Source organism: Mya arenaria, chromosome 1, assembly GCF_026914265.1.
Source record: "Mya arenaria isolate MELC-2E11 chromosome 1, ASM2691426v1".
NCBI lineage: Eukaryota > Metazoa > Mollusca > Bivalvia > Myida > Myidae > Mya > Mya arenaria.
Window position 1 is genome coordinate 43066403 of NC_069122.1, and position 64044 is coordinate 43130446.

General features: G+C 34.7%; 1 protein-coding gene across 4 annotated transcripts; it reads left to right on the forward strand.

Moving 5' to 3' along the window:
- Positions 1–5252: 5252 nt before the first annotated feature.
- On the forward strand, positions 5253–56204 carry LOC128228853 (uncharacterized). Of its 4 annotated transcripts, XM_052940390.1 has the most exons (8): positions 5265–5338; positions 16938–16994; positions 21969–22471; positions 23693–23857; positions 24550–25210; positions 31646–33894; positions 49345–51908; positions 53400–56204. In XM_052940390.1, exons 3-7 carry the CDS (start codon positions 22001–22003, stop codon positions 51904–51906), a joined length of 6108 nt encoding a protein of 2035 aa, XP_052796350.1. In that variant the 5' UTR covers positions 5265–5338; positions 16938–16994; positions 21969–22000; the 3' UTR covers positions 51907–51908; positions 53400–56204. The 4 variants fall into 4 exon arrangements, with proteins under 4 accessions (XP_052796343.1, XP_052796350.1, XP_052796358.1 ...); XM_052940383.1 differs by lacking the exon at positions 16938–16994 and having other exon boundaries at positions 5253–5338; XM_052940398.1 differs by lacking the exon at positions 5265–5338 and having other exon boundaries at positions 16941–17032.
- Positions 56205–64044: the final 7840 nt, after the last annotated feature.

Below are 64044 nucleotides of genomic sequence, written 5' to 3' on the forward strand. Positions count from 1 at the left end.
ATGCACACTAATTAATTATTATAGTCGATCATTATGGACACCATACGTACATGCATTATATTCCAAGCAGGAAAAGGGTTAGTGTAAACGAAATGTTCAACCTGGGAGCCATGAGACAACAACACAAGCATATTCTATAAACCAACACACTTAAAGAAATCACTTATAACACCAGTTCTTTTTATCTGTGTATCTCCCTTTTCATACATATTACAAAATATTTCTTTATTGGTTATAGTTTTGCTGAACCTGGTAAGTCATTTCTGTACAAATTTAGTCTGCCTTAGAGGTCAATTCTACAAAACCATTTTAGGAGCACAGACCATATTTTAAAAGGCATCATGTAACGAATTTAAGACCACGTGGCTGTGATAAAGATATAACAAAGACGTACTATTCAAGAAGGCAAAATCGGCAATACTGCAATAATTGTTAGACCATCAAAGACATTTTATTTACTAGCAGGAAAATTGGTTTTGCACATATAGCACTCATTTTTACTGATAGTTTGACGGATGTAACAACTCTATTTATTGATAAGAGAATGTAATGGTTATGCAATGGTGTTGGTTAGGGTCTTGTTGGTTGTTTGTCTCCCGTTGTGTTTCTGTTTAGTTTATGTGTAAGGTCAACGTTATAATTTTGGTCGCTGTAGTTTGCATTTTAACTGTTTATACCTAATTTACTATATTGCATGGTGAGCACGAACATACATGGCAATTACTCAATGCTATTATAATGCAACGTGTATCAGATTTATTCTTCACGACTAAAGGTAAAGAAGACTTACATTCAAACATTATTCATAGTAATGAACAAAAGCCGTATATACAAATGTAACTAACGTAATGACTTTATTAATGACTGAAATACTAAATGCATTGCAAATAATCATATCATTTACTCAAGAACAAATAAGCAATGACCAACACCTTGATATATAGAGGTTATTCAATATGCAAAATTAAAATTGCCAATATGTGTACACATTCGATTGAAAACATTAAACAATGGTGAATACAAATGATCAGGAAATTCGTGAAATAGTGTCATCAATTAAAAAATAAAACAATAAAGTAGATCTGTACACAAGTTTCAAATTTATATGCATTAGGCTTTGATTTTAAAATCAATCAAAGTGGTATTCAAGATACTTCATGTTGCTATGTCTCTGAGCACCAAATGTCTCAAAGAAATAAATTAACATGTTTTTTTTTATTATTATGTACTAACGCAGATTCACGTTTCTATGGCTCTATGGCACAATGAAAAAAATACGGTGCCACTCAACAAAACTCTACCTTTATATCAATCGAATGTTATAATGTTTCTTATAAATAAAACCCATTTCTTTTTTAGCTCTGATTACATAAGCAATAGCTAGATATAACCAAGCTTTATCGTGTACTTTGATAAAGAGTTAATTACATGCCAAACAACCACCTAAACGGTAACGTTTGTGGATAATGACAAGGTATTCAAACATTGAACTTTATTATAATACCCTCAAATTAAGTAAACCTGCTGAATATAATAAACCTGGCATAGAATTGGTTATAACGTATTGAAATTTAATGAGCTTTTTATCAGCTCATGTCATCTAGGAGAAACCCCCATAACATTCCTACAAGCCATTGAATTTCAACAGTACTAAATAAATGTAGTTATCTACGATCTCGTTAACATATTGAATGCAATAATCAGGGCAGATAAACCACCTATACAATGTCTCAAGACAGGTTAGAAGACATCACTACAGTAATAATACACTTACAACTTTTCTCTATATTCCAATGCATACTGTGCATTTATCATAAACAAACAAATTGACATTTTCTTTTAATCCATGCATTCAAGTATGAATGTATGTTGTTAACTATCAAACGTGCATGTTATACCGCAGATGACTTATAAGATTGGGCACTATGATTATGTTAGGTACCTTACAAGATGCTAAATTGCATACTGCTTATCAATGAGTTATACACTTGAATTGTGACTAAATACTGGTTTGAATTTTCCTAATCATATGATCATTAATTACAAAACAGCATTTAAAATGTTTAAAAATCAATAGCATCAATGTTTATAACAACTCAATCGGTTTCATTTGTTATGTAAAATAAATATCATCCCTTCAAGGACGTTGTTAAAATATAATTATGTTCTATTCAAATGGGTAGAAGTTGTTTTCCATATTGCCCAGACACTGGATAAATATGTATGGCTCTTAGATACCACAGGTTGGGACAAGCCGACACTTTTTCAATTGTCTTTCATTTCCAGGGGGGTTGCTAGCCCCTCCTGGTGCAATGTGGTGCATTCGGGGAGTTCTGAGGTGCTTTATTTAGTCTATTATTATAATTCATCAAATAAGCCATTTACTTGGCTCGATTGCCGATGATTGTTAATGCAAAGGCGTTCATCAATTGCTTTTTAGTACAGAAACGGCAAGGAACGTTTATTTTGGGAATGTAGTCAAGAACGCGTTCTGCAACATTGGCTGATTATATTTGGTCAGAATGATGTCGATTCGGCCCATGTACTCACGAATAGGCAGCTACGCGCCTGATTGCAGTTCAATAACTCACATAAAAACTGTTCATTTGCGTATCATTTTGTATTTCGTAAAGGTTACCTATGTTTTCTTCCTAATTGACACAGAAGCAACACATTATCAATACCTTTCAATTGCATAATCACAAATTAAGAAGAAATTGTTAAATGACAAACACATATTAAGGAAGCACTATTCATGTTGTACTTGTTTTCATAGGGAGTACAATATTTAAAAAGAAAACGTAGTGCTTTCCTGAAGAATACTCTCAATATCTTACCACATATCAATGGTTAATGACCAACATATTACCGATGTGTTGGTTTCCCTCTAAATAACAATAACAAATGTTAGGCATCAGAACATTTAAAACTGTCATCATCTGTCAAAGTCAAACTAATAAGTATTATTTGTCTTTTATCGAAAAAAAAAATTCGTAAAGGAAATTTTCTGTCACTCTTTATCATATAATATATAATTTTACTTAAATCGTCCAGGAAGTATGCTTGAATGCTCGGCAGGTCTCGCTTATTACATTTTGTTCGGAACTTGTTGACATAAATTCAATTGTGTATTAACTTGGTAGTAGTTATTTGTACTTGTAGTGACTGAGACAGCCATGTTATTGAACAGTGACCTTTCGTTACGCAAAAGTATATTCATGATATTTTCGGAATGGCACCATCAATACATGACGTCAACGTGAAGATGGAATAAGAGAGCGACGATATATATAGTCACCAGACAATACAAAGCTGCTGAATATTTGATGCGGCGTAAGACAAATAACTCCTCTTTGATAAGCCTACACTCTGAAATAAAACAACAGTATGTGGCTCTTACGGTGAAATATGAAAGCCTTATCAGCCCATTGAAAGGTGTGGACAGTTATTTAACTTGTTTAATTACTAGGAAAACAAAGGGTTGACATATGATAACGAGAAATAAATATAAAAATAGAAAAGCGAGAACTGAAAAACGAGGATAGAAAGATCACGACTGGAAAAAACGTTTGGTAGATAACTATGATGTGCATTATGTGGCAGACTAAATACAAGATATTTAAATACCCATGATTTAACCACAAGCTTCGGATCGCACTGGACAGAAATAAAAAGACGCAATATCGACATAAAGGATTTAATATCGAGTTACAAACGCCATTGATTAAAAACAATTGTTTTACCAAAGTTCTCATGAAGACAAAACAATTAAAACATAGCCAATAGTGATAGTAGTCAGACGCGAAGAGGACTATCGTTAAATTGTTATAAAAATGTTATGTTCACGCCAAATAAAATGGGATAGTAGAAAATCATTTAAATGTAAGTGTTAACACATTATTTATTCTCCGCATAAATATTTTAGCAATAATGCGACATTGGTTTTTTAACGTAAAAATAGAAAACAAATATCGATTGCGAACTTTGAAGATAATAAATGAATTATTCAAACGCTGGAAAAGGACGGGTAGGATTGCACTTCTTATTCATGTTAATCACAAAACCACCCAGACAAAACTTATACAGTTACGGGGATCTCAACTTTCTAAAGGTAGAAATATTTGAAATGTGCAATATTCATTGAGATTAAGCTTACATTCAAGTTAAATCAAACAGGGAGCACCCGTTGTCCGTCGTCTGTTTTGATCATTTTTTTATCTGCCAAACACTGGTCGACTGTATCAAAGTACCAAGGGTAACATTTTACAAACCATGGTGTACACTGAAATATGTAATTCTGTGTGTGCTGGTAGAATGTGATATATAAAATATGACGGTTTTCTTTGAACTGTTTCAATGTACATAATATACTGATTTCCAGTATCAGCTACTTACCCCAAAGTGTGTACACTTTTATGGAGTAAACATTAGATTTACAATTTCCTCCATTACTTTAGAGCCACGATTTTTATAACATGCAGGTGATATGATATTGTGTTTATATGTGCACTGATCTTATCAAATCACACCTGGTTTTGTTTGTATCCGAAACTTGCGTATCCAAACACCCCGCCCCTAATATTGTTCAAACTAAATTGTCACTATTTGGGAAGGGGGTACAATGTAAAATTTGGAATCACAATAATATATAACAACATAATAGATAATCACATTACTTTATTTCTTTAATTATTTTCTTCAGAGCAATAGTCTCTGTTACCAAAGATTAATTATTAAATATTACGGCATGCATGCCCACTTATTGTCTACATTGAAAAAGTATTTGCACATACTATTACCTGTTGTAATTTGGGTGTGTATCAGACATTTTTCCTAGTTTGTGCCTCGCTGTTCTTTTGGCGTGTAGTAATTCTCCTTGTCCTAAGTGCGTGAAACAAGTATTTTTTGTCTAAAGTGCGTGTAGCAAGTCTCGTTGTCATAACTGTGTGAGCAGGTCTCGTTGTCCTAAGTGCGTATAGCAAGTCTCATTGTCCTAAGTGCGTATAGCAAGTCTCGTTGTCCGAAGTGCGTATAGAAAGTTTCGTTGTCATAAGTGCATATAGTAAGTCTCGTTGTCCGAAGTGCGTATAGAAAGTTTCGTTGTCCTAAGTGCGTATATCGCAAAATAAAGACGCAATATCGACATAAAGGATTTAATATCGAGTTACAAACGCCATTGATTAAAAACAATTGTTTTACCAAAGTTCTCATGAAGACAAAACAATTAAAACATAGCCAATAGTGATAGTAGTCAGACGCGAAGAGGACTATCGTTAAATTGTTATAAAAATGTTATGTTCACGCCAAATAAAATGGGATAGTAGAAAATCATTTAAATGTAAGTGTTAACACATTATTTATTCTCCGCATAAATATTTTAGCAATAATGCGACATTGGTTTTTTAACGTAAAAATAGAAAACAAATATCGATTGCGAACTTTGAAGATAATAAATGAATTATTCAAACGCTGGAAAAGGACGGGTAGGATTGCACTTCTTATTCATGTTAATCACAAAACCACCCAGACAAAACTTATACAGTTACGGGGATCTCAACTTTCTAAAGGTAGAAATATTTGAAATGTGCAATATTCATTGAGATTAAGCTTACATTCAAGTTAAATCAAACAGGGAGCACCCGTTGTCCGTCGTCTGTTTTGATCATTTTTTTATCTGCCAAACACTGGTCGACTGTATCAAAGTACCAAGGGTAACATTTTACAAACCATGGTGTACACTGAAATATGTAATTCTGTGTGTGCTGGTAGAATGTGATATATAAAATATGACGGTTTTCTTTGAACTGTTTCAATGTACATAATATACTGATTTCCAGTATCAGCTACTTACCCCAAAGTGTGTACACTTTTATGGAGTAAACATTAGATTTACAATTTCCTCCATTACTTTAGAGCCACGATTTTTATAACATGCAGGTGATATGATATTGTGTTTATATGTGCACTGATCTTATCAAATCACACCTGGTTTTGTTTGTATCCGAAACTTGCGTATCCAAACACCCCGCCCCTAATATTGTTCAAACTAAATTGTCACTATTTGGGAAGGGGGTACAATGTAAAATTTGGAATCACAATAATATATAACAACATAATAGATAATCACATTACTTTATTTCTTTAATTATTTTCTTCAGAGCAATAGTCTCTGTTACCAAAGATTAATTATTAAATATTACGGCATGCATGCCCACTTATTGTCTACATTGAAAAAGTATTTGCACATACTATTACCTGTTGTAATTTGGGTGTGTATCAGACATTTTTCCTAGTTTGTGCCTCGCTGTTCTTTTGGCGTGTAGTAATTCTCCTTGTCCTAAGTGCGTGAAACAAGTATTTTTTGTCTAAAGTGCGTGTAGCAAGTCTCGTTGTCATAACTGTGTGAGCAGGTCTCGTTGTCCTAAGTGCGTATAGCAAGTCTCATTGTCCTAAGTGCGTATAGCAAGTCTCGTTGTCCGAAGTGCGTATAGAAAGTTTCGTTGTCATAAGTGCATATAGTAAGTCTCGTTGTCCGAAGTGCGTATAGAAAGTTTCGTTGTCCTAAGTGCGTATAGCAAGTCTCGTTGTCCTAAGTGTGTAAAACAAGTCTCGTTGTCCTAAGTGCGTATAGCAAGTCTCGTTGTTCTTAGTGCGTATAACAAGTCTCGTTGTCATTAGTGCGTATAGAAAGTCTCGTTGTCCTAACTGCATCTAGAAAGTCTCGTTGTCCTAAGTGCGTATAGCAAGTCTCGTTGTCTTAAGTGCGTATAGCAAGTCTCGCTGTCCTAAATGCGTATAGCAAGTCTGGTTGTCGTAAGTGCGTATAGCAACTTTCATTGTCCTATGTGCGTATACCAAGTATCTTCGTCCTTAGTGCGTATAGCGAGCCTCGTTGTATCAATTGCGTTTAGCGAGTCTCGTTATCCTAAATGTATAGCAAATCTCGTTGTCTTAAGTGGGTATAGCAAGTCTTGTTGTCAAAAGTGCGTATAGCATGTCTCGTTGTCCTAAGTGCGTGTAACAAGTATTATTGTCCGAAGTGCGTGTCACAAGTTTTTTTGTCCGAAGTGCGTATAGAAAGTTTCGTTGTCCTAAGTGCATATAGTAAGTCTCGTTGTCCGAAGTGCGTATAGACAGTCTCGTTGTCCTAAGTGCGTATAGAAAGTCTCGTTATCCTAAGTGCGTAAAACAAGTCTCGTTGTCATTAGTGCGTATAGCAAGTCTCGTTGTCCTAACTGCATGTAGAAAGTCTCAATGTCCTAAGTGCGTATAGCAAGTCTCGTTGTCCTAAGTGCGTATAGCATGTCTCGTTGTTCTAAGTGTGTATTGAAAGTCGCGTTGTCCTAAGTGTGTATAGCAAGTCCCGTTGTCTTAAGTGCATACAGTAAGTCTCGTTGTCCTAAGTGCGTATAGCAAGTCTCGTTGTCCTAAGTGCGTATAGCAAGTCTCGTTGTCCTAAGTGCGTATAGCAAGTCTCGTTGTCCTAAGTGCGTATAGCAAGTCTCGTTGTTCTAAGTGTGTATTGAAAGTCGCGTTGTCCTAAGTGCGTATAGCAAGTCTCGTTGTCTTAAGTGCATATAGTAAGTCTCGTTGTCCTAAGTGCGTATAGCAAGTCTCGTTGTCCTAAGTGCGTATAGCAAGTCTCGTTGTCCTAAGTGCGTATAGCAAGTCCCCAAACTTTCAATACATATAAGGTGTCTGCTATTGGGTGATTGTTCTCAGGTTCATGAAGATCAGAACTTTTCTATGATTGCTCAAATTCTTCATTTATACCGTTTTTTGCCGTGATCCAGGAGAACATTATTTTACAAAGACCTTTATGTTTAAAATACTTCAGACTTACAAGGCCCTAATGATTTATAAGAGTGTGTGTACACCATAATACCATCGTTTTTTTATGATAAGTAGAGGTTAAATGAATTAATGTCATCAGAAACCGAAATGTTTTTAATAAACGATTTAGCAATGCAGTTTTGAACTCTTAACATTGTAAAGTAGTAGGACGAATGTTTTTGTTACCCAAGTGTTTGTTGAACAAAAGGTTACTTAAACAAACCACGACTAAAGAACTTTAAGGTTATTGTTTAAATCTTACTTCGCCTTTACAAGAAATGAATCAGTGTTTTGTAGACGAGACAAAACAATGACAGCTGCTTACAATTACTATGAACGATTACATTAAGATTATTGACAGGCAAATATTTATGAAACATGTCATTTACAATTCATGATATTTCAAAATTGTTCTTAACACCTGTAGTTAGATGTAGGACCAAGTCAAAGTCAAATGTTCAATAACTTATATTGAACATAAAATATATGATGATTTGATATCAAAATACAACGGAATTCTATATGCATTGCCTACCAAGTTGATATTAGACATTGAATGCAAGGATTTAGTTTGCACAAAATAACAATAATAAAATAATAATAATAATCTTACATGTGAGCGTTTTAATCTTGACAGTGGTAAAATGGATAAACTGTTTTGCAAACATGGTTTATAGCTTTAAGATAAGAGTAATAAATAATATTTTTTTAACATTTTTGGTTGTCAGAATCATGCGCAATGTATGATGAAATGCTGCCACTGTCCGGGTTATAACAATTTTACATAACAGTCATGTGTGTTTAGTGGAGGTACTGGTTAATACTATATTGTCTAATTTAACATGCAAACATGTTGAGTGCGTATATTGATATATCGTTGTAATTTATCCGTACGCTGCATTAGCGAAAAAAATGAAATGCTACATCTGACAGTATTCTGTTTGGATATGAACCATGTCAGAAAAAAAGAATAGAAAAAATAACTGAAAAAATGATGCAAAGAGAAATTTCCAATTCAATACGAAGCATTTGTGCTTTCATAGATATATGTTTTCATCAAAAATTTCAAAGGACCATATCTATGTTAATACTTCTAATTTCTTCCTGCGTAAATACCATTCTGTTAGGCTGCATGCCGCAGGCCTACACCAGAGTAAAGTCATAGCTTTTAATTACTAAATTTAACGATTTACTTGTAGCGTAGCTAAATGTCAAGAATTTTGTCATTGTAAACCGCCTGAATTGGTCATTGAAAATGGCCTGAATGATGTAACAAAATGGAACTGATGGTGTTAGGTGGTCAAAAATAGTGCGAATTAAAAAAAACCACCTTTATTTAAATTCGTTCATAAGACTGCAACGTTAATGTGAATTTGAAAGCAAGCAAACTAATCATAAATCATTCTTGACAAGGAACCGAGAGGAAGACATTATTTTAATTATTTGAAGAAGGTGTGAGTTTCGAAACAACACTTCGGGGTTCTGGATTTTATACTGTGGTGAATAGAAACCCATAAACATTACATATATTTCAGAAAACTATACACATAACATATTTAAATACAACACTAGACAAATGTAAAAAATACATAAAACAGGGTACAATGCAATAACCACGCCCGTGTAATGAAACACAATAGAAATACAATTGTGTTTAATTATTGGACAGCACAAGTGACAAAACAAAACGGACTTCTGGGGTTGAGTTGACGTGTAAACATATAGTTAATTACACTGAAAATTGAAATGTTTTGACTTACTTTACCTATTACAAATAGTCAAAACGTCCTCAGCCAATATCGGTCTTCATTTAATTCATTTTAACTTTAATCGCTATAAAGTTGCGATGTTCATATAATCTCATTTATACAGGTTTATCTGTAACTTGTTTGATGCTCGTTAATTGTATCACAAATTTATACCATAATGACAAGCACTGATCGGTAACAGTTTTCGGCCACTCAAAATATTTTTGGTTTTTGATTTTTATTGGTAATAAAATTGTAAAAAGGTGAATTAACGCTTGTCGCGCCATCAGCCTTTCAACGCTTCCAGCACTTTTATCTTACATTAGGTATGACATACCTGTAATGTCAAAGGGTGTGCATTAATTAGCTACTGACCATCCTAAGTGTACTGTTAATGGTATACGTAATAGGTGATTATAAAGACAATGAATGTTGGATACATTTAATAATATTATATAAATATGTTCGGTTAATAGTTAACCGAGTTTACAAAGTAAGTGATAGAGGTATTCTAATATGCTGCTGCTATTATTGAGAATGCTAGGTAGTATTAATGAATATGTACAGAAAGGGGCTGGACTTAAACTATTGATAAGTAAGCACGACATCGCCTCTTTCTGCAGAATTAAACTTGGTCATGAGAATAAACTTCAATTCAAAATAAATAAGACCATTTATAAAACAATAATAGCAGATAAAAACCAAGTATGTAACAACACATATTAATTTCATGAGAGTCAAACATATTCAAAAAGCCGGTTGGTTTTCTTCGATTTTGACAAATACGATTGGCGAAACCCAGTCTGTTGGTCCATCTTTATGCTCTTTATCCAGGTGTTCAAGCATTTGAAGTTGCTTTCTACTTGTTTTCGCAGATCGAAGTAAACGTCTGTGTGGCTATGATACTGATTGAATGTTAGTGTCATCATTTGAATAAATTTTGGTTTCTTTTAATTAACCAGGTCCATTGAGTATATCTCGTAATTTCCTGCATATGTCATTATTTTTTTCTGAACTCATTGTTTTGATTTGTTTGAGATAATCTGCACAGCAAATTACCACGTTTTCCTTTTTGCAACATAGCCTGGTGCCAAGATGGTTGTGTTGTTGTTTCTATTGCCACTTGAAATTATCACAATACTTTGATTGTGTTGTTGCCTCGATATGCCATGACTTTTGTGTCAGTACTTTTTAACTTTTGTTTTGGTGTTTTACGTTTGCTCATCTGTCACATTGATCGAACAAAAATGCATGTCGTCCCCTTAAGCCTTGGTCACACATTTAGGATAATTACATCCGTCCTAGAAATAACCTATGCCGATTCAACAAATCAAAACTGATCAAGATTCTTCGATTTGTGGATGAAAATTCAAACTTGTATGTATATGTTTATTGCATGAAAACATTATACAACGTTTTTAGCAAAAACAAACAGTGAATGGAGAAAAGTACATGTACATGTACATTGAAAATTTTCAAGAGTATAAACAAACAGGAAAGATGTAACATCCTGCGACAATTGAATAAATGTTAGTAACATTAACAGTAAACATTTGTAGGCATTATCATAAATATAAAAAAGACGTTTAATTTAATAAAGAGTGTCTACGCTGAGTAGCAAAGAAAATAAATTTTGACAAATTGTATATTGTTGTTCTATGATTACTATTCATAATATTTTCAAATTTGTTAATATTAGGCCAGTGACAGTAGTATGGTTTAAAAAAATTAACTCTTAGGTCTCTATATTTTGGGCAGACAAGTAGAAAATGATATTCTGATTCTATCTGATTCATGTTGCATAGTGTACATACTCGGTCATTTAATGGCGTGTTGGTATACCTGCCAATCTCAATACCCAATCTGTGAGAGGAAATTCTAAATCTTGCTAAAGCATGTCGGAATTTGTATTCATGAATTACATCTAAATATTTTTCTCGTATAAAAGTGTGCTTAAAAATAGCATACGTTCTTAGTCTAGGCGAATTATTTATCTCAGAATACCAGCTTTGGCAATACGTATCCATTATTCTCCTCTTAATTACTTCTAGTGTGTAAATATCTATAGACTCATTTATCCAAATATCGGAGAAGCCGTACTCGTTCAAAATAGTTTTAACTTGAGAAGCCCAATTTTTATTTTTGTATGTCTTATTGTCGAAATCGTCCCTTCGTAGAAGCTTATATGTGCGTTTAACGAGACTGTTGTCCTTAAGTGAAATAACCTTATTCCAATATTTAATTAAAATAACTTTTCTGTAAATAGAAAGAGGAACCCTTCCTAATTCACCGTACAAAGCACTGAGATTCGTCGATTTTTTAGCTCCCAAAATATAACGCAAAAACCTCACATGAATCATTTCTATATCCGTTGCGGGATTCATTCCCCATATTTCCGAGCAAAAATTCAGAATAGAGCCTACTAAAACATCAAACAATTTTACTTTTTGATGAATAGGTAATTCAACGGTATTAAATATCTGGTATAGCTTAATAAGAGAAAACGATGCGTGCTCTGCGATCATTTTTTGAGACCTGTTGAAATTGCCGTTCTTAAAAAGGTTTATTCCCAAATATTTAAATGAATTAACGACTTCTATAGGTTCATTGTAGATATACAAGTTCACATGCGTGGCCCTCCCGTTTTCGAATATCATAGCTTTAGTTTTTGATACATTTATTTTTAGTCCCCAAGCGTTGCAGTAGGTTTCAACGTCGTGTAACATTTTTCTAAGACTTTCAGGAGATTTAGCAAAGAGCACCATATCGTCGGCATAGAATAGAAGAAAAAGTTTGATATCTTCCAAAGTAATTATTCCGGGTAAATCTGAGTTAATATTGTTAATTAGGTCATTAATGAAAAACATTGCCAAAAGAGGCGAACTGGGATCCCCCTGTTTAACACCAAGTCCGGTCGTTTCAAAGAAGGGGGACAACGACGATTGGTATCTGACGCACGATTTGACACAGTTATACATTGCTTGAAGAGCTTTAACAAAGTGGTCGCTTACATTTTCAGTTAACAACTTCTGCCATAGAAAGCTGTGGTCAATTCGGTCAAAAAAATGCTGATAATCAATAAACACACAATATATTTTTTCCTTCTCACTCAGAGTCTTCATAATGATCGAATGTAGGATAAATTTACAGTCTGAGATTGATTTGCCCTTTTGGAAACCAAATTGATTTTCTGTAAGTTTTTCATTTTGTACAGACCACTTGGTTAACCTGTTAAGTAGGATTTGCGAGTAAATCTTAGCTATTATGCTAATAAGGGTGATACCTCTATAGTTTTTAGCCTCGTTTGCATCTCCTTTTTTGAAAACGGGTGCAATTATACCCCTACCCCACGATGCAGGGTATTCATGATTAAGAAATATATGATTATACAATGATTTCATAAATGGAAGAATTATATCTATTGACGCTTTAAAGATTTCGGCTGGTATCTGATCAATGCCTGCACATTTATTATTATTTTGGGACATAATGGCGTTTCTTATTTCCGTTTCATTTATTTCCGTGTCGAGTAATACATCTCGAGCCGTGTTAGAACTGTTAGGGTCTGCGTATCTCGGAGTATTATTTGGATGCGAAACGCCGTCGCCGGCCAAGTATTTGAAATGAGTATACAGGTCATCCAATGTTAAAGTATCCGCATGTACGTTCGTTTTGCGAGATCTCCCTTTTATTTTTTTCCAGAACTGTCTTGGATTTTTTGACGCCAAGTTATTTATCTTTATACCTTCTTTTCTTCGAAATTTCATAAATGCCTTCTTTTTGGTTTTATTATATCTAGAGCGCGCTGCAATAAAGTTTGTTCTATTATCGTCAGTCTTATTTCTATTATATATATTCCTCCGACGCTTAAATTCTCGTTTGTCATCAAAACATTCCTTATTAAACCAATCTTTGTTTGATTGTTTATATGTACTTTTAGATTTTCCCACGGTCTTGCCAAATATCGTGTCCGCGGTAGTAAACAATAGATCAGAGAATTTATTTACTACGCTCTCTACCGGCTCAGTGTGCAATGACGCGGAAAGGTGCAATAATACGTCACTCTTACTCATGAGTTGACCTTGAAATAACGGGATCTTCTCATTGTCAAATATAATTATGGACTCTCCCTTTTTAGGGGGGATCTCACTTGTAGTTGCATCGTTATCATCGTTTGTATTTATACTTAACGCGAAAGAAATACAGGCATGATCAGAAAACTCGTTAAATTCATTAACAGTGAATTTGTCAATAAAATCAAATGTATCGTATTTAAGTAGCAAATAGTCTACAACACTGGCACCCCTACTAGAGCAGAAGGTAAAATCGCCAACATTTTTATCATTACCTAGTCTGCCATTTGCTATTAATAATCCTGTGGCCTGACACAAGTTAATCAAATTTCGCCAACTAAAGTCAATAACTTTGTCTTTACTGGCCCTATTTACCGAAATATCGTTAAATTCTCTAATAAAAGGTTGATTTTCATCTAAATATTTATCATATATAATAAAATCTATATTATCTGCGGTACGACTATTAAAATCGCCCGTGCAAAAAGTATAGCCAAGATTATCATATTTAACAATATCTGATTCTAAGGTTTCAAAGAAATCAAATTCATTCAAATTATTTGCAGTAAACGATTTTGAATTACTTGGTGGTCTATATGCATGACATGCATAAACATCATTATTGTGCATGAAGATAGAATGATCCAACTTTACCCAAATAAGTCCATTTTCATATTTGTCAATCACTGAAATATAGTCCTTTAGAAAGCTTTTATAATACAACGAAATTCCACCACTATATCGTCCTGAACGTTTTGAGTTTTTACGTCCGAAAATATGCTCGCAACAGTAATCACTTATATCTAAATTGAGAGTGTTTGTTGATGATATCCAAGTCTCACTAAGAAAGATAATGTCATAACATTGGATTAACTTTATAAAATCACTATCAGCTAACTTGCGTTTTAGTCCATGAATGTTCCAGGATGCTATATTTATGGAATACTCCTGGTGACGTCCCTAGCGGTCTCCTTCGGGTTGTGGTGCATACGGGCGGCCGTTGATGTACAGCGTCTTACCGACGAACTTCACCTCCTTCCCGGCGTCCTTGGCAGCGCGCATGGCGTCGTAGAGCGGCTTCCTGGCGTCACGGACATCCTTGGGGAGTTGCGGACCGATCCCGATATTCCCGTCCTTAAGTTTTTGCTTAATAGTAGGGTCCAAAGAGGCGGAACGAACCCGCTCCCGATCCTGACCGTTATGAAATCTCGCAATGAGGGGGCGTGGCTTGGCAGCGTTGCCCTGGCCGCGCCGGGCCGGGCGGTATGCGGCGTCAAGTTTGAACTCGTCCGGGATGTCCAAGTATGTGGAAATGACCCCATGTATAGATTTGGAACAGTTCTCCTGCATGCCGGGCTGTACCTCGGGGACACCATAAAACACCAAATTATCGCGCATGGCCTTTATCTCAAGCTCAGCGAGCTTTTCTTCCGTTTGATCCTTTTGCGATTGCAGAGTTTTGCATTTCTTCTCAAGATTTGAACAATTTTGCTTTAGCTTTTTAATGTCAGAGTCATTTTCCTCGAATTTGGACGCTACAAATTGGGTGGCAGTTTCCGTATCCGAAACACGCTTATCTATATCCGTGACCTTGATTTCGAGGTCGGCGACCTGGTTTGTGAGATTATTCAGGGTTTTTTCTATGCGATCAATGGCTTTCATTTTTGACTTCATTTCCTTAATATCCTTCATCATTTCAGTTGCCCATGGTGGTTGAAACGAATAACCGAATTGCGAGCCCGAGGGCGGAGGGCTGAACGCGGGCATGAAGGGGGGTTGAGGGTATGACATGGTTGCAGCGAGATATTCATAAAAGTCATAAAAGTCCTCACCGTTATCTTCTGATTGTAAATAAATGTCCGAGTCTACTTGTTTACTTTTCTTTTTCGATTGACCACTGTCCGTTTTGCACGAGGAACTCGTATTGTCCGAAATTGGTGATATCACTTTTCGTTTTTTATTTCGTCTATAAGATCCTTGTTTTTTAACACTTTTTGAAAAATCCTTTTGAGACATGAACACTAAACTCTGAAGTTACTATTTGTCCGAAAAATTGTACGTTCATGTCCGTGAAAAAACAGTTAAATTAGTTAATTTTGATCAAGCACATGTAACAGTGTACTTCTCCATTCAAAACCACGTGATTACTCTCAAAATTTGCGAAACCATTTATTTAATCACGACAACAGCCAGGTATTATTCAGGAAGCGTCCCGATTAAGCAGTTTCTAGCCGAATTCATTCCGATTATACCATTTTCGGTCCAATTCAAATCTTTCGCGTGGTAAAAAAGATCGAATCTGTCTCGACAGCGTCCCGACTCCCTGTACGCGTTCAGACAATGATAGAATATTCCAGATCATTGAAGATAGTAATTCAACGTTTTCAATTTTCGTGTCGCAAGGCTTTCTGATCTGAAACGGGAGCCATAATCACACTAATGATAAAGTGTGACCACCACCTTAGCAGGACACTGCTGTTTGTGTAGATATGTTATGCCACAATTACTTCAAGTTTGAGTTTCTTTTCTAGCATAGTTCTGCGTGGTTTTCTTATACGGCGTATGACATCTAAAATGATTACTCCGTTAGTAGTGTAAAACGTTTCTATGCACTGTATTTCCGCGACTTGCTTATCTGAACGTTCAAGGGATTGTGCTTCTTTAATCAGGATGTCGAACGCCATATCATCTCGAATGCCTTTCAATGCCTTTCAAACGTTATCAATGTTTTCTGAAGGGCCCTTTTCACTTGCCGAATATATCATACTTTGTGCATTTTTTTAGTGCAAAATAGTCACCAAGTCCTTTTTACATTGCAACATTGACTTCAATAAAAACATTGAGATTAAGAAGATAAAACTTCCAAAATGTTTAAAAAAAAAGGAATACAGACTTAAACAGATCCACTAAGACAAACGCTAGAATATACTCCCTAGCAAAGAAAACAAATGAATGGCCAAAAATATCAATCAAGTCAGAGCTTTTGTAGAAGATAATTTAATAAAACTAAAATTAATAACATAAAACGAACCATTCAAACAGGTTTAGAAGAAAATGAAAGCAGACTAATTTGGAGATGCATCATATAAAAAAACGGACGCTATTGTTAATTCACCCCTGAAGAACCTCATCAAAACCTAGCAAGTTGAAGTAAAGAGTCAGATGAAACCATAGTTAAACATTTCTTTTCAGTATTTACACAAAACAAATAAAATTTACATGGACTTAAAAACAACTATTGAAAAAACTATAAATAACACTTGAATATCCTTGACTTTTATAGATACTGGCAACCTTACCGAGGATGCTGTGAAATGTTTACGTTGGAACTACCTATAAGGTGACGTCGATCAATCTGAAAACTAACGGCCAGTTTCAGTAAGATCTGTGACTTTACGTATATGGTACATATTATAATAATCAGTACACAGTATATTTATCTGTAACTGTAACTAGCTAATACTTGAAACAAACACATTTTACATTACCTATTGGTAATTACAGGCACTTATCGGTAAGTTGTAGGCCGCTCGAATATTTTTGATTCGGTTTTTATTCCCTATAAACAGAATTGTAAGTTATAAGTCATAACAACGTAAAACTTCAAACGCCATTTTATCAAAACACTTATTTTAAGACAAACCCTCAAAAATCTTGTATATTGTCAAACGAAGTACATGTAGTAGATGACACTTCCTCAGCATTTGACCAAACCTTGCTACAGTTCATAACAAAACATATGATTTTCTTTTATTACAGTACACATGTACTAGGAAAGTCGCCTATTGCTCTGCTAAAAATAAACAATACATTGCTTTTTCGATCATTTGGAGTAAAAAGCATTTTACACCGGTAGTTTCATTTTATGTACAACGATTAAAAATACTTGCTATATTTAAAACGCAATACACCTTTAACTGTAAATATTTTCAAAGTATAGGTTTTCTTCTACCAGATGTGGCAAAAACTCGATCTTACTCTTGAATTAAGATACCCAATACACAGCCATTGTATGGTTTTCTGAAAGAGTACTTCATACCAAAAGAAAATTAGACAAAATGTGTCGTAAAACGTGTCTTATTACAACAATCAATATATGAATCTAGAAAGCATACCTTGGCACGAATATTTGCTTAAAGGGTAAGTATACAATTTCGTATCAATGTTTCCTTACACTTGCGATCACATTTGAAACCCTATGAACTGGTGTGTTCAGATTTTTTTAACAATAAGAGGACTAATGAAATCAATGTTTTGACTTTAAGCTTATTAACGAAGAAATTTTACTTTGGCCTCACGAAGTGCGCCGCAAAAATGGCCATGTATTTTTTTGCACCTAACACTCAAATACATCATAAATGTTTTCATAATATAAAGGGGAAAATAGTGACATTTAGACATATCTTAATTCCACTGTCTACGTTTATCATATCCTCGTAAATTGCTTCAATGGGTTATCGATACTTACACTGGATGAAATTGATCCTTTATAAAGCAAAGAATGGTAGAGGGGTATACACTTAACTAGTGTAGGATAATAGACTTTAAATTTGCCATATCAAAAATCGTAAAACATATTTGTCCCAATTATTCTGGCAAACATTTAACCTGATATTAAAGATTTGGTGAACATTTATCAACAGTGTTTTTTTGCATTGTACGAAGACATTTTGCTACTTATATTGGCTTTGACGGATTAGTAGTAAATATTAGACAATTGTAGGCTTTTAAATTGCTCTTTTTATCATGTGATATGGTAAGAACAGCATAAGTAAATTATGGCAAATAAAGAAATTACTAAACAATAAAAAATACTTAATCATAGCGCACCGCTCAAGTGATATCGACATTCAAAACGCGTAAAGAAAAAATATAAGCTTTCCTCAACCACCATGTTTTAGCAAGTGACAAAAAGACAACAAGATAATTTCTCAACTACTTTGTATTATCTTAAACCAATAAACAGTACTTATGTTAGAAACAATATATTTAAGTTACATTTGTAACTAGGGATTTAACTTTTTTACATCACACCACCTCCTTTAAGCATATACTAGTACTTCAGATTTTTAGATAGAACAACTCTTTTAAAATGTTGAAGGTTGTTTTAATTGCTCAAATCTGCATGGCTTAATTTTTTGTTGTTGTTTTTCATTTTAATTTGAGGCAAAATCTCTTTATTTATTGTTCCATTGCCATCACATTTTCTGCAAAAGGGTGTGTAAAGAATCAAATCCAGAAATTATAGTGGTAAATCAGGTATAAGTCTAGGTAGCAGAACTTTGATACTTTAAAAATGTTTATTTTTACGATTGAACTGTGAAAATACTGTTTTGTTTATAGTTTGATGTTGGAAATTATGGATACCTCCTTTTGATTGTTTTTCGAAAGGTAGTTTGTGTTTGAAAGGATTTTTCATGAATCGTAAAGAACTATGCTTAACAAATTGATTGGGCAGACATTTTAAATATTTTATTGTTATTAGAAAGGTGGTGTACTTCCACTTTTGATCTAGTTTTACTTTATGTCTGCAGTATAGGTAAAACTGTCAGTTAACTGGCAAGTTATGTAAAGCTTAGGTCTATCTTGCGTTTTTTAAAGGAGGCGTTAATGTTTAATATTGCAAGGATAGAAATTTATTTTAATTCGTGTAAAATATGAACATACTTTATGTAACAATGATTTAACATTTGGAAGAATTCAAATAAACTTTTATTGTAAATACTTATTGAAAGAATATGACAGAATATGTTCATATTTGACAATCAAACTATTGAATGCTTGGATTTACTAAATAATGTTCGAACAAGTACCGGCCAATTGCGGTTGTGGTTTATGTGCGTAAACAAAACACAAATAACTCAATTTAAAACATCTTTTAAAAAGATATCACACATATTCTGTGAACGAAGTCTTGCACCCACTACTTTTTTTCGTGCAAAAAACAACATCACCGTCCGTTATTTATTGGTTTCAACATTTTGGTTAAAATTTGGTATTAAAGGAACAAAACATATATTTGCTTTAAAAACAAAACATTATTGAAACCATCAAAAGCCCTTTGCTTAAAGACATAGGCTAAATTATTAAAACTGAAGAATTTAAAGAGAAAGTTTTCATTAGGGATGTGCTACTTTAATCAAGAACCGGTTCTCTTTTTTGCGCCCCGAAGGATGGCATAGATAAATGGCTGATCGTTCGTCCCTCCGTCCGGTTGTTCGTGACCGGACGGTAACTGTGTCATGCAGGCAACTACATTGTATATTAAAACGATGTGTCGCATGTAAGACCATCGTCCCTACCCCAAAGGTCAATGTCAAATTTTAAAAAGAAATACTGCTTATGTGCATAAACAGTGGAGTTGGTCGTATCCGGGCTGTAACTCTGTCATGCACAAAGGGCTTTTGAAATAAATTCGCACATGTGCTCGGTACAAACATATGTAAGGGTGATGTGTTGCGTGCAATACCCACGTTTCTACCTCAAAGGTCAAACTCACACTTACAGCTTTATCATTATGGAATGTTGCTTATGTACATAAATAGTATAGTAGTCTTGTCCAAGCTGTATCCTTTCTGTGCACGGAGGGATTTTAAAATGAATTGGCACATGTGTTCAATACATACAGGCAATGTGTTGCTTGCAAATCCACCTTTCAACCCCAAACTCAAACTTTGATACTTAGAATTTAATTATTACTGATTGCTTAAATTGTGCACATACGTGCATACTCACGACAATGCCTAAGCGTCCAAGGTCACTTAGGTCACAATTTAAGTTTAATTATTCAGGAATGCTTCACATATGAATAAAAATAGAATTAAGATGGTTTAGTCCGGGTTGTAACTTTGTCATGCACGAATAAATTTTAAGATAACTTTGCATATGTCTTCGGTAAATTTGGTAGACGATGTGTCGGTGTTAATCCCATATCACCACCTCTTACTGCATCACTCCTCCACACTTAACGTCAACCATCATGGGGCCGGGATATTTCTATAGTTTATGATAGCTCTTAAAAAATGTAGGCATATTAGTAACTGCTTAATCTAATGAACTGGGTGACACTTTGAGGGCATTCGTCACTTACTTAGTCAGCATTTGATGCAAAATTGTTTTACCTTAAAATACCATACATTGTCCGTGCAAAACTATGGTTTCTCCAGTTTCCGTTCATACAATCTTTAGATCTTAGTTAGATGTAAGGCTACTGTACTTGTCTCTGTAGATTATCAATTAGATTGATGTTGTGATTATTAATGCAACAACGAATGTTAAGTTTAATACATAAATTCCTATACTGCGTATCATTACATTCGTAACATTGTTCGAGTGATCTACTTGAACAGGAGTAACAACATTTTTTTTTTATTTTTAAGAACTAGTTCGAATATCCAAATTATAACTTACTATTTTTTAATTCGAAATTGAATTTAACTTAAGGCGTTTCTTTTCATATGACAAACATGGTGAGTTCATATCAGGAATGAATTGCTGGGTTGATGTCATTATCGGGGTATGAACGCAATTGGGTTGGTCAATTTGTGTGGAGTCCGAAGGACTTTGACCAACCCAATTGCGTTCATATCCCCGATAATGACATCAACCCGGCAATTCATTCCTTATATTTACACCCATAGTTCATTATTTCATTCAAGAATTGTTAAAAAAATACTTCATTTTATTTATGAAAACCTTTCAGTAATCCGTTCTTACCCATTCTGTAAATAGGACGACCCGACTGTAACCGGAAACATTTTTTTCAAATGACGTCACAATAACGCGGGAAAAGATCAACCACTTGAAATCACTTTAAAACGTTCAATTGAAACACTTCTGGTACATTACATTTAAAATATAATAAATTAACACTTAAGAATGTTGATTTATATTTTACGGCACCTGCTGACACAAAACAAATAATAACAAGATCAATAGTTTTCATGTATATTGTTATGCAATGAATTAAGATCCGAACATATCCGAAGATGTTTCGTTCATCGATTGATAAACACAATTGCCGAAAGGCAATTCATTTAAGGAATGGAAGTTGGGGTGTAAATATTAGACCTTATGTTCCTTCTGTAAAAACAATGGGTCAATGGGGAGTGTATCTTTAAAGAAAGTACGATTTTTATCTTTGTTGTTTTTGAAAAAAAATATGGATGAAATTGAACTTTTCTTAACCGTTAAATTTGTTTTCAAAAGTTAATAAATTGAAAACGTATCTGTTTCCGGGAACCATGTGTTTCACGATATAATAACACAAGTGCATTAACATTTGTGCTGTAAAACTCATTTTCTCTTATATTAGGTATGTGACCTAGATGTGCGACCATATTGACGATGTATGCAGCCATTTTTGACAAGCCGGAGGGAGAGAATTGGTTAAAACAATGGAGGGCAGTGTTTATAACAAGAAAGGCCCTTCTGCCCACTGTCTCAACCGAGGCCACCAACTTTCATGGATACCTTTCGCAAAGAGCGCAGATTCAATCTATATCGCCATGCACCATATGCATTTCCAGAGACGTACAATTCAAAGTTGCAACCTGTCCATTTCATATGTGTTTTCGCGATGAGCTGGTCAACGAGCATGCCTACGGATTCCGGGATGGTCCACGGGCATTGACATTGAAAAACACAAAAGCAGAAAACTGGGCTAACTCACCATGGGAGATCGCCAAGGTGTTCATGCCGCCATCTGGTTACCAGAACAAAACCACAATTGAAGAGACCGATTTTAACGGCATTGCTGGATTCATCATCAACTGCAAGCGTTTCCATGGTAACATCACAGACAGTTTTTGTGAAAAGGTAGCATCTTGAATTGGACTATGTTCTTGAATTTGTTAAGTGGAAAGGTGCTTATGTACACGTGTAATGTTTAAACGTTGTTTATAGTCACGTACCTTCTGGGATGTTTAAGTATTGTTTGAATCATAACATAATGAAAATATATATAATCTAAATGCATATCATATTTGATATTTTCCACAGAAGTGCAAGAATTTTTTTTTGCAAAATGCTTTTATCCGTATTCCACCTAACGCAATACGACTTCTTGAGACAAATCATATCAAAACTTTCCGTGTGATGTCAAAATAGCGTCTGATAAAGAACACCCTTACAATGCCATTCAATATGTTCTAACCTGTATTTTACGCAGCCAGTCGTTTAAACATGAGGTGAACAAACGTGAATTGTTATCTTAATAAATGGCGATAACAGCGGCCATTCAATTTATTAACCAAACGTTTATAATTACAAAAACATAATCTGTTTGCATTTTATCAGATGCATGATCTGAAAGATATTGCCAATTAATACCTTACCTGCAATTTCTCGGTTTTCTTCCAAAACGTTTGAACATTTATCAAAGAAATCACAAAAATTGATAAATTTTAATAATGTATTCGGATAATTATCTCATTAATGACATTTCATTGTCAATTCAATAATGTCTTATCTTGTTAGTTAATATCTTGTATTAAAACATGACTAAAATTATTTAAATTTCGTTAACTTTTTCCGAGCAAATTCACATTACTTTCACAGAACCTTCATTAGTACAATGCTATTATAATTCTTTCTTTTCATTTCTATTATTATCATACACATACTATCTTTACTTACTTGACTCTTAGTTGTTGAATCACTTAATGATTATATTTTGAAATTTAGTTGAATGCATATGTACAACACAGTACACGTCAAAAGGAAAATATGTTAAATATGGCATTTAATAATGACATGTTCGAAAAGTGTACACATGATTGGATGGAATCTATAAAGTATTTTCATGAACGACCGTACGTAAAAAATAGTATAGGGTACCATTACATGCTCGGGAAGTTATGAGCCATATGCGGTACATATATGCCAGACATGTGTTCCAGTGTCCGCACTAAATAGGCCACACTATTGTTCTAATAACAGTACAACCTCGGGAAGCGGTCGACAACAGTAGGCACATGCCGACATGTTTTTAGCGTCCGGACTTAATAGGCCACACTATGGTATCTTTTAACATTACAGGCTCGGGAAGCAGTCAACAATATTCGGCACATGCCGGACATGTGTACCAGCGTCCTTACTGACCAGGCCACAACCGAATGTATAGATAACCTGTACGCTCTACTTAATGAGCCGGGACTGCAGAATCGGCCAGAGGTGGTACTGGCTAGAAATGACTTGGACAAGGTATATTTTATTTCATCATTCATTTCAGAAAAACGTATAAATAAAATGTGTTATATAAACTATTCAAACAGTCCATTCATATGTGTATGACAGCTTTTGTCAGTGCATAGAAAATCAATCCTCATACCATAAAAACTTTAAACAATTATCTTTAAGAATGATCGCTGAAAACACTCAACATGCGATTAATCCTTATTTACCTTAAAAAACAATTCATCATGGTAATTACTTAGTAGAAGGTTCTGATAATTTAAAGTAGAAGAAATGACATTTACGGTATACGTTAAAATGGATGAATATTCTATAATTGCGCTATCGTCAAAGCAATTCTTACAAATTGACGAGATCATTTGGCGGCGAGTTTAAGGTAAATCCATAGGAGACCTATTGTGACGATATCATGTGCTTTTTAATTACGAAATATTATCAATACCACATAGACCTTACGACCGTATCCCATTGGTCGAATGACGTAGTCTTCATCAGAGCGCAAACAATGGTTTCATTTTACCATACTGTACATTCAATATGAACTTCAATTGTCTCTATACAATTAACCAGCACAATGAATGAACATTTGACTGTGCTCTTATTTTGAATACAAAATAATGAAAACAAAAAATAAGCATGTTCAATTAGGATAAAAGTACTCACTCTTTTAAAAAAATTAAAGCAATACTCATCTTTTTTAGCTGAGGACCGCAGATCTCTCAAAAGATGAAAACGCATACAAGTATATTTGCCACGAGTTACATGATGAATTTCAGCAGAGACTTGACGATATTGAAATGAAACTACAATCAAAAGAATTTGATACCCAAACAGCTAAAGATAGTATACACACAGAAGGCGACAAAATCCAGAAAAATCTAGAGCTTCTTTGGGAAGGACTAAATTTATTTTCTGATAATATATCGAAAACCAAAAATGACATCCTTCTGTCGATTAATGAAGGGAGACAACGTGCCATGGATCGTATAGCTTTTCTAGAAAAAAGGGCCACAGAAAATATTGAGCAATCTGTAACAGATGGTAAAACAACGATTGAGACACATGCTGCAGAAGAGAAAAGAAAGGCAACAGAACACATTGAGCAATTTGTAGCAGATGGTAAAAAAACGATTGATATTTATGTCAGAGAACAGAAAATAAAGAAAACAGAACACATTGAACAATCAGTAACAGAAGGTAAAAGAACGCTTGAGGCACATGTTAAAGAGGAGAGCAGACGGGCCACAGAACACATTGAACAATCGGTAGAAAAGGGGCAGAGAGTGCTTGAAGATCAGAAGGAAGTACTTCTGCAGCAGTTGCGTAAAGAAGAAGACGAAAATCTACAACAAAGGAAACTCGGTTAGTATTGCTGCGTTACGATTTGGTTTTAAATGTCGACCAATATATATACTAACACTCACGTAAGATAAGTGTCATTGTATATTGATTATATGAAACAGTCCATACTTATATGTAATCCGTAATGCATAATTTATATATAAAATTGATGATTGAACGCTTTGTTCATGTATACGGTACTAAATGAGTTCTTGGTCAAAGCACAAATGAACTTTTTGATTGTTGATAGAAATTGACTTTCTTTGAGAAATAATTTTATAAATGGTTTGAAAGTAAAGTTGGGTATTTGAAAGACAAACTTAATCAAAATATAGTCTGTGGAAATTTCATTTTTAGCTGCTTCCGTTTAAAGAATCATTATCAGCATTTTATTCAATGTCAAAATGTACTTCATCTACAAAGTATGTTTTGAAAGATACTATTATTCAATCCATGCTCACTAATTTGCACAAGTAGTTTACATTAATGTATTGGGTGATGTTTACATGGGCTGGTGGCCTTCTAGCAAATAAACTGTTTGTTTGTTTATTTGTTTTTTTGTTCAAGAAGAGCTTTTGAAATAGTATATATACCGTAGCTGTTTTAATTGATTCTAATTGAACAAGTTTTTTTAGATACAGAAATTGTAATAGTTTATGAATGGAATGTTTTCTTCAGCGGAACCGTTTTAGGAGTTTATATAACAAACATAAAAAGAGACACATTACAATAAATCGTAGATCTGCAATGTATAGCTAAGCAAATGGAAATAAAGTCTCCTGAAAAAAATGAACAAAACAATGTTTGAATAATAAGGAGGCTTAAATACTCGTCTTGAAAAATATAGTTAGAGTTGACAAATTGCCGCCAAATTTGGTATATCGGATGAGTTTATGGAGACCTTTCATGTGATTGCATTTGGTGCCCCTTAGATCAAGATCATTGTCACTAAAAAGAAACACCGTTATTAGTGAATAGTTTTCGTTAGGGCTGATATATTTACTCCAAACTTGGCATAAATAATCAGATTATATACCTTTTATAAGATTACGTTGTGGCATGATTACTCTAACTATAAATAGAATGACGGTATTACTGAATTACTTGAGTTAGGGTTGACATATTATCACCAAACTTAGTCTATTGAAACAAAGTTTGTTGAGACATTCAATCCATGTTCATAAAATCGATAATTTAGTATGTAGGAGTTTAAGGAAGACTTCCATGGATTTGCATTTTGGGCCCCTAGGGTCTACGTCACTGTAACTGAAGATAGAAAAAAAAATCAAACTGAATTTCAATATGTCTGTAAATCATTGAAAAACTGGTTTGTTCGTATCGCGGCGTTTCTTTTTTAATGTTTTTGACAAGTACATATAACAACATTATTGTAGTCATTTCTAAGAAAAGACAGCGTATAGACGAGGGCGCTGTCTTTCGACAAATTTTGTTACTGACCTTTTTTGTGCAATTTGAGCCAAAATATACATCTAACACTCATTAATTTTACACCAACATCCATAACATGGATACATCATCCGTTTGATTGCTGATCTGCTTCCATGGGGAATTTTGATTTACATTTTGGTTGTCCTTTCAATAGTCAAGCATAATTGGTTTCTTTTATTTATTATAATTATGCTATAGGGACATTGTTCCTTTGATATCACTCCAATCATGTAATGTCGAAATTTAGAAGAAAGCGCCAATTCCCCATGTTAAGTATTTCGCGAAATAACAGTATTTCTTGCTTCGTGTGCATTCACAACAATATAATGTAAGCTGTGAATAAATTCGGCTGTATTATTCGGCTGAGTATGTTCTCAAGAACATGATTAAAACTGTCAGAATTGTTGTTTCTTCATTTAATTTCTAATGATTCCCGGCGGCATTGTCTCGCAAAATCATCCCTTTTTAAAATTTACATGTATATTATATACAAGCACACACTAATTAATCATGAAGTAAATTCGATCAAACTCAATAAACAGACAAGTGTATAAAATTTAACTTTTATCAAGCTGTAGTAAAGACCTTCGAAAACATTGCGCAGTGTGCTAGACACCTGAGTTCGTTTTTTTTTGTATGTGTTCCACTTGAATATATATTCATCTGAGATGTACTATCAAGTATGCTTAAAATAAATACTTTTCTTTATACATTTGTTCTAACATGTTTTGAAATATGCTAAACTTCAAGATTATTATCTTAGGACGTAAAGACATTATCAAAATCTTAATGAAAGTATGAGTGTCCGCGTGAACAGAAATGTGACTTTTGAGTTTATGGGCGACTTAACGTTTAAGTATTCATTTGATATTATTAACATTAAACGTGAAAAGGTGTGCAAAGTGATTTTTTTCAACTCATTTTGTTTCTTATCTTACAAAATTACACCAAAATATTCTGCACATATATTGCTGGAATTTTAATATTAGCGATATAACTTTTTTGGTAGTTTGTGCAATGAGAAATCTGATTGTCATTTGGGCCTGTTATTTATGCTTCAAAATCTCGTCTAGATATTGTACAGCAAGTAATATGGTTACAATTTTCCTTAAGATTTATTTAAATCTGTATAATTGCAAAATACTTTTCACTTTCTGTTGATGTCGTTTTTGTTGTTGTTTTTTCCACTACATTTCACAAATATAGGGTTTTGAACAGACCGATATCCTGACACACTACTACGATGATATCCTTCATATTTCCTGAAATTGTATATAATAAAAGGACTTATTTTTAAACATGGCCTGATTATTTAGCTTTTGCCTTTCTATTTTTGAGATTCTCCTTAAATATTGAATTGTTTAAGGTTTCAACACTTTTGCTCAATCCAAACATTCATATTCTTTGAGATTGACACGCAAAACTTCAATGACATCATTTTTTTTTAAAAAGGTGACCTGTGAGGTTTGACATAAGTGTCACATAAAAGACACTGTTTTTAAATTCAAAGATAGTAGTTCTTCGCCTAGAATGTCGTCATGACAATGATGATTAGATGTGACAATATATTTGTATAGTAAAAACTTGCTATTACTATAAACCAGGCCGACTTTTCACCGTACCGTACACTTCAAATATCGCCTTCAGCATTTTAATACTTAATAAGAACGTATGTTTTCGTTACAAACATGAACAGTTATGTCTAGCCATTGGCACAAATGCCAATTTAGTATACTTAATTGACGTTAAATCCGGTGTACACATTTCATTTTATGACAGGCAATAATCGACTATAAACCCCCCTTTTTGAAATCATAAAATATGGTTTTATTGAGAAAACTTAAAAAGTGTCTGGCACGGTTGTACGTCGGCCCGGGGTTTAGTAGTACCCAATCGCTGTTAAGAATGGACACAGATTATAAAGTGCACATCTCTTCCCTTTTTCTGTCAACCCCATTCCCTTTATTTGGACTTAAACATTGAAACAGAAGCCAAATGTACGTTTAGGAGTTGGTACGTAACAGCTGGTTACTTTTAGGGCCAGCAGACTCTAAGTGAAGAAATGTTATGCTTAACGGAAATAACATTTTTTTTGTAAAACCATTGAAGTGCACTGGACGGAGTGTTTCTGGCCAGTAGAGCCAATCGGGGAAAATTCAAGTTTATTAAATGCCTTCTTAAAAAATTGCAGGTAATGACGTGTTTTTGTCAAATGTATAAATGAATAAAATACAGTTACGTTATCAGATTTCAATAAGATATATTTTATTAAATCAAGTTGTTTTGTGTATAATGTAGCATTTTAATGTACAATGTGAACAAATGATCAAAATAGAAAAACAACCTATGTATTCTCAACATAGTCAAAGCGACACAATATAATGCAAAGGTAATTCAAACCAAGGACACATAAAAACATATTAGTATAAGCAAAACAGATAATTTAGACGCTTATAATGTACATCTCTTTCGTAATAAGATAATTTCCGTATATCTGTATTCTGTCATATATGTAGTTTTACCTGTTTATTCAGTGCTTATGTATATATATATGTAGTTTTACCCTATAGAATATGTATATTTTTATATATATTCTTTAGGGTAAAACTACATATTTAATACAATACAGATACTAGTATACGGAAATGATCCGATCAGAGTTATTATGTAATTCAACATTCAAAGTTGTTTATGTCTCTGGTCAAAAGTACGACACATTGCGACCAGACTAAACATTATTTGAGATTAGTTTAATTTACTTATGCAAGTGTTTACCAAACTTTTACTCATTTACATTTCTAAACGTATAGTATAACTTGTGATAACAAATATGTTAAGTGCAATTTGTATTAAAGGCAGAACACACAATATAAAACATTCTTACTTCATACAGGATGTTGCAATCCTAACATGTCTTAATTACACTGTGCAGAAATAGTCTACTATTTTGACATAGGTTATGACAAGGAAATAAAATTTCGTATAATTTTATACATATATATTCCGAGGATAAATGGTATAAAATTACTCAGATCTGAATTGTACCAGTTCTGATTGATCCCCAATTCACACCTAGGTGTTCATCAGTCTGTCCCCACTGGAAAGGCAATGAATAAATTGTTTTGGTTGCGAGATATTTGGATCATGTATTTCGTGGGGAAATTTTAACTAAGGTGTGTCTGTGTTTAAAGTCGGCGATTGCGTTTTCATGACCTCCCTTTGAACATTCATCAACACACCCATACTTTTTTGTTTTGGTTGTCATGTTTTATTGCAGCATGGACATAAAACATAGAAATTTCAATATCAACAAAAATGCAAAAGCATATTTTGGCAAACTCGTAAATACGTCATGTTTTAAAACAATTTAATCATATTAACTCGTTTTAACTCGTATTCTCCTCAGAAATCAATACAGCTTCAGAAAGTACAACTATCATTAACAATACATTTGAAAAAAAAACCTCACTATGTTTTAAAAACAATACATCTTCTCTTGACCGAGAAAACAAAAAATATTTTAAAAATACTCATAACATTTTTCAATGGATCTATGTTAACATTATCAATATTTCCACGACAAACTTACCCATACAAAATTGTCAATATGATTTGAATCAATATCACTAGTATACTTATCTTTTTACAATAGGTAAGTATAGTCGTACTATTCAAGTAGCATCATTAAACACAATCAACTTCGATTTTTTTGTTCACGTCCATTTGACGAAAGCAATGTTTCATTTTTTATAAATCATTCGTAAAATAAACTAGTTAGCATTTTTTCCCCGAATGGAGAAATATAGAAGTAACAATGTCCGTCAGTCTACATATATTAATTTTGTGTGCTCAGGTATAACTTTCTCACTTTTATTCGAATTTAACGGAAAAGTACAACGGCATGAGAAGGTAGTTGTGCATCAAATTTGTGAGCGGATTTCAGAGGTTAAGGTCACACGTGTATGTCAATGTTCATTAATATGGGAGTAGCAGTACTTTGTAACTTAACCCTTTTTACTATTAATATAATCAAATTGCAAAAAATTGTAGAGCATGATGAGAAGATGTGTCATTCATTCTCAGTTGTCATGGCAACATAATTTCTTTGGTCATGTCTTCTTAATTTAACTATCAATTGAACATTTATATAAGTTCACAGACCTTTAGAACACCAAAGGGCAACTCAAAGGTCAATGTCAGACTTGGAAGACGATGCATCACAAAATAGATTCCATAGCATTACTTTTTCTTCATAACTTTTTTAACGTTTTTGAAATTGCATTATACTTTCACAGAATCGTAGAGGACAAGTTGTTTGTCGTGGACAACGCTCCTGTTCTTTATATATTATTATTTGAATATTTTTACAAAGATATATTAGTTATGAACTATTGCACTACATACACATCATTCCTGGTCTTCTGTCATCTGTAACGGCAACGATGTACATTGTGGATATCATAGCAATAGTTCGTGTCCCTTACATGACCTTTGAATCTTTTAGGGTTTTTTATGACTAAGTCATAAAGTCTAACTTCCATGAATGTTTTCAGTTGCACAAAATATATGTTGCACATAATATTCGTGATCTCACCTGAAAAGTCAAGGTCACACGTTCGTATATAAGGAATAAAAGTCAAAGCCATACATTTTGAACTACAATGTATGTTCATGACATTTGTACTATTATCACAAATGTCGAGTATCAACTCCTGTTATTTATTACTAAATTGTTAATGATCTTGATTACAATGCAATCAAACATCAAATTATAACAAAAAGTTTGCAGTGCTTCACATCCCACCTAAACAATATTACCGCAAAGTTTTGTTCTTTATTAGAAATTCAATAATCAACTTATTGTTTGTCAAATATGCATGTAACTAGGGAAAGTATTGGTTTAACTTTTGATTACTTGCTAACAGCATAAAACATCTGATACTAACAACATTATTTAATAGTACTTCATTTCGAAATACCTTAAACGAAATATTATATGTTTTTCAGATTTACAGAAACAGTTGCTAAACCATTACCAAACAACCGCTGCTGTCAGAATTTACGTCCGATTAGACATTGATGCAGCTGTAAAAGACATTTATGAAAAGCCTAAACTTAAATGGAAGACAAAGAAAGACAAAGATGGTCAAATAAGAGAGGAAGATATATCAAAAATAGATCAGATATTTCTGAGCGACAATGACATTTTGGCTAAAACAATATTCGTGGAGGGAGAACCGGGCACAGGGAAGACTTCGCTGTGTAAAAAGATTGTCGATGACTGGTGCAAACTGAAGGAGGACGAAACAGGGGAGACAAAAGAAGACAGCCTGTTAAGCCAGTTCGCTTTCTTATTCTACATTAGGCTGCGAGAAGTTGAAGATCGATGTTACATTAAGGATATGATATTGCAATGTTTGATTGAACAGATCAATTCAGATTATAAAGAGTCAAAAGAACTGTTAGCAGCGATTTTGAAATCAGAATTTTGTCTTCTTCTACTTGATGGTTTAGACGAGTGGAAACATGGTAGTTGTAAGCGTGATGAACGAATTCCTCATGTTGAAACAGGTTGGCTGAATTGCACAACACTGATTACAACACGACCATACAAACTAGCGGAGGTAAAAGTAACACGCTTAAAGCTTGGCAACCATGTGCAGATGCAGGGCGTTCAGTCACCTCGAAAACTTGTTCAGAGAATAATTCTGGAACTTCAGAAAAATGAATTAAAAAAACGTCCAAATACCTGCGTTAAAAACCTGAAAAAGAAAGGTCTGTGGCATTTCAAGGGTATTCCAATCGTGCTTGTTCACGTTGTTTGGCTCTGGTTCAGAAACAAACTAAAGGCAAACATGTCTCAGTCTGAAGTTTACAGGGAAATAATAGAAGAACGGTGGTGTGAAATGAATGACAAGATGAACATAGAGGACAACGACATTCCGAAGGAATTTCTTGATTCTTTGAGTGAATTAGCTTTCAGTACACTGTTGTCAGCAAATAAGGATGATTCCATTGTTTTTGCCATTAAAGAATATCAGTTAAAGAAGGAGTACCAACGGAAGTCTCTTGAATCTGGCATCATGTCCTGCAGTAAAAAAATAGGTGAAAGATCCCCGTCTTATCAATTTTTGCATAAAACGCTTCAAGAATACTTGGCAGCATTGTTTTTAGCCAATTGCGGATCCGATTTGTTCGAACATTGTCAACACGTTCAGGAATTGTATAAACATAACATGGAAGAAGGGGTGCTTAACTTGACTCAGATGTTTTTGTTTCTATGTGGCCTGAATATAAGTGCTGCTGGAGTGTTTTCGAAGACATTAAATGAAATATTTACTGAATACATTGAACGAACCGGTTATTCACCTGAAAAAGCATCGTCCTTCCAGGCAATGTTACTGAAAGGATATGAGGAGGCGGAGAAAAATGAACACACCGGGATGGAGCTCATTCAGCAGCATATTGTCATCCGTAAGCGTTATGATCTTGTTTACCAGGATAACGATAAGAATGATTATTGTTATGATAATGATGATGATGATGATTATGATGATTATGATGATGTTGATGATTATTATCATGATTATGTTGATTTTTATCTTGATGATGATAAAGATGATGATGATATTGAATTTGATTATAATGATGAGCATAAGGCAAGTTTTAAAAAGCGCATGACAGACTGCTTTGGTAAAAACAAATCGAATATTGTGTCATTAAAGATTACAGTACCTGACCTACCTTCTGTGTTGATGTACAAGAAAGATCCAAGTATTTTGGATTTAGAGACATGCATAAATCTAAAATTTCTGCATTTAGAAAAAGTTCAGTGTGAGGACATAAACCTACCGAATTTGAATGGATTATTGGAATGCAAAATAAACTTCAGTCATAACGTAAGTCCAGTCAAACTGATAACTTCACTTCGGTCCTCCAATTTAACATGTTTGAAACATCTCACGTTGGAACCAGTTGATTTGCAATGTAAAGCTGAGGACATCTTCTGCAAACTTCAACACGTTGAACACATACGCGTCGCTGGGTCCAGTCTATCAAATAATTCACAACTCGACCTTGGACATCTCAAACACCTAAAAACACTTTTCTTAAGAGGACTGGCTTTCTCTGACGTTGTGAATCCACATGTGCTCAATCTTCACAAGTTAGACGTCAGGTTTAGAACGCATCAAAGGGCACCACAGTTGATAACGGCGTTACTAGCACAAAGCGACGATTCTATCGGTTACAATATGGTAAGTGTTATAGTAATGTTAAGAAAGCGCAGAGAGATATAAAACGTAACATTGTTTAATTATGGTTTGATTTCCATCTGTTTTATAAAATTATTATTAACGTTGAAGAAAATATCGGTTAACAACATCAACCTGTCATCTAAATTAAGTCAGTGACATGCTTTATCCACACGCTATTCGATATCAAATTGATGTCGCTAACATTATCGGGCAGACGACGGTTAAATGTCGGTTTGATATCGGTACAACATTAGTTAACAATATCACATTGAAGTTGGGCCGACGTATTTAAGACTTAAGATATGTTATCAAATGTCGAATTCGGGTCAGACCGATGTTATTTTTATGTAAACGTCTAGACACAGTTCTTTACGAATCATTTGCATAACATTTGTGTGTAACAGTGGGAAATGCAATAATCACTACAACAATAAGTAGCGTGTAAAAACGACAGTACATCGTCTGCGAAAGTGAATGCCAAGCCGACACTAATTCAATATTTGCCAGATATCGTGATTTTCACAATATTTTTTCCTTATAACTACTGCGGTCCAATATTGCCATACTAGCTTAGGTAAAAACTATTTTATGTTTTTCAAGGATAATTATTACCCACCATGCATGTCTATCGCTTAGATTGTATAATGGACATGCGTGTTGTACATTCAATGCGAATATCAATGTATATAACTATCAAAATACTATTAGGTACATCAACATTTTTAATTACATAATACATTTGAAGTGCAACAGCATAAATTGTTACATTAATTTCAGTTTAAGTTATATTTTAACGAGATACAAATCTTAAACTGTTAAGTGGTAACACTCGAGGTCTATTCATACTTTAGAATTGCTAAGTTTAGATGTAGACCCATCGGGTAATATAAATACACGACAGACACGAAACCTCTTTAATTAGTAAAGCACAGAAGTCACATAGGTGTGATTTTTAAATGGGGTAGACACTAGATGGTCCCAACATCAGTGAATTCTTAATTTCCGCAAAAAAAATAGAATTGTCAATACGAGCTAGTATAAGGCCGATAACGCCTCATTTTACATGATATAAATAATATTTTAATCGCTCTTCCAGCTGAGTTAAAAAAACATTAGCGCATAATGGTTTCCTGGTTAAAATTTCGTCAATTTAACATGCGAATGGCACGTGATTTGTACAAATGCATTGGGTGAGAGTGGTCTAGTGGTATAGGTGTCCGCCTCTCACACAAGAGGTTGTGAGTCCGATCCCCATCAGGGGTACTTTCTCATGGCTGCTAGAAAAAGGACACAGTACTAGTTTCTGCCAAGGAAACGAACTAGAGAGTGATTCTATTAGCTTACCTTTCGTCAAAATCGAGCTAAAATAAATTTGTATATACTAATGCATATACCGACGCCATTGTTAAACTAACTTGGATTAATGTGGTAGACACCCTCAGTACACAATGATATGTACGTAAAATAAGCGGTCTAGCAGGGTTGCGGCTGTCGGAGTGTTTAAGTTAAACGGACAGTTAAGTGGCCCAGTGGCTTAGCGGCGTAAAGTTAGCGACCTAGCGGCATAGCGGTCTAAAGAAATTTATATTTCAAAGCATGTTTTATGCGTTTTTTTCTAAAACAATGATTCATTCTAATTTCTGCCCTCAAATTTACAACCAACAATGATTATCAGCATTTTCCCAAAAATTCGCTCGACCAGCCAAATATTGTTTTCTATGTCCAAGCATTTTTAATGCGTTTTCTTCTTAAATTGATGTTTTCTATGCACAATATCTCATTCTAAATTCTTTTCAACATTGTTCCAAAACATCGAATAAGCAATACAGCAACCCAGCGGTGTGACGTATGCGGTCTAGCAGCCTAATTGCTTAAAATAATTTTCACTTTCAAAGCATTTTTATGCATTGTTTTCTTAAACAATGATGAAAAATGTTTTTCAATATTCAGAAATGAACATTCTTTAGCGATTATCAGCATATTCCTAAATTTCCGTTTGAGCAGCTCAGAATTGTTTTCTAATGAAAGCATTGTGTATGCGTTTTCTTCAAAAAGCCACTTTCAATTAATGGTTCTATGCACAAGTTAACTTTCTAAAGCGATTATCAACACTGCGTCATAGAGGCCTTAAATTGTTCCACAAGTCGTAAACTCCTTTAAAGATTTTCTTTAAATAGGGTCAAATGCTTATCAAAAAAAAATCAACGGGTTTACGACTTGTGGGGCACGCGCAAAATCTTATGACATTGAACATTGACCTTGAGACGGCGTGTATATAAATGAGTTTTGAGTGCTGGCCTAAATAGGTGAACATATAACCAATTAAGAACTAACCTCCTGTTATTTACTTAGAAGAATAAGTCAACACAGACGGCAACATCTCTTTACTTTACATAAAGAAAATATCCAAAAGTACATTGTAATCTTGACGTATAAGGTATATGTTTAGTTCTTGAATAAGGCATATCGTAATGCTATGGTGAATATTTGTGCCAGGTCATTTCGCGATCCCGTCATGAAAAAATGTTACAGGCAGGACACGAACAACACCTTGATCATACTTACATAGTCAAAAATTCACTGTGACCTTGTCCGTTTAGCTACGGACCTGAATTTTGCACGAAACACGTTTTCAAAGTATAGAAATCTTTTGTGCCAAGTCATTCTATAATCTCACTGTGTATGGCAAAGTGTTTTTCCAGATACAAACATCACCATCGCTTTACTTATATAGAAGTAATCAATTAAATTTTAAAGGCACTGTGCTATTGCCCTTTGAGTTACAAACATGAGTCTTGCATGCCACACATTTTCCCGATGTGGTTAACACTTGTGCAAGGTTACAAGAAAATCAGTTCATGAATTATGGAAGTAATTGACCGGCCAATTCACTAACCTCATGCCACTATGCCGCTTGACTTAAAGATCAACTCTAAGGCGACTTCTTTGAGGAAATTCTGATACTTGCTTCACGAATTGTGATTGAAAACAATAATTCATAAAAAAAATAAAACGTAAAAAATGCTATGAAATAGAAAAAAATTGACTGCCTTATCGACAATGTTGATGGCTGAAGATAATCGCTATGATATGATAATGATATGATAATTTGTGCCTAAAATCGCATTAAATTGATTTGATGAAAACGCATAAAAAATGCTTTGAAATATTTAAAAAAAATTAAGGCCGCCAGGCCGCAAACTTCAAGCCACTTGATTCTTAAAACGAATTGTTAATAACCGCTTCAGGATTATATTTTGCGCATTAAAAATTATTCTTGCTTTTTGAAGGAAACGCATAAAAATGCTTTCAAATGAAAAGCAATTTGGTCTGATAGATATACTTTTTGAGAAAATGCTGACAATATATAGAGGTTGATTTGTGAATGCAAACATCATTCTTTAAGAAGAAAACTCTCAAAAGATTTTAAATAGATCAACACATTTAGGCCGGTAAGCCGAAAGGCCGCTAACTTCACGCCGCTATGCCGCCAGGCCGAAAACTTGGACCGCTGGGCTGCTTGATCTACATGATGGGAACATATTTATAATCGCTTCCGGGTGATAATTCGTGTATAAAAATATTAATTTAATTGCTTCAACCATCTTAAATGGCTTTGAAATAAGAAACCATTTTAGGCTTTTTGATCGACGTTTAGAACAAATGCTGATAATCGCTATAGGATGTTAATTTGTGATAAAAAAAACCATTAACTTATCACTGTTTAAGAAGAAACGCATAAATAATGCACTGGTATATATATATATTTATATATATATAGATATTAAACAATTCTAGGCCGCTATCCCGCAAGGTCTCTCCCTACACGCCACCAGGGCGCCAGGCCTCTGGTTTGCTATATTGACTTTTTGGTAAAATGTTGATAATCGCTGTCGAATTTGTTTATAGAAATAATAACTTTGTAATGGCTTTTTGAAGAAAACGGATACACAATGCAGTGAATATAAAACAATTTCGGGCTGCTTGATCGACATTTTGGGGAACTGTTCATAATCGATATAGGATGTTATTATGTGAATGAAAATGTAATTAATATAGCATTGTTTTTAAAAAAAGAAAACAAACTAGGCAGCCAAGCCACTAACTCAACGCCGCTAGGCCGCTGGATTGCATGTTCATTATGTTTGAAAAAATATTGAAAATTGCTACTGGATGATTATTTTACATAATAATCATAAATTTAAATTTTAAACATGATTTGAAATAGAAAAAAAGTTAGGCTGCTAAAACGGACTTAATTGATAATTTTAGGCCGCCAATTACACGCTGCTAGGCCGCCAGGCCGCTAGGCCTCTAACTTCATACCTTTATGCCGCGTACGTCACAACGACGAGATAGCACTGCAAATATGTATGTGTTGATATATTTATTTTACAAGATTTCATTTCCTACATGCTATGTATTTTTCAAAAACACATTTGTGAACAGCATTATGCTTATCAACATTCAAGTACTGATACTAAATGAAATGTCTTGATCTACCAGGATAATGAAAACTTTAATATTTGTATTCATAAAAGCATCGTCAACAGTGGTTTGACCATTCTTCTTACCTCATTACAAAACATTGACCCTTACAAGAACTGTGAGTTTAAGCACAATCCATTTAAAGAACTAGCAGTGTCAACTTCCACATAGCAAACACTTTGACAAACACGAATATGTAGTAGTAAATATTAGCGTTTCTACAGTTCACTGTTTTAGTGCATATGGTCGACTTCTTATTGTGTGTTTACATTTTCAAATAAACAGTCTCCCATTATATAATGGTGCAGCTATTTCATCTTATTATAATTTTTATTTGATATAATATTTTTACATTTTGATTACTGTAACACATATCCTCAACGTACAAAATACCGGTGGTTACCAATTACCGGTGTAATACTAAAAACCTGAATATCTAGTTCATGAAGAGCACTCCCGGTATCCTTTGTTTACAATATATCTTGTCAATATAAAACTTTCAATAAATAAGTTGTTCCTAAGGGTAAAAACACATTTATTATATTAAAAATCTTTGGAAACATTATTTTTGAACTTTTTCCATTCATATATGTTACAATCAATGAATTAATTTCTAATAATTCACAAACAATTTTTGACGGTCGGCATCCATCTTGTTGATTACGTCATCACTGAATATGTGCTTTTTGGGAGCACTGCTACCCGACTAAACTTCTGACTTTTTAATGTTGAATAAAGATGCTAATATTGAATTCCAGAAAATGGTGGTGGTATCCTTTGATAGGGGTAAAATAACATTGTTTTAGTAAAAATGGGGAAAGTATTAGCATATTTTTTTATTGTTCACTTTTTTTCCTTACTTTTAATTTAACTGAACTAGATCAACATTCTCATGAATGGCACTGTATTGCTACATTTGATAAATGTAAAGAGGTCCATGCTCCTCTCAAAAAATATTTTTAGGGTAATATTTTGTTTAATATACACTTTATTTCTGCAAGGTGTACTACAATTTTATCCCCAGATCTGCCAACATTGCTGACATAATTTTTTTAGCTTACTGAATGGAAGTTTAGTGCAGTAGCTACATTTCCCACGATTCCACCGGTAATTGAAAAATCCAAAATGGCGGCCACGGTCGGTAAACAAAAGGCAACTAGAAATTGATAATGGTGTTCTCTGGTGTACAAAACTTTTACTGTTACTGATGACAAAATGATTTTTCTTGAATATAAGTGAAATTTAAAGAAGCTTGCATGTAAACCCGACCAAAATTCCATTGAATAGTTTCTTAATATACCGGTAATTGGTACATCCAGGATACTTTAATTTGGTATTGTATTTGTTGAACGTTGCAACAAGGATGTATTTGATTTAAATTACCATTATACGCCTTTCCCCTCAAACGCTTAAATTGGTATACAAACTATGGAAAAGTTTATATCAGATATAATGTCATACATGTACTGAGTTACCTACATTTAGCATGATGTAAAAATTTCTCCTACAATGCAAACACTGTCAACAACCATCTGTCTTTCTCTTACTGCTAAGAATAAGAGCGTTGGCCATTCTTGTTGACTTTGCTGTTGCTTACTTCTTGGTTCTTACTTCTCATAATCTTCCAATGAAAAAATATTAGATAAAGGAAAAACTGTTTCGGTACAAAATTTAGTTGTCGGAAACTTTTAATTGTCCTTTAAAACGTTATTACTTTCTATTCTGAGAAATAAATATTGTATGGACGCACCTATTTTAACTAATTGTTTCTCATAAGGTGTCACCACATTCCTGTGTACAACGTAATGTAATTCATGAAAATATGTACATAAGTAGGCTCCTTTCAAGCTTTCAAAATACTAAGGAAGTTATCAGTTACATAAAGTGCAAAAAATATAATTTGAACTCTTATCTAAACTTAAAAAAATATCGAAACATTTCAAAACCTTTTAATGCAAAGTAGAAATCCAGTCATACCATTGGGCCACAACAAAATTGATCATTTGTTCGTCGGATTTGCGGCACCTAAAATTAAAAAAAAAAATATTTTTTGTGCCCGCACTAATTATTTGGCCGCGCGGATTATTTTTTTGTTTATTTCTAAATTTCCACTATTTTCTGAATTTCTATTGTTTAGAATTTAAACCTGCTTCCATGCTTTACACTTTCTTCGCGCGCAAACTTTCCTAGTGTCAGGACAAAATCAGGTCCGGGTAACCGCAAAACAGCTGATATTTGTTGACAGTCTTTTTTGTCGGGAATATTTTGCAGGACACACCGTTGTTATTCATTTCCGGTATTAATTTTCAGTTTACTTTCAGTTTTCGTAATGTAAAATACACGTAACAAACATTGAACATGTTTTCGTGTGTTATTTTTTAAATTCTAAAATGCATTTCTCAATATTCATATACTCATAAGTGTTATAAAAAAAAGTGTTAAAAGTAGGACTTGTAAATGTTTTAGAAACAGTCTGTTTTTACACATACAGTTTGATAATAACATCAGTAAAATCATCATGGACCTATTAACCATAGGTTCGTGGTCAAGGCGAGGTCTTGAAACGGAAACATCTTTAATCCACCACCTGAACTTAATATAATGACTAATGCCACATTTGCAGATTTGTTTGATACAGCTTCAAATATATTGTCCCACAATTCAATCCACAGTGTCTTTTTTTAAATGTTCTGTGTTATTTACATTTTCAATCTTCTGCCATATCAAAGTCACTAAAATTTTATTATGTCCTTCAAGAGGTTCGAATTTAGACCTGACCCAATACTTGGAAATGCTCAAATGATGAATTACTCTTAGTAGTCTAAAATGTTTTTGTGAAAGTAAGTTAGATAAGTACGGAATGAATACAATGGTTGTTCTTTTGGGTCTTCAAGTAATTGCACGTTTCTGTGAGGAAAACTGTCTTTACAATATATCCACATTTAAATTGCTGATACAATGAAAGTCAATAATAAAGCACTGGATCTTATCGCGGGCCGCTGCAGCGGCCCGCTATATTTAATACGTGGTGAGCAGTTAATGGAGACTTAAGAACTATGAGTTGAAAATGTAGACACAGTCAATTTTCCCTTGAATACACGAGTTGTCGTTCTTACCATAATGATTGTCCCGTCATTTAATAAATGGTGTTACTTTTGACATTAATAATGTAGACAGTCTATTTTTTACAGAGCTGTCTTTCGTACGTTTGACAAAAGCGCGCGAGTTTTTGATTTTCGCAACGTTTCTGGCGGGTGGTGCTAAAAGCCGGAACCCGGTATCCGGGATCGCCCGGTACCCGGTACCACTTTTCGATATCGGAATATGTGCTACCGTGATGTTTTCAGATGACTAATCTCATTATGACGTGGCCGCTTTGTATTGCCTTTTAAAGGTATCATTCTCGGATAAAGATCTATGTTGTTGGCGGTATGCTTTAGGTTAAGAAATTATTTTGAGTTATAAAGCAATAACTGTTTTGCGGAGTGCAAAATAATACCAAAACACTAATTATTTTATTTAAAAATGCATATATCTTTGAATTCAAATACAGAAATTACAATGAATAACGCATATTTATATATATATCAATGTGAGCAAAATGCGTTTTCATTCAATGTTATAACTTAACATGCAAGTACAAAGTTTTTCAGACAACCATTTTAAATTGTTTTCTATCTTATATTTTTTAATTACAACAAAGGCAAACCGGCAAACATAACAAAAACTAGCGAACGCCTCACACAAAATGCAAAGATAATTGCACAAACCAAGATTTGCATTACGCATTTTCAATTATTGTTATAATTTAAACACGCATGATATATAAGTTCATAAACATACAATGAAAATATAACCGTGGGATCAGCATAAAAGAACACCTTTCTTTATTTTGAAAACATGTCTTGGGAATGTCATTTAAATTAAATTGAGAAGTTTTGTGAACCCTGTAAAACTTATAGTTGTACTAAAACCTGGAAGAAGTGTTTAATATAAACTGTAGTTGTGCATAGACTAATGTTTTACCAAAATAGGTCTCTTTGAATTCCTTCATAGCCTTGACTCGACATCCGCCATCACTAACTTCAAAATATTCACAAGGTAGATCTGTTTGTTGGCCCGCTGTGATACTTTGTATCGCTCCTACCTTTTTTGGCAAAATCCGTAGAACAAATGATCAGTTTGTTGTGGCCTTGTTTCAGTTATAAAAAATAAGTTATATCTAAACATTATAGTGTATCCCAATCATTGAAGTCGATTTCCTACCTCGTTATGAGAGACAAAAAAACATAAACTCAACAAAAATAATCTAATAAATCATATTGTTCATATACACGAAAATGAGTGTAAGTGTTAGGCAAAATAAAATATAAAATATTTTGTTCTGTCATCTCATCATTAACTTTATTTTCAATTTTAAGAAATTTATTTCTGAATACCATTTCTTAACCAAATGAAATCAGTTTTATGGACAATGATTGAACTATATTATTTTAAGATTATTAACAAAAGTATATAAATATGGAAATGATTTTTAAAGTCTTTTTAAGATATTTAAGAGCATAACTGTCTTCATATTTGTAATTAAACTATTTTTTAAATAATAACACATTCCAGCGCTCTCTCTATCTTTTTATTAAAGAAATGCGCATGAAGAAACAAAGGATTAAATTTACTTTTGGCCTAAACCATGATGTATATATATTAAATATATATATTAGCACACTTGTTATTCGTTGAGTATATGTATATTTACATGTATAAGCTACCTGAATGAATATTTCGATATGGCATTGTTTTTTCTGATAATTCCTATAAAGGATATGTACATTCGAAGCTCTACCACAGTTTTGAAATCGTTAATTTTAAGAATTATTGATTGCCTTTCACGATGTTTTAATGCAAAACAGTATTTAAAAAAGTGAATCGTATAACAAAATCCCATTACTTACGATATTGGTGTCTTTTCACAAACATTATACAAATGTCAACTAATGATATTTTGTTTTTATGATCTACACTTGCTATATGCTTTCCGAGTTGACATCTCAATTGTAAGAAAAAGTGTTGCAAAATTACTGTTATAGTCCGATCAAACATTCAATCATATAATGATAAAAGTGCTTCATTATTTTTAACTTAGCATCAATGAAAATACGTCTGTTATTTGCCAGTATTTGCAACTTAAATTACATGCTTGATACGAATACCTTTTAGCAATAACTTAACTAACGGAACGAAAAAAACACAAACAACAAACCATTGATCTCTACAAGTAAGAACCAGACAATGAAATCACATATAATCAGTAAATTGAAATTGTATCAATTGCCTTCCTTATCTATATGGTACAAATGTTTCTAAGCCTTATTTACTTTTGTTATATATTCTACATGCTTACACGACTTCGCCCACCACCGAAGTTATTAAAGTTATACACGAGGGCTTAAACGCGGTTGTATTCTTTAATTTACGACGGAAGTAGGTGGATTTGTGCCAGGTTTTCAAGGGAAACTTTCAATTAGCGTTCGTATAAGTCAATAGCGTTGTAACTTATCAGCACGATGTGTATTGCACAGTTAAGCTTCGCCTACTTGTTACCGTGCCAACATGGGAGTTTATGTTAAGGCGTGACAAAGAAATCAATCTCAAACATGGTACAACGTCAGCTAAATTATCCGTACTTGAGAAACACCCAATTAAGAGTCAGACAAAATTAATTCAAGTAAGTTCGGTAGTTTAACGTTGGAAAATTGCAATACTTAATATGTTTGATACCCATGCTTTCATATATAAGAAATTTTACAAACATTTATATACAATTAATTAGCTATTAGAATGTTAGACTTCATTTTGCTAAAACAGTGCTCAACGTATTATACGTCATCTTTAATGGTATTCAGTTTGAATATTGTGGTTGGTTATATAATTAAACCGTACAAAGATTTTAAATGTACTCTTAACCTTGCATTGTTCATAATAAATATATGCATGGCTGTTCTCTTTGTTATTTTGTTTGGTAATAACTATACTTATAAAATTGAAAACTATTTAACTTTTGTTTACACATGTATTTATTTTGACAGCGTATTATTTATATACGTATACGAAATAAAAAAAATAAAAAAAAAATATATATATATAAGTGACAATATTTATTTCTAAACATACAATTATTACCAATTAAATACTATTTAAAATGTATATTGTAATAAGCAAAACGATGTGAAGAAATAGAATGCTAGCATTATAAAATAAATTTCTCGTCTTTAAGGATATCATTTTTTTTTTTTTAAATCTTGAAATTACGAATTATTAATCTCGTTAAAATAGTAATATTTTCACCTGATATTATTGTTTTGATGTTACAAACATTAATTATATTTGGCGCATAAACTTGCCTTTTGTTTCGACAGACTTAGGTTCTTGAAATTAAAAATGAAACATAATACATGCATTCTAATTTTGGATTAATTAAAATTATTATATTTTTTATTGTTAATTAAATTCCATGAATAGAAGTGTTTACTAACAAAGTCGATCAATTTTTTATTTTCAGCGCAAGAATTACATGTATTATGAAAAGTGTAAAAAGGAAAAGACGGTACTGTTATTCATATAATTACGATGGATGATAACTAAAATGTAATGTAGATTACGTACTAGCTTATGCAAACACAACCAAAATGATTGAGATTATACATGAGAGCATTCGGGCACACGCACGCACACGCACACGCACGCATACTATAAATATATTAAAATGCCTTATGTATGTTTTCATTAATCGGAAAATCAATAAGAAGGTTTAAAAAAATCATTCCAAAACGTTCAACTTATTAGTATGGGATTCATATCCATCTTTTTGTATATTATTGAGAGAATCACGATTTTCATAACATCAGTTAGAAAAATGCATATTTTTATATTTTATTTTAATTGAATGTTTTGTAATCATGATATTCAAAAATCTAGAATAAATGATACTCCCAAGAGGTTTTATTTTCTGACAATCCCAAAATAGTTATTCCATTGTTTCAATGTTAATACTTCTTTTAGGTGATTTACTTAAATCGTGGGTGTTTATAGTCCTCAACCAAGACATGAAATATTATCAAGGATTGACAATTAGCGACTGGTCAAATATAGCCTAGTAAACTGTTCTAATTTAATCACAGTGTAATGATTGACGATCGGCGACCTGTCAATTTATAGGAAATATTATGACAGGATTCGATGTAAACGCGTATCCGGATGCATGTTTATACACAGCACATAGCGTCATAAAGGTCGTCAGAAAAGCGTCCTTTCGTATTATTATACCTCACGTATATTCTCTGTTCAATTCCCTATGCCCGAGCGGTCAATATTTTATAATATTGCCCGGTAATGTTGACTGGCAAGTAATATCACATGCGCAGAAAAGATGCGCGTGCGCTTTAGAATTTTAATGGCCGCATTAATAATAAGAGCTGATGCCCGCACAATATTTATATTGCATAACAAAACCGTTCAAGTTATCGACTACGATATGGGAAAAAAATAATACTATTTTTGTCAGGACATCAGAGGCAGTGGAAACTGATTTCTTAACCTTTTGCCTCTCATACGGAGGCCGATTGAAATACATTAGTTGAGTCTATAAAGATTCCAAAAGTACAAAAAGGTCTAAAAATAGGCATTTTTGGTTTCCCAAGGCTGAGGTGGTAAGCGCTTATTAAAATGTGTTGTTAATCTGGTTACAACCGGTGTTTGCATTATTTCTAAACGTCATTTGCAACAAAATGACAGCTTATAATGTAAACGAACAATAATTACAGAATAAATTGATTAAATTTGTAAGTTGTGTAATGGTAAAAAATCTTATATATGTATATAAATGAAACTGTGTTCGGTGTAATAAAATAGATATTGCATGGCTTCCAGTGTGACAGTTCATTTTGTCAACATTCGGGTAAATACTGTTACCCTCGGCTTCGCCTCGGGTAACAGTATTTCCCTCATGTTGACAATATATACTGTCACACTGGAAGCCATGCAATATTTATATAATGTTCCGTTTATTATATGTCCCTATGGTTAATGCCGTTTTTTATCGAACCGCTTTTAGTTTAGTTCAACGTAACTGCACTTAGCGTTTGCCGTACATGTTAGGCCAACTAGAGCCACAAGATTTTTTGAAATGCTTAGTTTCAAGAAAGCAAGGATAGCATTAATCGGGGTAAATCTGTAAATGCCGGTTAAACTTCACACGACGATATGTTTGATCACTCGCTGATTGTCAATCATAATGCTCCGGTTAGCACGATACCATTCGAGCAACGGTATAGGACGATATATTTGACCAGTAAACAGTTGTCCATCATTGCGCTCTTCCTTGATTAAGTATCAGCTGAAGAATCTAAAAGTATTTGCGAAGGAATTCATGAGCAAGTATATACTATCTTTAGATGTTTATGTTAAGTTAATTTGTTGAACAATAACATGACTATACTCACAAAACGTAGCAGGCCGAAAGCCTTTCAACGCTTTAAGTTCTTTGATTCAAAACGGTAGCAACATAATATATTGTGATATATTTTACATAATGTTTTTTTTAACAATATCAACGTACTTTAGAGAAACATATTTTCAAGATCGTACTGTAATTCTATTTGAAATTATTCCGAATGCATTTGATTGCTGATTTGTTTTTATATTCAAAAATATGCAAATCAAAAATTATTAATCCGATTGATTCATGAAGTCATGTTCGGAATAGAAATTCCGGGAAATATCATTTTAATTCTAAGTAGCAGTAAGAGTTTATTTAGTATTTTTTTCGTGAATAAGTTATCTAAGGAAGCGGAGCGGAAATTATTCTTTGAAATTCTTACTGTCTTAGTGTTAGCAAACACCCCCCCACCCCCACCCCACAGTGCATAAGCTTTGAAATTAAGCCGAGCGCCTGTCAAAAAGACCTGTTAATCACTGCAAGATATTGTAATGTCCTTTGCATATGCAAGCAGTAGGCGTGTCGATAACACAGTCAAAAAAAAATTAATCACGAAGGGTCGTCTCCAGCAATACGTAAGGATTCTTCACAAACAAGAAACTAAGCATTTCAAAAAATCTTGTGCCTCTAGTTGGCCTAACATGTACGGAAAAAGTGCAGTAACGTTGAATTAAACTAAAAGCGGTGCGTTAGAAAAGGGCATTAATCAAAGGGGACGTATAATAAACGGAACATTACGGAAGGGCGCTTTTCTAACGAACTTGATGACGCTGTGTGCTGTGTATAAACATTTATCCTGTCACTTGCATACAAATCGGTCCAATAACAAGGGCCGTGTAAACTTTATGATATTAGGATAGTAGATCACGTGATGCTTATCTACAGTCAGGTGGTCATGTGACCGCGAACACGAAATTCCTTTCTATATTCTGCAATGTCAGAGGAAAAACACAAATAGTGTTTCAGTATCTTATCGATAGACCGCAACCAACCGAACTCAACAATCACTCGCCCATAAACTTCCATAACTCTGCATAATAATGACATTGGCAAAACAATCGACCTGGAAATGTACATGTGATGTAAGAATCTTACCCCACTCGCATTAATGACAAAATCCCCCTTACAACAGAAATGAATGATCTCTCTGCCGGTACATTTCTGAACATCCAACACTATTAACATAAATTAAATCCTTTTAGCATGTGGCGTTGTTTGTAAACACTCGTGATCTTGAACCATGACCTGTGTACTGTACTCTGTGACTTGCGGAATAATTGTTACATCATCAGATACAGTTTGGAGACTGATCCATTTTTATGTATTTTAAAAGCTTTTTTATGTTTTGAAATGATATTGACGTATTAATATGACTTTGAATACAAACGTATTGAAAGAAGTTGAACAGTTTTGAGAACTATTTTGGGGGCGATTTAAACATTGATTCCGAGTGTAATGACGTCACAGGGAAAAACAGTTGCCCCCCTTACTTTTAAAGATGCTTAATAATTTTAAGGTTATTAATAGTGTTTAATTAAACAAAGTAACATGATAAATAGAATACTAGGTTAGTGCCGTGAATGGAGAATTAAACAATTAAAATATAATAACTTTAATTAATCCAAAATTAGAATGCATATATAATGTTTCATTTTTTAATTTCAAAAATTTAAGTCTGTCGAAACAAAAGGCAAGTTTATGCGCCAACAATAATTATTGTTTGTAACGTCAAAACACTAATATCAGGGAAAACTATTATTGTTTTAACGAGATTAATTAATCGCAATTTTAAGATTTTTAAAAAAGTAAAATTAATATCCTTAAAGGCATGAAATTTATTTCATAATGCTAGCATTCTATTTCTTTACTTCGTTTTGCTTATTATAATACATTTGAAATATTATTTAATTGGTAATAATTGTATGTTTAGAAATAAATATTGTCACTGATATATATGTATGTTTTTATTCCGTCATTAAGAGACACAGATATAAAAACATATATAAATAATAGGATGTCAAAACAAATACATGTGTAAACAAAAAGTTAAATATTTTTGATTACTATAAGTATAGTTATTGTTATTACCAAACAAAATTACAAAGAAAACAGCCATGCATATATTTGCTATTAACAAAGCAAGGTTTAAAGGACATATAAAAACTGTGTACAGTCTAAAATTTTAACCAACCATAATATTCCAACTGAATACCATTATAGGCATTAAAGATGACGTACATTACGTTAAGCACTGTTTTAATAAAGTATAACATAATAATAGCTAATTAATTGTATTCAAATGTTTGTAAATGTTCATATCTATGAAAGCATGGGTATTTTCCCTATTAAGTATTGCAATTTTCAAAGGTAAGACTACCGAACTTACTTGAATTTTTTGTCTGATTATTACATGAATGTTCTTCTTTATACATATATATAATATACATATGGTAAACATTGTATTTCAGGATTGGCCACTATCTAACCTAACGAGTGTTAGCTTGGATAACATTGTCATGTCAGCAGGGTTGTTTACACGTCTTGTTAGTATGGTGATACAAACGCGACATTCTGTGGACTGTACGTTAACAGACTGTACAATAGAGTTTGAGGAGGACGTGAGGCAGATGGAGGTTGAGATGGAGAACCAGCCCGGCATACAGAAGGTGGATCCACTGCCTGCACCACCTGACTATACAACAAACATTATATTAGATAATATAATCATGTCAGCAGGAATGTTTAGACGTCTCGTTAGTATGGTGATACAAGCGCGACATTATGTGGACTGTACGTTATATGAATGTACAATACTGTCAGAGGAAGACGTTAGGGATATAATGGCGGAGACGGAGAACCAGCCCGACTTACAGAAGGTGGATCCACTGCCTGCACCACCTGACTATACAACAAACATTACATTAACTAAGACGCCAATGTCTGCAGGATTATTTAGACTTCTCATTAGTATGGTGATACAAGCGCGACATTCTGTGGACTGTACGTTAGATGAATGTACAATACTGTCAGAGGAGGACGTTAGGGATATAATGGCGGAGACGGAGAACCTGCCCAACTTACAGAAGGTGGATCCACTGCCTGCACCACCTGACTATACAACAAACATTACATTAACTAAGACGCCAATGTCTGCAGGATTATTTAGACTTCTCGTTAGTATGGTGATACAAGCGCGACATTCTGTGGACTGTACGTTAGATGAATGTACAATACTGTCAGAGGAGGACGTTAGGGATATAATGGCGGAGACGGAGAACCAGCCCGACTTACAGAAGGTGGATCCACTGCCTGCACCACCTGACTATACAACAAACATTACATTAACTAAGACGCCAATGTCTGCAGGATTATTTAGACTTCTCGTTAGTATGGTGATACAAGCGCGACATTCTGTGGACTGTACGTTAGATAAATGTACAATAGAAGAGGACATGAGGCAGATGGAGGCGGAGATGGAGAAGCAGCCTGCCCTACAGATGGTGGCTCCATTGCCTTTATCACCTGACTATTCAATACACATAACATTAGATAATATGATCATGTCAGCAGGAATGTTAAGACGTCTAGTTATTACGGTGATACAAGCGCGACATTCTGTGAACTGTACGTTGAATGAATGTGCAATACTGTCAGAGGAGGACGTTAGGGATATAATGGCGGAGACGGAGAAGCAGCCTGCCCTACAGATGGTGGCTCCATTGCCTTCATCACCTGACTATTCAATACACATAACATTAGATAATATGATCATCTCAGCAGGAATGTTTAGACGTCTAGTTATTACGGTGATACAAGCGCGACATTCTGTGAACTGTACGTTGAATGAATGTGCAATACTGTCAGAGGAGGACGTTAGGGATATAATGGCGGAGACGGAGAAGCAGCCTACCCTACAGATGGTGGAATCACTGCCCGCATCACCAAACTATACAACATACATTGAAATTCAAAAGTCTTACATATCAGCAGAAACTTTAGTGAGTCTTGTTAGTATGGTGATACAAGCGACACATTCTGTGAACTGTACGCTAAATGATTGTACAATAGAGTCAGAGGAGGACATAAGGCAGATGACAGCCGAAACGGAAAAGCAGCCTGCCCTACAGATGGTGAATCCACTGAGCGCATCGTCTGACTACACAACAGACATTACATTAACGCGGATGAAAGTGTCTGCAGGAATGTTAAGACGCCTCGTTAGTATGGTGATACAAGCGCGACATTCTGTGGACTGTACGTTAGATAAATGTACAATAGAAGAGGACATGAGGCAGATGGAGGCGGAGATGGAGAAGCAGCCTGCCCTACAGATGGTGGCTCCATTGCCTTCATCACCTGACTATTCAATACACATAACATTAGATAATATGATCATCTCAGCAGGAATGTTTAGACGTCTAGTTATTACGGTGATACAAGCGCGACATTCTGTGAACTGTACGTTGAATGAATGTGCAATACTGTCAGAGGAGGACGTTAGGGATATAATGGCGGAGACGGAGAAGCAGCCTACCCTACAGATGGTGGAATCACTGCCCGCATCACCAAACTATACAACATACATTGAAATTCAAAAGTCTTACATATCAGCAGAAACTTTAGTGAGTCTTGTTAGTATGGTGATACAAGCGACACATTCTGTGAACTGTACGCTAAATGATTGTACAATAGAGTCAGAGGAGGACATAAGGCAGATGACAGCCGAAACGGAAAAGCAGCCTGCCCTACAGATGGTGAATCCACTGAGCGCATCGTCTGACTACACAACAGACATTACATTAACGCGGATGAAAGTGTCTGCAGGAATGTTAAGACGCCTCGTTAGTATGGTGATACAAGCGCGACATTCTGTGAACTGTACGTTATTTGAAAGTACGATAGAGGAGGACATAAGGCAGATGAAGGCGGAGATGGAGAATCAGCCCCTTCTCAAAGTTAGGGAGTTCAATGAGAAAACCTCTTTGGGGGGTTCGAAAGCATGGTTCATTAAGTTCACCATAAACATATAAAGGTAAGTGACATGCTCACTATTACTTGAAATATATGAATGATAAAACAGTTAAAAACAAAGACGCTTATGTAAATTTCAACTGAATATGTTTAGTTAACATTAAGATTTAGCAAGGCATGTTTATGTTTGTATGCAAATAATTTCAATAAGCAGCTTCACGAAAAAACATGAACATCATTCGGATAGCATACTAGTTAAAAAAATCATTTTGATTGATATTTGTTATTTTATTACCATTTCTTTTGTTATTATTGTGCCAAGTTGTATATATTTTGAATTTTAAAAGGGATAATTATATGACTCATTCAATAAAAGTTCGACTTATTTCCGTTCTAAGATTATCTTATAATTCACCATTTTTAGTCCATTAAAAAAACAACGCCTAATGCTTCCACTGAAAATAAACGGAATTAAAGTATCAATGTCAAGCTTAAACTTACAAGACGTGTTTTCCTCATGATAATTACAATTTAGATTGCATGTATCATAGATAACCTAGATGAGTAATTTAGTTACGTAAGTTCAAACAAGAGCGTAGTGGATGAAATGACTACTTTGTATCATATTGTCCAAATGACCGTGCAATAAGTAAACAGTGTATTTAATAATAGCGTTGGAGTTTATCTAAATGTAATTGTTGAACGGTACTTCTGGTTACCGGTCTTATATCAAAGTCAAAGTATACATAAAAGCAGCGATGACTATCTCCATGTGGTACAAGTATCATTGATCATTAATAATTTAGTCGTTATTGTGATAAGACCATGGTAATCTGATTTTCTCGGTCACCGGGCGGGTATGTTGTTAGCTTTCAGGAAAATAAATCGTTACTGGTTGGATACCTCAGACCGGGCTTTTGTTAATGTTTATACTTATTTAATCCAAAAACTGGTACGAATAATCTTAGAACTTCATTCATGTCAAGGTACAAATGAATACTCATATTTAAAAAATACCCAAGTCGCCAGCTGAACAAGGATTTTTCTTTCTTTCCCGAGTACCTCAATACTGCCTATTTCAAAAGCATATATTTAAGTATGGGTATGTGTGCGTGCTCTCTTCCGTGCGTCCGGGTGTGCCTGCGTAAGTGCGCCTCAACCATTCTGTCCGGAGCATAACTCTTAAAGTATCTGTAGTATGGACTTCGAATTCCGAGGGAAGAGTTTGGGTAGAAATGCAATGTACAACGTGTAAGTCGTGATAGTTTAAAATGTGCAAATGACGTAAGACACAACTGAAATAAAATAAATACCTACCCATCGTCCATATATATTTTGGCCGTAAAATCGGAAACAAACAACAAGTTATCTATGATGTATGCACACAACCTAGAAATAATGGATGTTCTGATCAATATTTGATGAATTTAATTTTGTTGTGTGTTTTTGAAATGCAATTATATAGTATTCGAGAACTTTTTGTAATCAGCATGTTCGCATCAATTATTGTCAACATCAGTTTTATGTTTTAATGTTCGTATTTTTGTTACAGGTTCCGACACCTTACCTTTTCGGTAAATATGACTCCTTTAGAGACTTCACAGGCTTTGAGTGGAATGAGTGGGATGAGGTTTAAACAATGGAATTTTTCACAAATGATGATTTATAGCAACCACTATACGAACTGGTGTGAAGAGGTTCATCTTTATAGGCTTAAGCTTGGGATCAGAGAGTTTTATTTAAAAACATATGTATGTCCAGTACGCTTAAGTTTTAAAGATAACTATCGTTGTATATAAAGTGTCATATGTTGATTATGCCTTGCTAGTGATTTCAGAGTTCCTTATTTCTGTTCATGTTTTGCACGTTAAAGAACGGAAGTTTAATGTCACTATATTATAAAGATGCATTTTTTTGTAATTGCCTTGCTCGATATAATAATTTCAGAATGCATTATTCCTGTAAGTAGATGTGTATGTGTTTATTTTTATTTGCATGTTTTGTAAGTTTAAAATATTTTCAAGGGACTCCTTCACGTTCTTTATGGTAAATTATCAATAAATTCATTCCTTGTGAAATGTGAACATATTTCTGCTTTCAATTTAACAAAAACATCATCAAAGTTCAAATAATAGCTTTCTTTTCAATATGTATATTAAAGACATGACATAAAATGCTTTGTTTTGCCGAATAGAATCAATAACGCTATTGAAGATGTAATCATATTTCATTTCGGATTAACAAAATACTGCTAAATGAGTGCCTGCCAGTTGCTCTTTGGTGTTCATCAAAGTAAGTGAAATGTTTTCAATCAATTTTAAGAAAATTGTTGCCAACATTCGATATGTGAGTGAGTCCCTTAACATTTGTTTGTAAAATTAGTTATATTTGTGCAAATATATAGTGTATGCTATAGTGGTTTTAGAATATATTAAATTACTGTACACAGAGTTTCTTTCGATTAAATATGTATGTTCATTATAGTGATTTGTTTGACATTTATCCGTCTGGAAATGTTTTAAATGTTTTGTACCAAACTATTATTCCGAAGTTCATTGTTCACTGCTCGTAGAATTTCATTTGTTTTAATCAGTTTTGTAAATTATGCCGATTCTAGAGTTCATTGTGGTTACGAATAAAGGTTCTTTGGTCTATTCAATATGCTTTTTTAATATTATAAACGCCTTTCATGTGCAATGACGCATTAATCGTAATTATTTTAACATTTCATTAGTTGTACACGCATCGTCTATAACCTGATATGTCACACAAATAACCTTCTAAATTTTACTCTAATGACCTATTACATTTTACACTAATGACAAACTATATTTTACACCAATGAACTACTTCATTTCCATTTAATTTGCATTCATGTAAATATTTATTTATTCGGATTTGTTTTGCTTTGTTATTGTTATATAGTAAACATTTTAATTGTTATATAGTACAATATTTCCTCATCAAAAATATGAAGAAAAAAAGAAAATTCATTGATATATTGTAGGTGATCGCAATTTAAAATCCAATTGAATCAATACTTTGATATAGCTGACTGGAAGGCATTTTTATTTGTACATATGTTTTGGTTAGCATTGTCTTGCTTTATTGGATGACAGTTCACATTTTTCTGTTCGAGCGATTTTGTACATGTACATATTCTATAATGTTTAAGCATAAATTGTACGCTGATTTCCATTCTCACAGTGAGTGTTTGACATATTGTATACTAAGACGTTTGTGGTATAATACCACAATAAAATATGAAATTTTGTAGTACCAAGGTGTTTGTTTGGCCTACTGTAGACCGAAGAAGTTTGTGTGACATTATGTTGACCCAAGATGTTTGTGTGACATTCTGTAGACTCAAGATGTTTGCTTGACATTATGTAGACCAAAGGTGTTTGAGTCATATTCTGTAGACCCAAGCTGTTTGTTTGACATTCTGTAGACCCAAGGTGTTTGCTTGACATACTTCATTTTACCAAAACGGCCTACTTTATTTCTTTTTGTTTGTAAATCTTTATTTATTCGGATTAGTTTTTATATGTTGAAAGATGCTCACAGCTTAATACATATAAACATTTATCTGTAGTATAATGTATTTCTTTGTCATCAAAAATGAAAATATGAAAAAAAGAAAGATCATTGTTTATATTTCTTATGTTTATAATGATATTGTTCATTTATTAAACTACGGAGATGGTACAATAGCATGGGTTAAGAGGTGCCTACAATTTATTTACTTTTCATATGTTTATATGTTAATAATCACATTTTTCTTTTATTGCTCATTTATTGAACTTAGTAGATAGTACATTAGCATAAGCTGAAACTTGTCTACACTGTATTTACTTTTCACATGAAAATAATTATATTGTACATTTATTGACCTTATTTTCTTTTCACATGTCAATAATTATATTGTAAATTTATTGACCTTCGTAGATGGAACATTAGAATAAGTTAAGAGGTGTCTACAAGGTATTTTACTTTTCACGTTGTATTAATTATATTGTTAATTAATTGACCTTAGTAGATGGAACATTAGCATAAGTTAAGAGGTGTCTACAAGGTATTCACTTTTCACGTGTTATTAAATATATTGTTAATTTTATTGACCTTTGTAGATGGAACATTAGCATAAGTTAAGAGGTGTCTACAAGGTATTTTACTTTTCACGTTGTATTAATTATATTGTTAATTTATTAACCTTTGTAGATGGAACATTAGCATAAGTTAAGAGGTGTCTATAAGGTATTTACTTTTCACGTTGTATTAATTATATTGTTAATTTTGTTGATCTTTGTAGATGAAACATTAGCATAAGTTAAGAGGTGTCTACAAGGTATTTACTTTTCACGTGTTATTAATTATATTGTTAATTTTATTGACCTTTGTAGATGGAACATTAGCATAAGTTAAGAGGTGTCTACAAGGTATTTACTTTTCACGTGTTATTAATTATATTGTTAATTTTGTTGACCTTTGTAGATGGAACATTAGCATAGGTTAAGAGGTGTCTACAAGGTATTTTACTTTTCACGTTGTATTAATTATATTGTTAATTTTATTGACCTTTGTAGATGGAACATTAGCATAAGTTAAGAGGTGTCTACAAGGTATTTACTTTTCACGTGTTAATAATTATATTGTTAATTTTGTTGACCTTTGTAGATGGAACATTAGCATAAGTTAAGAGGTGCCTACAAGGTATTTTACTTTTCACGTTGTATTAATTATATTGTTAATTTTATTGACCTTTGTAGATGGAACATTAGCATAAGTTAAGAGGTGCCTACAAGGTATTTACTTTTCACGTGTTATTAAATATATTGTTAATTTTATTGACCTTTGTAGATGGAACATTAGCATAAGTTAAGAGGTGTCTACAAGGTATTTTACTTTTCACGTTGTATTAATTATATTGTTGATTTATTGACCTTCGTAGATGGAACATTAGCATAAGTTAAGAGGTGTCTACAAGGTATTTTACTTTTCACGTTGTATTAATTATATTGTTCATTTATTGACCTTTGTAGATGGAACATTAGCATAAGTTAAGGGGTGTCTATAAGGTATTTACTTTTCATGTGTTAATAATAATATTCTTTATTTATGGAGCTTCGTAGATGGAACATTAGCATAAGTTAAGAGGTGTCTACAAGGTATTTACTTTTCACATGTTAATGATAATATTACACATTTATTGACCTTCGTAGATGGAACATTAGCATAAGTTAAGAGGTGTCTAAAAGGTATTTACTTTTGACGTGTTATTAATTATATTGTACATTTATTGACCTCCGTAGATGGAACATTAGCATAAGTTAAAACGTGTATACACTGTATTTACTTTTCACGTGTTATTAATCATATTTTTTTCATTTATAGAACCTTGTAGATGGAACATTAGCATAAGTTAAAACGTGTCTACAATGTATTTACTTTTCCCATGTTAATGATAATATTGCACATTAATAGAACTTCGTCTATGGAACATTAGCATAAGTTAAGATATGTCTACAAGGTGTTTACTTTTCCCTTGTTAATAATAATATTCTTCATTTATGGAGCTTCGTAGATGGTACATAAGCATAAGTTAAAGATGTCTACATTCATGCTAATAATTATATTTGTTCATTACTTGAACTTATTCGATGGTTCATGAACGTAAACTCATGGTGTCTTCAATTTATTTACTTGTTCACAGTTTAAAATAATTTGTTAAATTACTGAACTAACAATTATATAGTTGAATCACTGTACATTGTAATATTCTATGAACATTTACATTTTATGATAATACTTGAATGCAACAGTGAATGAAGAGAGAATTACTGTATTTTTGATAATTATGAATTGATGTGAAGATCAATCTTGATGTAATTGTACTGGACGAGTGGTCAAGTGTAATGATTGTGGAACTGTTATACGTGTAATGGTAGTAACTGTACTGGACGAGAGGTCAAGTGTAATGATTGTGGAACAGTAATACGTGTAACGGTAGTAATTGTACTAGACGAGTAGTCAAGTGTAATGATTGAGGAATAGTTATACATGTAATGGTAGTAACTGTATTTGACGAGTGGTCAAGTGTTATGATTGAGGAACAGTAGTACGTGTAATGGTAGTAATTGTACGAGACGAGTGTAGTGTAATGATTGTGGAATAGTAATACGTGAAATGGTAGTAATTGTACTAGACGAGTGGTCAAGTGTGATGAGTGTGGAACAGTAATACGTGTAATGGTAGTAATTGTACTAGACGAGTGGTCAAGTGTAATGATTGTGGAACAGTAATACGGGTAATGGTAGTAATTGTACTGGACGAGTGGTCAAGTGTAATGAGTGTGGAACAGCAATACGTGTAATGGTGGTAATTGTACTAGACAAGTGGTCAAGTGTAATGATTGTGGAACAGTAATACGTGTAATGGTAGTAATTGTACTAGACGAGTGGTCAAGTGTAATGATTGTGGAACAGTCTTACGTGTTATGGTAGTAATTGTACTAGACGAGTGGTCAAGTGTAATGATTGTGTAACAGTCATACGTGTAATGGTAGAAAGTGTACTAGACGAGAAGTCAAGTGTAATGATTGTGGAACAGTAATACGTGTAATGGTAGTAATTGTACTGGACGAGTGGTCAAGTGTAATGATTGTGTAACAGTCATACGTGTAATGGTAGTAATTGTACTAGACGAGTGGTCGAGTGTAATGAGTGTGGAACAGTAATACGTGTAATGGTAGTAACTGTACTAGACGAGATGACAAGTGTAATGATTGTGTAACAGTTATACGTGTAATGGTAGTAATTGTACTAGACAAGTGGTCAAGTGTAAAGAGTGTGGAACAGTCATACGTGTTTTGGAAGTAATTGTACTGGACGAGTGGTCAAGTGTAATGATTGTTGAACAGGGATACGTGTAATGGTAGTAATTGTACTAGACGAGTGGTCAAGTGTAATGAGTGTGTAACAGTAATACGTGTTTTGGAAGTAATTGTACTGGGCGAGTGATCAAGTGTAATGTTTGGTGAACAGTGATACGTGTAATGGTAGTAATTGTACTAGACGAGTGGTCAAGTGTAATGATTGTGGAACAGTGATACGTGTAATGGTAGTAAGTGTACTAGAAGAGTGGTCAAGTGTAATGATTGTGGAACAGTAATACGTGTAATGGTAGTAAGTGTACTAGACGAGTGGTCAAGTGTAATGATTGTGTAACAGTAATACGTGTAGTGGTAGTAATTGTACTAGAGGACGGATTGGAAATTGATAGTTTGATATAAATATGTGTGATAGAGAAGAGACAAATGGTTAATAGTATAATATGTTAGCTATGAATGTGGGGTATGAATAGTTGTGAATGAACGTGGAAATGTGATATGAATGAGTGTTGTTTAATGTATATTGATATTATAGTTTATTAGTTAAGATAGTTCAATGGAAGGGACATTAACCTTAAAGTGTGTTTAATAAATAAGTGCGATGGAAGGGAAAGTAATCTTGGGCATGCTTACGAACAGTCACAAACATGAGTTCAGACTCAAGTGCCGAACCTGCAAAGGTGTATTACATTATATCTTAGCTGATGATGAAACCTGATGTTTTTATTGTTAGTTTAAACTGCTCAATGACCGTTTTAGATAACAAAAAATAAATTAAAGTCCTTTTCTGAGTCTGAGTCTAGATTCGGACGTTAGACTGTTCGTAATCATGACCCAGGTGAGCTATTGAAAAAATACATCGACGCTCTCTTGTTTTAAAAGTGACTTTTGTAAAAATAAATATCATAACCTCACCGCCTCCAAACATTTCAATGAGATTGTTCCTAGATACGAGTAATCAGGGCGAATTTGTTGTATGATACCAAAATTGTTAGAGTCATTGTAAAAACCTATTTTTGTGTACTTATAAGGTATTCAAGTATCAGCTCTATTTAAATATCTACATCTTTGAGTAAGTCATTCATAGAATCCTATACCTTTTTCATTCATTCGAGTAGAACATGCAAATTTACATGAAAATGTCAAAATCGAACAAAAGGTTAGATCATTTCGTGTAGCTAAAATTACATATTGTCATTGAAAACATACTTCAATAAAGGAAACATTCGGCGTAGGTACTTACTTAAGGGTTTATTTATTGTTTAGAGAACACGTATTCTTACATTTTATGAACTTTTGAAAAGTGATCGAAATGGCTTCACCTTTAAGAGCCGGTGATCGATTATGATTTCCAGTGTTCACTGTATTTTGCATGTCGTCCATATCATTTGCCTGTTACGCAAGTTTAGCTTTCCCGTACGAAATATATTGTGGGATTTTCCCATCTGATTCAACATGATTACAACATGGTATTTTTAACGTTGTTTTTTTTAATACCATTTCCTCTTTAATGAAATGCTGCCTAGTTAGATTCCAGCCTGCTAACTAAGGTCATGAAACAAATCTGAGATCATACGCTCAGGATATCATCACATATCCCGCCCTTCTTACACGTACCTGAGCCACCATCTCATTGGAATGTTTTGATTCCTTAATATTAAAATACTTTTACATGTATACTTGTTATTACCAAATGATGTAAGAATGAAATAAAAAGAATGGATGTTTTCATTTGCTTGTTTTATATTTGATTTACGTCCCACTTACTGTTGTTGTTGTTTAAAAGATGAATAATTGGACACTTCTTGTTGTTCACAAAGGGCGCCAAAAATACGTGAAGCAGCCGTCGGACTCGGTCAGAAATACAAGGATAACTGAATGTTGCATGTAAGATTCAATCAGGAGCCCTCATAAATTGGCAAAATATGACCAAATATGGTCATGTCTGCAACTAAACATTCGCTTATTATTTAAAAAGGGTTCGTTCGCATATTTTACGCAGGTAACATTATCTTTTAAATCTGTTTATCTACTTTATTTCATAAACAAACCAACGAAAAGCAACTGGAAGTTACTTGTTTGAATGGATTGCTTTTAAATACAAACCTGAAATTATTTAATTTCCAAAAGTGTTACTCCCGCTGTCGCCGGCAAATAGAGCATTTTTGTCAGATGAATACAGCGTAACTCCCGCTGTCCGGCCAATAGAGCATTTTCTGTTAGTCCTTTTATTTTTATTTACAAAGTTCGCTTAAGTAAATCCGGAATGCTTCATTTTAAACCGAACTTAATTGACTGAGCATACAAGATGATAAACAACAAAACACATCATGTTGTTGGTGGACATTGCATCCATTTCTTGAAAACATGTTCACCAGATAAGAGAGAGGAGAAAAGAGAAATATATATCTACCACGTAATCTCACAAAAACGCTTGTGGTTATCGTGCCACTGTGGGCCGGCCATGACTATAGCGCTACAGCGAGACGCCCATGCTTACTGCGCTACAGCGAGACGCCCATGAATATCACGCAGCAGCGAGACGCCCATGATTACCGCGCTACAGCGAGACGCCCATGCCTACCGCGCTACAGCGAGGCGCTCATGACTACCGCGCTACAGCGAGGCGCCCATGATTACCGCGCTACAGCGAGACGCCAATGACTACCACACAACAGCGAGACGCCCATGACAACCGCGTTACAGCGAGACGCCCATGACTACTACGCTACAGCGACACGCCCATGACTACCGCGCTACAGCGAGACGCCCATGCATACCGTGCTACAGCGAGACGCCCATGACTACCGCACTACAACAAGACGCCAATGACTACCACGCTACAGAAAGACGCCCATGACTACCGCCCTACAGCTAGGCGCCCATGCCTACCGCGCTACAGCGACACGCCCATGACTACCGCGCCACAACGTGACGCCCATGACTACCGCGCAACAGCAAGGCGACCATGACTGCCGCGCTACAGCGAGACGCCCATGACTACCGCGCTACAGCGAGACGCCCATGACTGCCGCGCTACAGCGTGACGCCCATGACTACCGCGCCACAGCTAGACGCCCATGCCTACCGCGCTACAGCGAGACGCCCATGGCTACCACGCTACAGCGAGACGCCCATGCCTACCGCGCTACAGCGAGACGCCCATGACTACCGCGCTACAGCGTTGCGCCCATGCCTACCGCGCTACAGCGACACGCCCATGACTAACGCGATACAGCGTGACGCCCATGACTACCGCGCTACAGCGAGACGCCAATGACTACCGCCCTACAGCTAGGCGCCCATGCCTACCGCGCTACAGCGACACGCCCATGACTACCGCGCCACAACGTGACGCCCATGACTACCGCGCAACAGCAAGGCGACCATGACTGCCGCGCTACAGCGAGACGCCCATGACTACCACACTACAGCGAGACGCCCATGACTACCGCGCTACAGCTAGACGCCCATGCCTACCGCACTACAGCGAGACGCCCATGATTACCACACTACAGCGAGACGCCCATGACTACCACACTACAGCGAGACGCCCATGACTACCGCGCTACAGCGAGACGCCCATGCCTACCACGCTACAGCGAGACGCCCATGACTACCGCGCTACAGCTAGACGCCCCTGACTACGGCGCTACTGCGAGACGCCCATGACTACCGCGCCACAGCGTGACGCCCATGACTACCGCGCTACAGCGAGGCGCCCATGATTACCGCGCTACAGTGAGACGCCCATGACTACCGCGCTACAGCGAGACGCCCATGACTATCATGCTACAGCGAGACGCCCATGACTACAACGCTATAGCGAGACGCCCACGATTACCGCGCTACATCGAGACGCCCATGCATACCGCGCTACAGCGAGGCGCCCATGACTACCACGCTACAGCGAGACGCGCATGACTACCACGCTACAGCGAGACGCCCATGACTACCGCGCTACAGCGAGACGCCCATGACTGCCGCGCTACAGCGTGACGCCCATGACTACCGCGCCACAGCTAGACGCCCATGCCTACCGCGCTACAGCGAGACGCCCATGGCTACCACGCTACAGCGAGACGCCCATGCCTACCGCGCTACAGCGAGACGCCCATGCCTACCGCGCTACAGCGAGACGCCCATGACTACCGCGCTACAGCGTTGCGCCCATGCCTACCGCGCTACAGCGAGACGCGCATGACCAACGCGATACAGCGTGACGCCCATGCCTACCGCGCTACAGCTAAACGCCCATGACTACCGCGCTACAGCGAGACGCTCATGACTACCGCGCTACAGTAAGACGCTCATGACTACCGCGCTACATGTAGACGCCCATGACTACCGCGCTACATGAAGACGCCCATGACTACCGCGCTACAGCGAAACGCCCATTACTTCCGCGCTATAACGATACGCATATTAATACCACGCTATATGTAGACGCCCATGACTAACGCGCTACAGTAAAACGCCCATGACTACAGCGCTACCGGCGAGACGTTCCTGACTACCGAGCTAAATTGAGACACTCCTGCTTATAATACCACAGCGAGAAGCCCATGACTACCATGCTGCAGTGTGACGTTCATGATAATCGTCTCGTGCTTATCATGCCACAGTGAGACGCTGATGACAACCGTGGTAAATTGAGACGCTTCTGCTACCATGCGACAGCGACACGCACGTGACTTGCATGCTACTGTGGGTCACTTATGGTAATCTCGCAACCGATCATGATTGCCATGCCACAACGAGACGCTCATGCATTCCTTGGTAAATTGAGACGCTCCTGCTAACCATGTCACACCAAGGCACCCAATACTTGCATGCTACAGTGAGTCTCTCGTTGTTGTCATGCAATCGATAGACGCTCATGATTGTCGTCTCATAGCAAGACGTACATGACTCTATGAAAAATTAAGAGGCTCCTGCTAACCATGCGACAGATCAGCGAGACACCAATGACTTGCATGCTACTGTGGGTCGCTCATGTTAATCACGCAACCGAGAGACGATCATGATTGCCGTGCCACAGCGAGACGCCCATGACTTGCATGCTACAGTGAGATAACACCCTTATGCTCTTTATACATGTAGTATTTGTTTTAATTGCCATCTTATACAACTTGTGTGAGATTATATCCAGCTCTTTTATAAAGACGGACACCATGTACTATTGAAAAAAGATAAATAAAACACGCAGAAACCAACGATAGTCATAAATAATGAAAAGACGACAGTTTGCCATGACTTACAAAGATCGAGGTAATGAATTATTTATTTCTATCTCATTGCCTTCCCC

Bases quoted from the DNA above. Each gene is read 5' to 3' on its own strand.
- LOC128228853 (XM_052940383.1), top strand. From the start codon at position 22,001: ATGTATGCAGCCATTTTTGACAAGCCGGAGGGAGAGAATTGGTTAAAA. The intron at 23,858-24,549 runs GTATATTTTATT...CATCTTTTTTAG, and splicing joins CTAGAAATGACTTGGACAAG to CTGAGGACCGCAGATCTCTC. The intron at 33,895-49,344 runs GTAAGTGTTATA...ATTGTATTTCAG, and splicing joins ATTCTATCGGTTACAATATG to GATTGGCCACTATCTAACCT.